At 31.3% G+C, this 60,948-nt stretch overlaps 5 protein-coding genes across 5 annotated transcripts; all 5 read right to left on the minus strand.

The window, feature by feature from the left end:
• Positions 1 to 1,266: 1,266 nt before the first annotated feature.
• LOC113398100 (uncharacterized) lies at positions 1,267 to 3,518 on the minus strand. The gene is made up of 3 exons (XM_026636680.2): positions 3,313 to 3,518; positions 2,652 to 2,910; positions 1,267 to 1,700 (listed from the first exon to the last, which is right to left on the minus strand). Exons 1-3 carry the CDS (start codon positions 3,448 to 3,450, stop codon positions 1,360 to 1,362), a joined length of 738 nt encoding a protein of 245 aa, XP_026492465.2. The 5' UTR covers positions 3,451 to 3,518; the 3' UTR covers positions 1,267 to 1,359.
• Positions 3,519 to 3,939: 421 nt separating this feature from the next.
• Positions 3,940 to 5,519, minus strand: LOC113398101 (uncharacterized). The gene is made up of 3 exons (XM_026636681.2): positions 5,310 to 5,519; positions 4,725 to 4,977; positions 3,940 to 4,406 (listed from the first exon to the last, which is right to left on the minus strand). The coding sequence occupies exons 1-3, from the start codon at positions 5,439 to 5,441 to the stop codon at positions 4,066 to 4,068; spliced, it is 726 nt and encodes a 241-aa protein (XP_026492466.1). The 5' UTR covers positions 5,442 to 5,519; the 3' UTR covers positions 3,940 to 4,065.
• A 15,352-nt stretch (positions 5,520 to 20,871) lies between these two features.
• On the minus strand, positions 20,872 to 22,363 carry LOC113398082 (uncharacterized). Its single transcript, XM_026636663.2, has 3 exons — positions 22,201 to 22,363; positions 21,567 to 21,819; positions 20,872 to 21,191 (listed from the first exon to the last, which is right to left on the minus strand). Exons 1-3 carry the CDS (start codon positions 22,330 to 22,332, stop codon positions 20,872 to 20,874), a joined length of 705 nt encoding a protein of 234 aa, XP_026492448.1. The 5' UTR covers positions 22,333 to 22,363.
• Positions 22,364 to 35,228: 12,865 nt separating this feature from the next.
• Positions 35,229 to 39,849, minus strand: LOC113398080 (uncharacterized). The gene is made up of 3 exons (XM_026636661.2): positions 39,657 to 39,849; positions 39,326 to 39,581; positions 35,229 to 36,133 (listed from the first exon to the last, which is right to left on the minus strand). The coding sequence occupies exons 1-3, from the start codon at positions 39,804 to 39,806 to the stop codon at positions 35,811 to 35,813; spliced, it is 729 nt and encodes a 242-aa protein (XP_026492446.1). The 5' UTR covers positions 39,807 to 39,849; the 3' UTR covers positions 35,229 to 35,810.
• Positions 39,850 to 55,710: 15,861 nt separating this feature from the next.
• Positions 55,711 to 60,443, minus strand: LOC113398081 (uncharacterized). The gene is made up of 3 exons (XM_026636662.2): positions 59,992 to 60,443; positions 56,739 to 57,025; positions 55,711 to 56,134 (listed from the first exon to the last, which is right to left on the minus strand). The coding sequence occupies exons 1-3, from the start codon at positions 60,373 to 60,375 to the stop codon at positions 56,086 to 56,088; spliced, it is 720 nt and encodes a 239-aa protein (XP_026492447.2). The 5' UTR covers positions 60,376 to 60,443; the 3' UTR covers positions 55,711 to 56,085.
• Positions 60,444 to 60,948: the final 505 nt, after the last annotated feature.

Consider the following 60,948-nt stretch of genomic DNA (forward strand, 5'->3'; position numbering starts at 1 on the left):
TGGTATTATATTTAGTTTTAAATTAATGAAAGTCTGGAATATAGAAGTCAATAATTGTAACCTATACCTTACAAGTGAAGAGGCCTCCGCTAAACTGCAGATCAGTTGTTAAGTAACATTAATATCTCATTTATGAATAAAACGGAATGTTTATTTAGAAATTGAATTATTTTGTCGGAACCAACATGTTTTCATTGACAATTATCTGTTTTCAAGTCTTAAAAATATAAGCTTACAATTAATGATGGAATACATTTATTAACTTTTTATTTTGACATAAATTATACGATTTACGTATTTATGTTCTAAGCATCGAATCCGAGTGGCATTAACGAAATACACTAGTAAAATTGACATTCATAAAATATATTAAGATTTGGTTCATTGCTCTATAATAGTCGGGACTGATTTTAATCTGACGATCACATCAGATGCCTCTGCCACGTCACATATTACTAAAAAGATGTGACATACAACTTAAAAAATTTAAGTCTATTAGTAATATAGCATATAATCGTATGTTTATATGTATGTGTATATTCGTATATAAGAGTATGAGTAAATATTAATTAATTTTCAAATACTTTCTAAATTAATCTGATTAAGGAAGCTTTAAGCCCAGCTTATGTACAATATATATTTTGTGTCGATCAATTTCAATAAATGAATTAAAGATATAGAAATGTATATTTCATAGACTAAACTAACTTTTAAAATTCAAATGTCAATATAAAAATAAAAATAACCTTCTATTTTTTAATGCAGTTTTATTTATTCTATGACTAAAAATGGAATTTAAATACAAACACACTTTTAAATAATGAACATTCAAATCGTGATACACGATACTCACAAAAACAAAAATATATATAATATTGAGAGATCAATAAAGGTAACATATAAGTATCATAATAATATATAACATAATAGTATTAATTAAGTAATAACAATGAAATAGAATGTATAAAAAATATATAAATAATACACTAAAATATTATCACATATAAATAACATTATATACATATATATGTTATGTTGAATATATTTTTACTCTGAGCTTCAATCACTTGAATACTACTCAACATATCGGTATGATATACATTGTACATAGATGTACATATATAAGCTATTATAGAATATAGTTAAATATATATACATATTATATATAACAGATAATAATAATCGTACATATACGTAGCATAGATGTAATATTAATAATATAATAAATAAATGTTATTAAAAAATATACGAAAGGAAATTTAAAAAAAAAAGTGAAATAATGGCGCATCACACATTCACACACATACACGCGTAATAAATTAAGATTCTTAAATAAGACCCGTCTACTTATTGTTAACTTTACTGTTGGTACGCAGAATAAGCCAAGCTATTCGCTTCGTTCCTGGAACGTGACCAGCCACCCTCGTAGCCACCAGAGTGACCGTGCTCCTCATGAGGAGCTGCCCAGACATGTTCTTCTTGAGCATGTTTCTTAGCGAGGAGTGCCTTGATGATAGCAATGACCTTGGCGATGAATGCGATCTTGGCGAGGACTGCAATCTTGAAGACTGATGCAGCAATGACTAAGAGGGCTATGACTACAAGGGCTACTGCCTTAGCTTTAGCCAAAATGGCAAGAGGGATGAGGAGCTTGAGTTTCTTCTTCAGCTGCTTCTTCTTCTTACCACGACCTTCATCAACTATTAAAAAAAATTACACTGTTAATATCACTCACTTAAGTTAAAAAAACTTTAACATGATTCACATATATAATAATTTAATTCATTATTAATAAATGATTTAACGAAATGCATTAATCATACGTCACTGTCATTTTTGGTCAGAGATATATTATTTTAGCTCGCACGTGACATTGGCGAAGTAATCAAACTTTAAAAAAAAATTAAAAATATCAGAGTTAAAATTATTCTTACACCGTCATCGTAGTTTACAATATTTACTTTAAATAAATTTAAGAAATGCAATGTAAATAAATAAAACATATTTATTCATAACAGATTTGTAAATTGGTTCTGAATACGAAATGAGCAGTTGTATCCGAACGAGAATATAAAATGTTAATTGACTGGAGACTTTAAGATAAAAAAATGGAGAGATTTTTATATTCGAAACCAGTATATTTGGCACACTTAAAAGTCATTTCTCGACGCATTTCACTCTTACGCAATTTATTCAACATATACGTACGACAAAAGACGAATCTTCGTTTAAAACTATTTGACATTTTGATATTGAGATTAAAAAAAAAAAAATCGAATATATACACTTGTTCAATTTAATATCGAGCGCTTTACTAATATATAATTATTTATTTATTAGGGATGTCTTTAAAAACAAAAGAGAATCGGCATTATCGAATGAATAGATTTTGAAAAATTCGGTCAAAACAAAAGTCAATTTAATCAATGCGTCTTTTGGAGTCTCTCTTTTATTTTTTATATCGATTAATTAATCACGTAATCAGTAAAAGTATTTTGGTATTTAATGCAAATAATTTTTTTTTTTTTTTGTTATTTAATAATATATGTTCTTTAAATCTAATTTGAATCAAAATCTTGATTAAAAAATATCTTATTAGTTGATTTGTTCTTTCTGTAATAACAAGTTTTTTTTGGATATATTTTACATACCGTCTCCAATAGCTCTGGATCCTTCTTCTTCTTCATCGTCATTACCAGCTAAGCTGAGTTCTAAATCACTTTTTTGTAGCAAATCTGTAGTACTTTCCCAGAGTCTCTCATTGATCTGTTTATTTCTGATTTCAGGTTCAGCAGATAGAGTTTCGTAACTCCTGGCTTCCTTTGGGCCGTTATTGTATACTGTTACTCCATCGATTATGTTCAATTTACGAACAGTACCAAGTCTCTCGGTTGCTTTGAGTGCGTGTTCCTGTCAAGAAAGAAATCGTTATTGAATAAATGTATCTTTTACCCATTGTTTTTATTGAATGAATCGTTCCAAATTTAAAAATTCCAAAATGTAGTAAAGTTTTTTTAAAGACTACATATATTTTTTTTCATGTGCGATTTAATAATTCTGACTGATTCCAAAATTAAAATAATACACTGATCATTCCGTCATAATGTATTATAAACTAATAATACTGACTAAAGATTGAAGACTTAAATTTATACTAATACTTTACACTATTAAATAATTTAAGCTTGACACACGTTACTACAAATAAAATATATTTAATCTTCAAACTTATTTTTATCATCAGAAATATAATAATCAACACTGATATAGAGTCTGTCTCTGGAAACACTTATTAACGAAACACTTCATTACCTTCAAGCACAAAGTTAAGTCACTATGCATGCAATTCACAAAATTTCCAACAACCAATTTAAACACTGAATCTTCTTGGGCTATTGGACTGGACCAAGTCACCGCCACTACACTCAAAAATATCACGAAGAACTTCATGACTCTCTTTTTTTGTTCTGGACCACGTACTCAAGCGAAACGAATTCGACTGTGTTGATCGCTTGATTGGTAACAGTTTTTTATCTAAATTGTCCCCACTCTTGAGTTTCCGCGTATTAACATTATAAAGTAATCGATGCCTTAAACAGCCGCAGATGATATTATGCCATAGTGAATGACATAGTTATTATTTCATTAATATTAATTTTTTTAGGATAGCGCACGGAATCGTCATTTTTTAGTCAATGTTATGCAAAAGATGTCAAGTTAGGTGAATTAAAATATTATTTAATATAAATAAAATTATTCTGTTATCAATACTTTAGTGAAATAAATTAATAGTACGATTAAGATTAATAATAATATAACTTATATTGCTTCGTTTTAATAATTAATTTTAAGTGTTTTATAAAAGTAAATTTAATTATTTTACTTTAAATATGAAAATAATAAGAGGATAGTAAATTAAATAAATTTTATAAAGATTTCAATTATTTTATTTGACATAAATTAAAATAAATTAGACTGAGGTACTTATATGGCAATACAGACATACCGAAATAAATATTTCACACAAACACACACACGCTCAACCTAAATTTTTGTAAAACGAAATTAATTTAATTGACCTGCGTAGGCCATATTTTGGGCGTCATTGACTTTTCTACTCCAACCTTGGGCTGGTTCGTATGAGTAGCCTGGATGTTCTTCAGCTCCTCCGTGATGAGGCGAATAGCTGATTGCACCTCCAGATGATCCAGAGTTATTCTTAGACAGAAGTTTTCTGATGAGGCTAAACGCACTCATAGCAAATGCAATCTTTCCTAAGAATACTGCCTTGATGGCTACAAAAGCGATGATGCCGAGGAACAGAGGAATTAATGCGGCAAGTTTCAGCTTCAAGAGGAGGAGAAGGGGCAGGATCTTCTTGATCTTCTTCTTCTTCTTACCACGACCTATAGAAAATATTATAATAATAAAAAGAGAACGTAGAGGTTTTAAAAGGAAATGCAGTTTAAATTTGTTTGACAGTTTTCAACAAAAGACCCTTCAGATAATGGGTAATGTAGTTGCACCGTGCAAACGGGCTGAGGAGAAAGCACGCATTGTTTAACATACGTTAGGTTTTAAAACTATTTATTTAGGAATATTCTCACCACGAACTACAACACCTTACGATTGTTGTTTTCTAACGTTTCACTTATAAAATGTTATAATTCTCTAGTTACTTAAATCGAATATAAACATGGGTATTGAAAAGTACTGATTCTTACCTTCTTCGTCTAAGCCTCTGGATTCATCAGAATCTTGAGAAAGGCGTAATTGCAGTACGTGGTCATCCAAGAAGTCTCCAATGTTGTTGGCAATTCTTTCATCAATTTGCACTTCCCTTGCCTTCGGATCTTCAGGCAACTGTTCGTAGCTACGAGCTGATCGGGCTGATCCAGTATTAATCAGCGCCATACCCTCGAATAGGTTTATATCTTTTGTAACGGCAAGTCTTTCCGTGTATTTTAAAGCTTTTTCCTAGAAAATAGATAAGGCGGGTTTTATAAACTATATTTTAAACAGATAATTTTGTTTGAGTGTAAACTAGTAGTCTACGTTTGTAATCAATATCAATTACTATTACATTTGAAAAAGACTTCAATGAAATCACTTGACGAATATCTATGCAAGCTTTTGTTTACAACTTATGTTAAAAAACGTAAAATGTTTTATTTGTATGAATGAAGCGAGCCCGATAGATCGATTTGTTTTTATTGATTGATGAAAATCAATCAAATCTAACGATAACGGTTTGAAAGTATATTTTTTTATTGAAATACACAACACTTGGACACTTTATCACTAATCACCTTTAAACATAGCGATGTATCTTTATCGAAGCACTCCGAAACTGCACCGACTAAATTCTCTTCTATGCCACGTTCCACTGGATTACAATGCACCGATGCCAGTAAGGCAAGAACACCGATTTTCTTCCACATTTTTAAATATTTTCTTATCACCAAGGCTGATACTGCGACTACCGACGCTTGGTTCGTTATGATATCTTCCAAAAAATGTGATGGAATATATCCTTTGACCCCCACTACGGCATTGAGACTGAATGACGTAAAATATGTATGCACCGTTTGACGACATACGCTAACTGGTGGCGTCGTAAGCGTCGTACATAAGGATAAGTAGAAAAATAAATATTGAATGTTAGAAAGCGAAGTTTGTTCGTACCAAAAGTTCTACGCACTCTTATGCTATGCCGGTGTAAATTAAATGAAAGAAAAAGTGCGATTGTTTGAATTTTCGTATACACATACTAAACACCGAAAATGGTCTTCGTACGAAATTATCTCGTAAACATCAAACAAGAGAGGCTTGAATGGCTTGCGTAACACGATCGAAGCACATAACGCACTTGGCATCGCTTACGCTGGACCACTTGACATTAGGAGCATTGTGCCCAATTTTATTACGCTGTTGTAACATTTGTTGTAATACAATACGGTGTATTTTTCTGCAGACAGCTGCTTCGATTTTCAATTTTAAGAAGCAGTTCTTTATTGAAATTAAAATTCAAATACGAATTTTAGAATAAAAATTTAATATACAGATTAAAAAGTGAAATTTAATTGTTCACTCTTGTATTGTATCTTCCTAATTTTATATGCTAGTTATTTTTTAATACGTCTGATTTGAGGTCACGATAGTCTATGAGACAAAACCGGTAAGGATAGTAGCGGTTAACGAAAACTTTCTGTCCATCTGTCGCTTCTTAATAATATTCGGAGTCATAATAAAAACCTTTATAAAACCTTCGATCGATATCATAGTTTTGATTTGTAAACGAATTAACAAAGCGAAAAATCAATCAATACGTCTGTATATTTTTTACTAAGGCGGTCATATTTATTAGTATTGAATATTGTTAAGGTTTCATTCGAGTAAATTTATGATACAATTAAAAAACGTTAACGATGTTGTCATTTTGTTAGTTTTAGTTGAATTAGTTATTTGTATTTAATCGGTGTAATATATGTAATATTTCACTTTTTAATAAACACTTCATATAATATTCGAGTAAAAAGTATGTTAACAAATCCCGAAACTCGATTAAATAATTACTTCTAATTTTCAACTATATATATTTTGGGACAGTAAACATTTTTTGATTAAATTGACTTGGATATCGGCAGTCTCCTCTTAAGTTTAATGGCATGTGGATTCATTTGGTGAGTCATACAAAGTATACAATAGTTCACGAATAGCAATGCTTAGTCTTGTTATGTTCCAATTTGAAGGTGAACCAGTGTAACTACAGGCACAAGGGATAGAACAGGTAGTTCCCAATCTCAATGGAACATTAACGCTGTAAGGAATGTTTAATATTTTTTACAGCACTTATGTCCATGATCGGTGGTGACCATTTACCAGTTGGTGGGTCATTTGCCTGTTCGCCTACATCAAATCATAAAAAAGTTATTTTTATAGATAGGACGTTTATTTAGATCTGTTAAAACATGAATTGATCCTTACTATTATAATAATTATTATAATAAAATAAATAAGATCCATAAATATCTTTTAACTTCGTCAATAGAACTCTTATGAACTATATATTTCAAAATAAAAAAAGTCCAAAACGACGTATGTACAATTGTGTACTATGCCGGAGAATTAAATAAATACTTACTTTGTTATTAATTTCAATAGAAATGGATTTATATTTACGTTTTTCTTTTTCCATAGCAGCTGATATATATAAGGGAAGATTTTTACCAATACAACTTGTAAATAATATATTGGCAGGGATATAATAGGACTTTATTTAGATATACTTTCCTCTGCACATACGTTAGTATTCTAAGTTAAATTATCAGCTAAAATAAATCATTCATTTATTACTTATATTAATTTATAGTCTTGATTTATTTTTACGCATAACTTGTGTTGAAAGTTGATGAGAATATTATAAAATCCTTATATAGAATTGCATTGTGATGTAGTTTACGAGTATGGATTAGGATTTTATTAATCATAAGGTGATCTGCGATAACTGGGTTCGTTAAGACAGTGTACCTACAGCTGAATATGTACGTTTCTTATGTAACCTTGAACTTTTTTTGTAAATTCTATACTTTAAGTAAGGAACAAATTCAGTAGGCAATGCGACGTATGCAGTTCTCTTATAATATTAAAATAATTTTTTGGTGCGTATATGCTAACGCGTCGTTGTTACAATCAAATTGCAATTTTGTGCAGCTGTTTATAAAATTTTTGTTCTGCGTCTAGACATACGATGTCATCAATGAACACTCGTACTTGTACTGAAGTAAATATGAAATATAAATGAAATAAAATTCAGCCGAAGTTATTTTTGGATAATTAGTTGGAGATTATTGATTACAAATAAACCAATTAGATTGGAATGATTATGAGATATTTTCATGCATTATCTATAATAAATAATATATTATATTTTTAATAATTAAAAAAGGTTAATTTAAAAAAGGTTTTTTATTTAATCCTTGGTGCAAATTTTTACCCACATCTCACACATACTATGCAAGTAAAGTTATTTTATTTATTCGTGTTTAGTACGCGTGTCTCTGTAAAAAGTTTAATGAGATTCTTAACATTTTTACTTGTTAGAATCTTCATTTCTAAGCGGTGGTATTTTGTTCTAATTTGAAAGACCTTTTAATTAGCGCTTTACAAGCGCTTCTGGGTACCGATGACACATTTCTAAACAGTAATACTTTGTATTGTTTTGTTCCAGTTTGAAGGGTGAGTGGACCAGTAAAACCAAAGGCACAACACATAACTAAGGTGTCCTACAGTTGGTGGCGCCTTGGCAACGTAAGGGATAGTTAGCACTTCTTAAAGTGCCAATGTCATATTGATTTTACTATTATAAACTTACCATCTTAACCTTAAGTATGTAATACAGTAAATACCTAATTGAAGATTATTTATAAATATACTAAATACTATAATCTTGAACTGTTATATAGTGAAATGAGTAAAACTGCATTACGATTCTATAAGAAATCACTTCGTATCGCACTAGTGAAATGTTGACAACTGACTTCCAGTGATACGGTATTTTGATATGTGATCCTCTAAATTTTGTAATTATCATATTTAATACACACTTGCGTTATCCTGTGAGATTCGATTTTCTTGTTATAGAATTACCATACTGAGTCCGAATGAGATTTAATTAATATTACATCAAAATCAAGGCTTTCCGCTCAAGCTTCGTTTCATAATAGATATTTAAATTGGCTAAATAACTTGTTATATAAAATTGATGTATAATTTTTTTTGAACATAACGTATACCTAATGGACCGTTTTACATCCGAATCTTATTAATTTTCTGTTAATTTGTACGCGAAAGTCGTTTTTTTTCGGATGTAGAGAGCTAGTATAATTTTACTTGATTTTTATAGACATATTATACAACGTATTCAATGATTATATTATACCTATGTATTATTTATGATTATGAATATTTAATTAATATAATTAATTTATTTTGTTAAAGAAAATTTACCGACAACAAATACATAGTCTTTCGTATATCGTAAAATAAGGTTCCAATCGATAAACGTACAATTGCTGTCTCCTCTTTAATGGTAGATTTTTGGTAAATCTACCATGAAGAGACGCTGTCCTGTGTGTCCGGAGTGACGGTCGCTCCGAAGCATTTTTAATTCCAGTTTCCGGATTAATTTTACTTATAATACATTAGACATTGTTAGTTATAATTACATCTAAATATAGTTAAGTAAGGTCGACGTCTCTAGGGACAGATAGATAGATATGTATTCAATTACATATAATACATTATTTTGATCTATCTCTTTGGGTTCAGCCAGCGTTTGCAATGTAATCGCAAAAAATCTGTATTTACGACATACATTAGAAACCTCTAAAATTATCAGTGTTTCTATACTTTGTTGTGCATTTATTACACATATAAACCTTCCTCTTGAATAAATCTATCTATTAAAAAAAATGCATCAAAATCCGTCGTGTAATTTTAAAGATCTAAGCATGCATATGGACAGACAGCGGGGAGCGACTTTGTTTTATACTATGTAATGATATGCATATGACTCATTTCCCAGGCAGACTGGAAAATGAGCCACCTGTTGGTCAGTAACCATATCGGCCTAGAGACACACAGCTGTCTGGACAGCTTAAGAAATACTAGTATATAATAAAAAATTACCACATCGTCAATTTGCCACCAACCTTGGGAACAAAAATGTTATATCCCTTATGTCTGTAGTTACTGGCTAACTCACCCTTCAAACTGTTACAAGCAAGTTTTTATACATCCAGTATTTTTTTCAGAATTATATCAGCAGTAAGCAATTGTAAGTAACATTTACGGCCTCTATAAAATCACCGGCTTCCATCTTGTGTACAGAGAAATCATGATTTATTAAACAAGTCACAACCCTTTAATAATAAATTTAAGATAGCAATTTCGAGCGTAATTGAAAAAAAAAAAAAAAAACAATTTTGTCCATCGGCACTTAAAACCTTAAATTTAATCAATGGATTTCATACCAGTCAACGCCTACTATAATTCTTCACGGCATCACAACCTTTTGCATACTTTCGCCGTCAGAACTTTGACCTTTACCAGAATGCAAAAATCGCGTATCATATTAAATCTCTTATTATTTAGAAATGTAATCGTATTATTGTACACAATAAGTGAGTCAGTAAATCTTTTGTTGGGCGATGAATACGATTCTATAAAAGAAATCCAGAAAGCGTTAATGATCCCTCCGTTCCAAATTTAAAATAAATTAAAAGGAAAACGCAAAACGTTCTTATACAATTAGTCAGTTCATGGTTGATAGCAAACCTTCGGAATTACTATTTCTCTATTATATTGAATACGAGTAAACATCAACAAATTGCTAAAACACCCACTGATTTTCCTCTCAAAGTACTTTGTTTTGATTTGTTTTGCTTAGACAGGCTCGCCGGGGCAGGTATCACACTTCCGCTAAACCCTCAGGAACCAATTAAGTCAAACGGAACGTTTGTCTCGCCTATCTACCAGAGATCTATATTTTAAACCGTGATTTCTTTTAATTTAAAATTTAATAAAACCTAGTTACACGCTTTCGTGACTTTCCTATATGGCATGACAAACAAAAATTCACTGCCCAAATTTCACAAAGAACCTTTGGAAAATTATTTATGCAATTTTAGACACAAATACCATATATTTAGAATAAAATAGGGCTTAGTTTGTCCTACGCGAGTAATCGTGAGTCCGTTCTTCAATGGAAGTTTTATTTTAGTGACTTTTATTTGTATTTTTTTTTAATTCCTCTCACATACAAGGTCAAAGGCTTAAGATAAATTATTTCATATTTAAAACGTCTATGTTTAGATAATGTTGTCATTTAACTTATCTTAAAATACGAGCTTGGAATTTAAATAGCTGTTCATTTTCTTTCTTTATTTATAACGTTTTTTATAAGACAAAAACATGTGTTTAAAACAATTTATTTAATAAATCACTACTGATGATAAATCTCTAGTGATTTTATTATAGTGCTAAGTATGTATAATTAATAATAATTAATTCACGTCAATAAAATGACAATCATAAATTAAAGTCTGATTAAGAAAATTTAACATCTAAAATTCTAATTAAAGTATTCGATAATCTGTTTAAATTGATGTTATATCTAATCATATATTAATATATTTTTTTAATTGAATTGTATAAGAAAAAAGTACTTTACTTATTTTGGGAAGTCAAAAAATAAATAAAATGATTGCTAAACAAACGCAATAGATAACAAGAATTTTAATGTTATTTTTAAACCCAAAAAAAAACATTAACTGTAAGTATATCTTCCTCGATTAAAATAAATGAATGTTATTAAAAAAAACAAACGTCCTTTGACAGTAAACAATTAAAAACGCCTTCAACTATATTTAAAGTCAAGTTCATAGACGAATGGCAATGAATTATTATAAAACGATGAAGTAATGTTACAAGTGTATTGTGAACGTAACAGACACACTGACGTCGTCGGAACGAGTGAAAGGTTTGATTCCTCGATCGTGAATTACGGGGTCAGGTTTTTGGTGATGATGCAATCGATTTCAAGATTGAGGGTTTAAATTTTATTAATTTAAGCGTTGGCACTATCAAATAAAAATGGCTGTATATTTTTATACCAACGCCATAATAGGAACGCTAAAAAAAGTTGCATTGCAAAAGCGCGCCGACGTTTTGTTAATATTTAAATATGTCTTTATTGAAGCATATACGAAAAAGTAAAGTTATAAGGAATATTTAGTAGGAAATTGACTGTAAGAAAGCAAGCGTGTTCATATTTCAAATGTTAATTAATAATCCTTATCTAATTTTTTATTCATAAAAATTTCTAATTCATTGAATTAATGTCGCAAAAAAATATTTAATTAAATAATTATGCAGTAAAAAACGATAAAGTATACAAAGAATTTGCTTTTTTTATTAATTTTAACAATAATTTGTCTTCTAACATCCGCCATGTTAGATTTTTAATGTCAAAGTCTGTAATGTCACTTTGGTAAGTCAGAAGAATAAAAACTCTATCTTTTAAACTACGCAACGAATTTTAATGCGGTTTTCATAAATAAACAAAGTTATTCAAGAGGAAGGTTTATATGTATAATACAGGCATATTATAGAAAAGATTAGCCGAGAATTTCAACTTTCCTAGCAAGAAAAAACAAGATTTTTTTTCTTTTTATGTTTGTTCTTCAGTCTAAAAGCTGTATATAGACGCTTATTTTACTCATGTGAAGTCGCGACAATTAGCTAGTATACCATAAGATGCTCAAATATGCAATACATATGACACATATACATATATATATATATTTCCTTGGTGTCATTGTATTCCGATACATAAAAGGTTACCTAAAGACAGAAAGTATTAAAATATTCGACTAATAGGTATCGGAATTTCGTTTCTTCTGACCGCTTTTTTAAATGATTTAGAACTGAGTCGTTGGCATAAGAAGGAATTCATTTCTATTCTATTGATAAATATTTAGAAAATCATTAAAAAACCGGGTCACTAGGTCCTATGAGTTATACCTTGGCTTTCTATTTAAAGGGATTCTTAAAAAGTGATATCACACGCACATAAAACATTAAACACTTACATGCGAGATATAACATAGAAAAAAAAAATCTAAACTTTTTCTTTCTGATCTGTTTTACACATACGAGTACGTTACTCGTATTTAAGTATTCGAAATTTGAATTCTGTTATTTTAAATCTGCTTTTTATTTTTGTTAGTATAATTATTTTTGACTTAAGCATTAAATCATTCTACATCTGTAATCCTAATATAATACATTTGGTTTATTTATTTCTTAGTTAAGCCTTAATGGGATAAAGAGATACAGAAAAAGACGTACGATACTAATTACCTGACACACACCCAAAATCGATGCAGAAATTGACTTTTTTTTTTCATTGACTTGAAAGATTGACACTTTATATTTTTTTTTATTATTTTAACGAGGTATTTGAAAACCTTAATGTTATCAAGTCTTAAATTATCAACATGATAGGTCAAATCGTGACGTGTTCAAAAACATATATAACAGCATCTAATGACCAGTTTCATTGCATTGACCAAGTATTATTAATTTTTATCGTGGTACGAAATCTTACTCAATTCATACTAATGAAAGGATGGTAAGAGCTATTTAGGGTGACGCCTACTATGTAATGTTGTTTCGTAAAAACATTCCATTGAGAGGAAAGTGGTAGATGATTCAGAAGCACTTGGCGAACGAGAATTGACCTTGAAGACAACGGGACTTTATTGTATCGGAACACACGACGCGTTTTTGGACGAGTCGTTAGATATTCTACGGAACAGTAATAATTAATATCGTTCGTTCTTTCAGGTTCCGGTTTGCAGGGCGACGAAATTAGTATAACTACAGGTACAATGGACATGACAGCTTCGTTCCCTAAGGGCAGTGGTAACTAATTACCAACAGAAGTCAGGGCCAGTTGTCCGTTAGCCTACCAATATCAAAAATATTAATATGAATACTTTAACTTACATTTTATATAAAAACAGTGCTTAGCTAAGTAACACATGGTTCTTAATTGAACGTCAAGGGCTACTGTTACTGTGTTTACTAAAATCCCGCAATTGCTAGTGTCATGTTTCACTAACGCAAAATGAACCAGCGTAATGACAATTATTTATTTATTTTATTTATTTAATCGATACACCACAGTATTTGAAATATAGCACTTAAAACAAGAATACAATAAAATGACAGATACAATTTCAAACACTTAATAGGTATATACAGCATTAATAGTTACGTTAGCCTCCAATAACAATTTTTTTAACAATACTCTATTTAATAAATACTACAGACTGCAATATAGACGCTTATTAATTATTTAACATTTAAACAATTAGCAGAAAAATTAAATGAATTAAAAAAAAAATAACTAACAATAATTACAACAATGAAGCATTAATGAATTTATTCGCCAAGTAGGTACCGGATGTTCCTGAGGACACATTTCTGAAAATTTGGATGTACATCTTCGACCAAATGAACTGAAGCTGAACTGAACTGAGCTTCTAGAAAGACGTAACGTATATTAAGTACTTTTTGGATAATATTCTTATATATGCCATACATCTCTTATCTATTGTGTCTGGCTTACTGAAACTGTTTAAAAAAAATGCGGCTCATAAATAAAACACTTTTAAATCAGGAATTCCGATTAACGACTAATTAATGAATTAGTCGTTTATTCGTCGTAAATTTATGTTTGTGAAATTAATACTCATATTTATTTATTAAAAAAATATTATGTAAATATATCGTACGAAATATTCGCCTAATGTAAATTTATTCAAAAACGCACTGGGTGCGGCTTAAGGAACTTTCGCGTGCGTCTTTAGCGGTACCACACTACGGACCACACACAATAGCCCATCGCTAGGCCACACAAGCTATTTTAGTCCATATAGTAATGAACTAAGTCACATTTTCGCGTATTCCCTTAAATCTTTTAATATCTTAAGATTCTGGTATTGTTAAGATGCGGATATAGTTTACAGACATTACGATATACGATGCTACAGCTTTCTCAGTTACGTGATATTATTATGGGTCTGTAAGTATCGTTTGCCTTTAAATCAAATATGAAAGAAAGAAAGAAAAATGTCTTTATTGCGTACAAAGGACACAAATAGAAAGTTAAACAATAATTAATTAGATTTTGGATGTAAAAAGGTGGTCTAGCTTTAAGCAATCTCTTACAGGTTACCTTTAACAAAGGGAAATATGAGTAAGGGATGATGCAAGGTGTAGGTACATATATTTAAGAGTACAATCGAGTTAGATAGTTGAAACGTATGTGTGTTGTAGTAGTGGTTGCTATTACGAGTTCAAATAACGGATGATCAAAATCTCCTAGACGTCTGTTATGACAACCATGCTTTAAGATCAAGTGGCTTTATTTCTACTTTGCTTGATATGAGTTTAAATATAATCTACATGAGTATCCGTAAATTTTATTTGTGATTAGATGCTCGTCCAGGCTTCGCTCGGCAATATTAAAGATTTTGTAATATTTTTTTTTTGCAATACTTAAACCGTTTACGCAGCGCATGCAACGGGAGCTCTTAAAAGGAATATTTTCCCCCCGTTTTTGCTACGTTTTTCATTGATACCTTCCTCGTGGATGTAGCGTGATGATTCATAGCCTTAACCTTCCTCGATAAATGGACTATCTAAAACCGAAATATTATTTCAAATCGTACCGATAGCTCCTGAGATTACCGCGTTCAACCAAACAAACAAGCAAACTCTTCAGCTTTGTAATATTAGTATAGATGATGAAAAGTGTAATTTCTTTTTGAGTAATAAATATCTTCAAGTGTAAAGTGTTACACGAATTTCTACGTACGATTATTTGCACGTAAATATTTTTTTTCACATGATACTAAAGGATTTTTCTTTTTTATTACTGGTCAATGCAGAGACTACAAGTGGCTGAGAAAAGTACATTAAGATCTTATTATAGCTATTATATTATTGCTTATAATTTTTATTATAAAAGATACGCTAGTTTTCTTATAAATGTTGTTACATTGAAAACTCAATTATTACTTTAACTCAATTATGATCATTTGCAGACAGAATCAATACACATAGAATCATCACACATTTGGACGTTTTCTGATATTGATATTGTAAAACTGTATCCACAATGTTGACTTTATGACATTCAACATCAACAAAATGATTTTATCGTATTATAATAGATGAAATTAAAATTCTTCTTATTTGAAGTTTTATAGAACTATAAAATCTCGAAGTTCGATGTTGACTTACATCTTGATGTCGTACCAATTTGTAACTTTGCTTTTTTGTAAATTTCTTGACTTATTAAGCCGTTTCGTAACTAAGTTCCTTAAATTAGTTTCGTTGATCTGTCATTGAATATTGTATGCGAAGTGGTGAGTCTCATTATTTAGTTTCATCTTTATACAATGTATTCGTGCGAGTGAGCTTAGCTTCGAACGTTAATGGTAAGTAGGCAAGCATTTAAATGTCCAGGCAGTTAGCCTAAGCATATGTGAACGTGTGAAACGTCAAAGTTTTTGTGTTAAATGTATCCGTGTGGTTTACCGTAAAGATAAAACAGCATATTTTGTTAATTTTAGAATTTCTAAAACGTTTCAGACTTTTATTGTGAAAATATTTTTGCAATACATTGAATCCAATAATTTGGCTCTTAGATTTGAATATTTTACGTGATACGACTAAAATATTTGAAAGATACTTCTATGCATAGGCATCACATCATCAGGTATATAAAACAATATAAATCAATTTCTAAGCTAAAATGATTGCTCCGAAATTATTACAATCAAAGCTTTAATATAACGCATCATTATTTTTTTTTTTTGATACATTTACAACCTCCCAAAGCCTGTAAGAGAGACAAACCAATCCTCACATTGCCAATGCGCCACCAACCTTGGGAAGTAAGATATCATGTCCCTTGTGCCTGCAGTTATACCGGCTCTCTCAGCCTTCAGACCGGAACACAATTTAATATAGCTATTTGGCGGATGAATATCTAAGAAGTGCACCAAGTCTAATAAAGTAGTATCCATTTGAAATATTTCTCATGCACAGTTTGATCGATATCAATTGTGTATCGTATCTATGTTATGTTTAATTATGGTTATGTGTGTGTATATATCAGTCGGTGTAAATAAATACACCAGCTACACTGGTCCCTATTTTTAAAGGTTCTAAACTAAAGTTTAAAATATTTTGGAAGAAATCCTTAGTAAACGATAGGTGTATTTGTGGTGCGAATTTTATTTTTTCTTCCTGTGTTATTTCTAACTTTCGTAATTTTGTCTACAGCTTTGCGATTTCACAAAATAACCTTCGTATTTATGTGACCGTGTGTCATGGAGACCTTCATTTTGTAATGTAGAAAAGCACTAAGTTTTAAGTAAGGCGCTGAAACTTCTGCTAATTGACACGTTCGAAGTGTCATTAGACTTTACAGAACAAATCGTTATAGTTTAGTATTACACTAACCGTCTAACAACCGAAGCAATATTGTTATTATAATTACTGACGACCTCCGTGGTCGAGTAGTGTGTACGCCGGTTTTCATGGGTACGCCACTCCGAGGTCCCGGGTTCGATTCCCGGCCGAGTCGATGTAGAAAAAGTTCATTAGTTTTCTATATTGTCTTGGGTCTGGGTGTATGTGGTACCGTTACTTCTGATTTTCCATAACACAAGTGCTTTAGCTACTTACATTGGGATTAGCGTAATGTATGTGATGTTGTCCAATATTTATATATTTATTTTCTATTGGATTTACTTAAGAAGTTGCCATTTTTAATTTCAACTTGTTATTGGATTACTAGAATTACCTGTAGTAATGAACATAATTATATAGCGTATTAATATAATTCATAATGTTACCTAATTTTATTGTTCCCTAATCAAACCTATTTAGACATCTGGTCATATCAGCACCTTGGTTTGCCCGCAACTCTGAAATCCATGAAAATCTGTAAATCCCAACCGTCTTAGAAGAGGCCATTCAATATTCAAAACAAAATATGCCAAAATATTGACAGACCACCTAAACTCTATCACATGAGCTTCTACTGCCGAATCAAATTAATAGACTGAAGAGAGCTGATGTACTGCTGGAATAAGGAGAGCTCGGGCAATGGCCCGCTCTCGACAAAAATTACTGCTCATACGTAAAAAAAACTAATTTCGTATTCACTTTTAAGAATATAATTAAAGCCTATTTCTTAATTCTATCGGTATATTCCTAAGTAATATAATTTAAACGACTGAATAGCAACGAGAACTTGAATAATGAGTATTTATATTTATTTCGATCAAAATATCGTTGACGTTATCGTAATCGCAATGATTACGAAATTTTTAGTAATTATTTCAGTATAAATTTAGTTATATACTTGTCGCCAATATTGTTATTAATAAAAGCAAAGTTAAAGTAAATCGTAAACCAGTAAATGTCAAAGTCTAAGGTCTGTTAGTTGATGAGTAGGTTCGAAGAATACCTCTAAATAATACTTAGTATTATCGTGTTCCGGTTTGAAGTGTGAGAAAGTCGGTATAATTACAGGCACAAGGGTCATAACTTACGTTGGTGGCCTATTGGCTTTGTAAGGAACGGTTGATAATTCTTACTACGCCAATGTCATTTGCCATCTGGTGACCCAATTGCCAATACACCTATCTATCAAAAATAAAATCATCCAACACAAGTGAGAGAAGATGTGAAATTCAACCAAAGTACGCTGGTTCAAATCATTGGTTCCGATTTTCATGTCCTTAATTTGTGCTTTAAATTATTCATCTCTTGATTGTTGACGAAGGAAGATATTGTTAGTCTGGATTGACAAAATTCTGCCACATCTATACCCACCAACATGCATTGGATGCGTGATGGCAGATCGGTGGACTCAGCTCCAAGAAGAGAGGAGTTATTTGCCCAACTTTGGGACGTTTACATACTGTTACTTAACATTTACTAAAAAGTACGTAAAATTATACGCATAGTATATAGTATTTGAGTTTAAAAAAGTTATAAATCATAAAAGAAAGTTTTATCTTGTTACGAAATCGCTAGACACGTTCAGAATCGTCACTAAGGAGTATTCTGTGAATTAAGTTTTACACACGGGGTCTACAGCCATCTCGATCTTACAAGTGTACAGTCGAGTAACAAAAGCAATTTATTATTATTATTATATATAGGACTAGCAAATTGGAAACCTATGCCCTGCCTTACGCTATGGTATAAGTATTAGATTAAATTTATATATTTGAAATTGTTACGATAAGAGAAAAACGTTTAAAATCCTGATGTAAGGTTTTTTTCTGGTTTTTTATTATTTTAGCAGTACTGACGTTAATTTTTTTTTAATAACGATATGAGTACGAGATATAAATATATATTTTATTTAAAATTATAAAATAGTCTTTATTTAATTTTGAAATATTTAAATTAAAACTTTTTACCCTGTACTGAATTCCAAACAAAGTATTTCTCATTTCAAAAGCAATTTTTATACGCATTACAAATACGTGCATGAATGTACACATAAACTAAGCTCATAATGATTTACTATACGACGTTATTATATTGTAACTTAAAGACGGACGTGCCAATCCAATCATCTTTCACACGGTGCAAATATTTTAACGACTTTCGTTCACAATATTACCGATATCCAGTTACCGTCAATATTGTGTAAGAAACGAATTTCTTCTCAAAAATGAAAGTTTTCGTACAGCGCTTATATCATCAAAATATACAGGCAATTATCAACCTACTCTTTTAAACTATAAGAGTGAAAGTCACGTGAACTAAGATCGCTGACAGGTCGATATAAACTCATCACACGTAATTTTTTATAAATATGTATATATGATTATAGATTTATTTGCAAAAACTTAAGAGTGAAAGTCCCATAAACCTAAATAGCGGAGAGGTTATTTGCTTAGTGTACACACGAACTCGTTTGCTATGGTACTATTTTCTGTTGATTGATGTAAATGAGTTAAAGGTCCTTTTTAGTGTTAAAAGAAAATGAACCCAGAGTTAATAGCAATAAAGTTCTATTTATGATTAAATTTTGAAACCTATTCAATATTAAATGCAGAGAAAACGTATCGCTATTCCATTATATAATACAAAAACCGTGATATGAATTTTTGCATAAAATAAAAAAAAAAGAAAGCTTATTTTAAATTATAAATTTGTTAAAATTGAACCGTTATAAAATTATGGTAGTGTTAAATAAAAACGTCAGGTGATTATGAGTGCACGAATGAATATGTAAAGGTTAATTACTGCGCTTATATTTATGAAATTAAATTTGCTGACTTATTACTTTCACCACCATCAAATGATGGGACGGATTTTACTTCTCACACTTGAACTAGACGTATTGTATCTTTAAGTTCTCTGGCCGAGTTTTTTTTTTTCGTAAATATACAATAGAGACAGTTATGCTTTCCGTCAATTAGTAAAAGAAAACATTCCCAGGATCACAAGATTCAGATGAAGACAATAGTACTGATTACTATGATGATACAACATGATCTTTGTAATTTCTTTATTAAGGTCAACTAAGAGGATCAAGACTTTCTGACTGATTTATTTCCTCTAAAAGTATCTATATGAAAATGATCATGTAATGAATAGTTTTAAATGTTTCAGCACAATTTTATGAACTTGACACTCTCAGTGTTATCGTTAAATATATAAAAAATAAACACAGGTATAAAATTTGTAAACGACTCTTTATTTTATGTGGTTCAATCGTAAAACAATCACAATGATGTAACTGTTCGAATAATAAATAAAATCGGTAATAAATATGACTAATTATACTCGCAAGCACAACTAACAGTTGCTATAAAATATACAATATAAATATATTATGAATCAACTAAAAACAAATAAAACAATATCTTTGGAACAAACAAAAACTTAAAAAATATTTGGTAAGCATACCAGTTACCTTATGCAATCTATATGAGTACTAATATCATTATACAATACACAACATAATTATATAAAAGAAGATATACTAAATATACACATACTAAATTAAAAATCAGTCAAGAACTTAAAGAAGAAAATAAAAAATATGAAATAATATACAATAATAAAAAATATTGATAAACATTATTCACGATAAAAACGGTGGTCGTCGAAATACAGAAAATAAATAAGTACCTTAAAAGGTAAACTTAGGTGTTAAAAATAAATTAGATAATTTATTAAGACTATATGCTCAAATATTTACGCCTGTTTGATGTGAGCGGCGTAGGCCAAACTTTGAGCGTCTTGGGATCTTCCCCAGCCGCCGCCGTTATCCCAGCCGTGCTCTTCGTGAGCTGGCTCAGACCAACCACCACCGCCGCTCTTTGACTTGGATTCTAGAAGTTTCTTCAGAGCTCCGAAGGCTGCAGCGATGAAAGCGAGTTTTCCTAGAAGATAAGCCTTGAATACTGCGAAGGCGATGATACCGAGGAACAGAGGTACAAGTGCAGCGAGCTTCAATTTGATGAGGGCGAGGATGGGAAGGAGTTTCTTGAGCTTCTTCTTCTTCTTGCCACGGCCTAGGAAACGAAATTGATAGTAATTTAATAACGGGAGATTTGCCAATCTATGAACTATTTTTTACAGTAATTTAAAAGTATCATGGAATGCGGATTTAGAAAAACTGCTTAATTAATTTTATTCGAAGGATTGATACCATTAAAATGTTTATACATTCAAATGAAGAGGCTGTTGGTAAAATTTGCAATTCTAGTCTTATTTTCATTCGCTTTAGTATTTAGAACACAAATTAAGTCAACGTGCTCACTGTACAGTGAAAGTAGGTGTTTTAGTTAATTGTCTTTATTTCACGTTAATGTTAACTAAATGGAATTAAAATGTATATAAGAATTTAAAAAATACTATTACTGAAGAATGATAGCAATTTTCCTCACCTTCCTCATCAACGGAGTTATCTTCTGTGAAGGATTTTGGCATTCTCAGTTGCAGGGCATGGCTGTCCAGGAAATCAACAACATTGTCCATGATCCTCTCTTCTACTTGGAGTTCCCTGGATTTGGGGTCATCAGGCAAGGGGTCGTAGCTGCGAGCTGATCGCGGGGAACCGGTTCTAGCGAAGGTGATTCCATCTACAAGGCTAAGGTCCTTGGCTACAGCAAGATTTTCGGTGAATTTCATCGCTTTTTCCTGGAAATTAATAAGCAATATTTATATTATACGTGATGAATAATCAGATATTTATTATTTATTTCGTCGGTTAACCCGAAGATCTTCTAACAAATTATTTAATGATTCTTTGCTAATAATTTAATGATGATTCTATTTTTTTCAAACGATTTAAATTTACGCTATTTTAAGTTCTCATTCGTAAACATTTTGATTGTGACAATAATTTACGATTCAAGTTGTTTTTTATGTTTTGAATTTTTGTCTCAGTAGACAGATAGCGTCCAAAAATCTAATTGATAAATAAATTATGCCCAGAATATCCATCAATTCCGATAAACTGATTAATTCTTAATCGCACACAAAGTAACACATCACATCACAACACTACACTTCGCACACCTTTAAACACAGCATCGTGTCAGTTTCAACACAATCCCTCAGCGTCGAGATGAACTTCTGCATGCCATCTTCCTTGGACGTCGGCATCGCCGCCGCGACCGCCGCTAAACACACTACGATGAATGCTTTCATCTTTACACTCAATGTTCAATTGTCAAAGTTTCCTGTACCAGCGGCTGTTTTATGTCGGTGCCCCCCCTACGGGTCATATGTCTCGTGTGATGAAACAAACTTGGCGTTACCACAGCGTAATGGATAACGCTATGTTGATTTTTGGGGCATCGTATGAATACGTATGAATATAACTCACGTTGTAAATTTGTCTGAATAAATATTTGATTTATCTAATGTGCTATTAATACTACATTTATTATATTATTATTGATAATATTTAACATTATATAAATTAATTGACTGTCGTTTATGTTTGATGAAGGAAATTAATTATTAATCGTAATGAATATAATTATTATTTTTCATCGTGAAAGAGTCGAGTGGTTCTAATATTAATAGAATAATTACTTCTCATTCATTCTACGTTCTATTAATCGCACAGATTAATATTGAGTGTTTTTTTTTTTAATTCACTAGTAGATTATATTGAATTATTTGTTGATAAAGAGACTACATATAATATTATATTTTTAAATTTAAGATAGTAATAAACTAGAACACACTATAACTTTGAAAATGTCTGCAGAGTCTATATAAACTTTATTTAAAAACTTATAATGTAGATGTACACAATAATTTCAAAATTAGAATAATATACACAAATATTAAGCCGTTAGGTATCCTTCTAGATGTTTCCATAAGTTCCGGATCAATCCAGATCACACCGGATCTTACACACAAAAAACTGGACCAGTGTTTGAAGTTTTAATTTTACTCATAGATATTTTATATATATTTAATGGAATAAAATTCAGTTTCATTTCTCATTGCAAGTCAAGTTAAATTTTCTTTATAAAACAACTGGGAAATCAAAATCGCAGGAAATTCGAGTTTATGAACATCCGTCTAATTGGGAACGGCTCGTCCATCCCAAATTGCTTTGTTGTATTGTGTGAACTGTTCTTAAGAAAAGAACTTTTTCTTTTACGTTTAGATGACCATCCGAGGTCACTGCACTCTAATTTTAAACGCAAAGGTCGTAGGTTCATATATTAATCACTAAGAAAGTTAACGCGTGTACTCAATACAAAATCTGTTACGAGTTATTTTTTTACTTTATCTAGGGTTTCAATATAGCTTCAAATAATTTTTTTGGTAAATAAGGCTTAGTGCATCAACCGCTAATCAACTGTGCTATCACTAATTGTCCACAACTTTATTGAGTGAGCCAATGAAAAAACAGATTCAAGCTACATGCGATCTTCAATAAGATAAATTATTACAGTAAATAAAAGACTATGTTTCTTCTATAATATACTTTACATTGAAAACCTACTGTTACATATATTTTGATTACATAGAGTAATGTAACGCTAGATATATAATACGAGTATACGAAGAGTAATGATTGTACTATAATTAGAGTTTAAATGGCACAGATTTTGATACCACATAGTCGCATTTTCATCGGGATTGTACGGTAAGTAAATATAAAAACATGGAGCAACTTAGAACTTATTAATAATAAAATATTAATAAAATAAAGTATGACTAAGAATCACGATATTCAGAGAGCAGCACTGTCTTTTTGAATATATTTTTTTTTTAAATTACTTCGCAAAGCTGACAACAATTGTTTAATCTAAATAAATCTAAACACAATGCTCTAAATTGATTTAAAATTATCTACTACTAGTGAACATTGCAGGCGTATGATGTATAAGATATTTTTATTAGGTAGTTTAATATATTACGTATGATATTTTTTATACATTTTCATATGAAAATCATCATCCTTATGCACTACTTAACTGTACACATTGTAAAACTTTTTTTAAACTAGGCATGCGATCATTGGAGATATTATCATAATATGACAATGCTTATGTATTTAACGAAGGTCTTTTTTATAATATATTCGTTCCTATTGCGAGTTTTATTAGGAACTAAAAGTACAGAACTTGTTATTACAAGCTTTTATTTAAAGTCATATGTATGTAGCATGTGTGAGAAAAACCTTAAAACTTTAGTGCTGTGACTATACGATCTACTATGGAGCTTGGATACATGTATTAAATATATACTTGTAATCTTACACATGAAAGAGATGTACTCGTAACAACAATATTTTATACTTCCTTCAAACTTGTTGTTGCCCTGAGTAAAAATAATTTTACAAACATTCAATTTAGTATGAGAAATATTCTCCTGTTTCTAAAAAAGGTTTATTTTTAAAAGACCTTTGCGTGTGTACGTAAGTATATATTATATGTATTTACATAAGAATTGTACACGTTAAGGACATTAATAAGTACGTGTTAAAATAGTTACATGACCGCGTTGAATGGCAATAATGCTAGCATTATTACCCCGTTGAATCGGAATTCCGATTCTCTGAGCGAATAATGAAGCAGCCTTCCTGTCACCAGTGGGGGCAATAAAACGAAGTTTTTCGTTTTTATAATTCTAAATACAAAAGGGAAAAAATAGATAAATAATATTATTTTTTAAATGTTTGCAACTAAATATTACACGTTATAAAAATAGCATGATATTTTCGTACGAGATTTTGCGTGTAATAAAATCTTAACAATAGATATAGTTAAGTATATGTAGTCATCGTTTCATTGCATATTTTGATTCATAAACTTTCTATTATTTTCACATGGTTTTCTAGTTTAGCTAGACTTTTGAACTAGGGAAATATTACTAGACATTTTTTTTTTGTGTGTCATGCTTTAAAAATGTATACAATTTCATTTTATTCGCAGAGACTGTTATAAGTAGATTTTTGTGTATTAGTTACAAAATAATTTAGTATTTTTCTCTTTATTTTTATATTGAATGACAAAACTACCGAATTTCTTGTTGATATTTCTCTGTAGAATCTATATACTAAACCTATTAGTTTCTTTACATTAAAATTCAAAATTTTACCACATAATTTATCTACCTAATAAAGTTTAAAGAAAATTTAATCAAGTTTAGAATTTGATTCATCACAATCAGACCAGGAAACATTTTAAAATTAAAATCAGCATCGACCTGTCGAGACACAGACTGCCAAATGACTTTTTGAAAATCATTATTTATTACGACACCGTATAATTTTATTACTTTCCAATTCCCATCAATAATTCGGCAGTTTGTTGTAACATATACCGTTTATTGACAATTTGTATGCCGGAGAAAAATTTTATGAGACTGTTTGAAGGCAAAACTTATTCAGCGAAAGTATTGTACACATGAATCGTATAGAACATGAATTCAAACGACCCAATTATGTAATTTTCAACTTCTTGACCATCTGCAGTCGGCGCAGACGAGACGCAACGATGTCATGTAACATAAACGTAACAGTAAACCTTCATAATCATTTTATTTAGTTATATTTGAATTTAGAAGGGTTCGATTTAGCACGTGTCTGTCGCAAAAATTTAAAACTACATAGGTATTAGATACGTCACTAGCTCGTTGGTCTAGTGGCTAATTATAAGGTCCCAGATCCTGAGGTTTAAACCCCAGGTTCGATAAGTGTTTCTGTTAAAAAAAATTATTAACAGCCTGGAGTCTGGAAGTTAAAAGTGTTGAACTTCAATGTCTGAACTCTTTTCGGTCGCATTTGCCATCCTCTCGGAAAATCAGACTGAGGGAATAGAGAGTGCACTCGTGTTAACGCACACACTTGTGTCCTGCGTGTCCACTTAGCTGGTCTCCCTTCGAATTGATCCCCGTGGTCGAATCGTCATTATCCAACTACATACATGATTGGTTAAATAGAGCCCTGAAGTGGGACTTAACACTTTTCTAATTGGTATAATTAGTACTTATGTCTCTCGATGACCATTAACTATCAGGTAGCCCATTTGTAAAATCTATTATGAAAAATATATAATAGACCCTTTGTAAACTAAAGGCTTCAAAGGCGATATAAGCAAATTAAAATATTTTCAATGTATTTTCCTGATAATTATTTATAAACAATCTTGCCTGGATATTTTTTATATCAATTCAATGAAAGCGTTCGTATATGAACTAAATACGAATTAAATTTCTACGCATAAAAAAAAAAGTAATTGGAAATGAAATTCAAATATAGAATACCTCAGCAATAACAAGAAACGTTACAATTAGACGCGTGAGTACATTCCGAACGCTATTTCGTCGCCCGTCTGTGCTGCTCTCAGTGCTTTGCCTAACCGTTACTTACTTTTGTTTTCACTTAACTTTTGTGATCTCTCTTTGTTTAAATGAATAGTTATGTTTGAGCATTATAGTGTATAATTTTATGCCGTGTCTATTTTAAATTTGTTTTTATATTTTCTCTATTTTGTTTTTTAAATAAGCGACGTATGTGTAATGAATAATTAGTTCTTTATAGAATATTTTCGTGGTTTTATTATGGAGAGACTAATAATGAGATTAGACTTTCTTTTTTTAAGAATTGAATTGTTAGAAACTTAAATGAAGCAGTTTTGTTCTGTAATATATCACCTTTGAGTTTTTTTTTTTTAGTTTTAAATGTCATGTATGTAAAGACACTAATAAAGCCATTAATTGTCTTAAGCAATTTTGATATCTAAAACGAATGTGATATAGTTTATTTTTGATTGTACGATTTTGGGATATCATCAACTCCGTATGTAAATATATCATTATACAGCACAATTGCAGTTTCATACATTGACAAGTGACAAACAATTACATTCTATTCGGAGAGAGTTCATTATCCATATTCAAAGATTTTAACGCATTGAAGCGAAAAACGATCTTATGTTAATTCATTTAAGGAACAAAATCGTGTAAACATGTTCTATTTTCTCGATACTTGGCAGAAGACTTAACAGCCACTGGTTGAATATAAAAGCGGTTTTCACAAATTAATGATGTACAGGACGTCTGAGAAAAGTTTCCTTAAGGGGTGCATCGAGTGGAATAACTTTGCAACACTTAGATAACATTTTCCATTGTATGATGAGTTACACAATACATACACGATTAATACTATTAACATTTTCTGTTACAGAAATAGACTTTATGACGTTTGTAAACCTAACTATTTCTTAGCAATCGTATCTATATTACTGTCCCTGAAAATATTGAAAGAAAAGATAAACCAGAATAGAAAAATTATATATACCAGCAGGTTCAATCTAGTGATGGAACCTATTCGATAGTTAGTAAAACAACAATTCAAATGTGCTTGCAAAAGTCTACTCGAATAAAGTATACTTTGATCAATTTTGATTAGATAATTCTAAGTGTGCAAGTCTTATTGTAAACTGTAATCTCAGAAAGCCGTGCCCATACGACTTGGCCAGACCAACTAAAAATATGTTCAAAAATACTCTTGTCCTGTTGGAAAACCATCGTGAGGAAACCTCCACGACTCTATAGAAATACATATATATCCATGACGTTTAAATAAAACATGATAGATTAGGTTTCATATTGTGCTCCTTAAGGGGATAAAAGCTCTTTGTCTAGCTGTGAATGAGTCACATGTTGTTGCAAAAACAAATCAAAGGCATAATATGGACGAATATTTTCGTTAAGTTAGTTTGTAATTAACTCTATTTCTCAGTAATAAATTTTCGGGACCATAGTGAGTTGAAATTATACTTATAATTTAAAAATAATTTAATAGATTTGATGAGCGGAGTTGGTACAATGATAAAAACACATCAATCTCATTGGGTTCAACTCCGGGCAAGCACTTTTGCATGTTCATGTATTTAATTTATGTTAATAATGCATCTCGTGTTCTGTGGATGTCGATAAACCTGCATGTGTTGGATGAAGATCTGCCCCATGATCACACACAATCCACCACCAGCATCAGAACAACATGGTCAAACCTTGAAGCGTAAGCTCCTTCTTCGCTAAAGGATACTAAGTTTTATTCCAGCTAGATGTTTTTTTTAGGTTTATTTGTGTTAGTGTAGTTATTAAACTTGAATTATTACGGATTTATTTATTTCAACGCACTATTGGAATACCTCCCATGTTACATTACTCTAGACCTTAGCATCGTCCAAGTTTCAAATTTTTTCACGCGAAAAAACAAATTCAAATCACCTTATTACTGTGTCAAAATACTTCGACATCCATTTCTTTGGTGAAGTTTTCTTTAATTCTTGACTTTGATTATTTCTTTGGTTTCTAAGCATAGTTGCACCTTTGTCTATCTAACGACAAAATAAAGCCAAGCCAGATTAAGCATGACGATCTCTAACGTGAAATATATATAGTTATTTATAATAATAGTTATTATAAGATCAAAAACAAAATAAAACATATATCACACAACATCGATGATTTTGATAGAAACAGTGACAAAAGGACAATGGTTAGAACGCGTGCATCTTAACCGATGACTTCGGGTTCAAACCCAGGCAGGCACCACTGAATTTTCATGTGCTTACTTTGTGTTTATAATTCATCTCGTGCTCGGCGGTGAAGGAAAACATCGTGAGGAAACCTGCATGTGTCTAATTTCAACGAAATTCTGCCACATGTGTATTCCGTCAACCCGCATTGGAGCAGCGTGGTGGAATATGCTCCAAACCTTCTCCTCAAAGGGAGAGGAGGCCTTTAGCCCAGCAGTGGGAAATTTACAGGCTGCTAATGCTAAAAAATGCTAATGCTAGTGACAAAAGTTTGTTTAATGATGAGAAGTAAAAATAAGCTTGTTACACCAAGATATCGACTGGACTTCCATGGGCAAGGTATTCGATTATATAAGAAATTTCCGCGAAACATTTTACATTTTCCTTGTAAGAGTCTACTTGAATAAAGAATAATTTTATTTGAAGATTAATGAAAGATATTCACTAGTTTCTCCCCTTCATCAACCATATTAAAAGTAATTATTAGTTCCACATAACCCTTTTCCCCCAAGGTTATCGATTTATTTTCACAGCATGAAATTATTATTATATTCCCTAAGCAATCAATTTCAAACTTTTGTTTTTGCGAGTACATCAGTCCTATAAGGAAGCTAAAAGAGAAAAGCTATTTAAAATATGTATAAATTTTGTTATATAATACAAAGAGTTTATTTTTAATTAGATCATTAAAAAATAAAATGTAAAAAAAATGTTTGAGCTAAATTATTCTTAAATAAAAATACATAAAATTTTAATTACTAATTAGATGTTATGTTTTAAAAATATATGAGCAAGTATAATTCTTATAGCATACCCTAAATCGTTGTAAAATTTCTCCAATTTCAAACGAGCTTTTTCTCAAATCTTTATGTACTGCGCTACTTAACATAAAAGCGATATCTTCAAGTGAAGTAACTTAATACCAAAGTAGGTTTCGACTATTAGGTCATCGAACATGACAAAATCTTGTAGGAGTAAAATGCACGATGCGCACACGCACCTAATTCCGGTTACTGTGTGAACGTGACACCCAAACAAAGAAAGTTGCGTGACTTAGCTAGTAAGCATGCTACAGGTTTTGACTACCTTCTAACCTGGTTTTCGCTGTCTGCTTATTTTATTTATCAATATTTATTATTCAAATTTTAAAGTTTTTTTAAAAAGTGAAACTTATTTCGCGCGGTGAGAGTACAATTTAAAGGTCAAATTTTAGCGAAACGTTTTAAATAGAAACGTTGCTGGCGTAAATATGAGTTTTAATTTAATTTAATAGAGTATACTGTAATTATTTTAATAAAATTCGCATTTAAATTATATATCAACGTATTGATAGTTCTAAGGTCTGAACATGAATTCGTACTGTGAATTAAACACACATTTGCGTACCATAGTAGGTAATAATGTCGAGCTGGCCGATTTTGGCTACGTAGGACATCTCAAGAGAGACTAGATAATTACGCAGGTCATATTACCTATAGTGTAGAAGTGTCTCATAATCCAGCATTCGGCATCGTATAATAGGACGGAAAATCTGACACGATCGGAAAGATTTTAGGCAAGAACTGCTTTCTGAGGCAAGAGAGTGTATACACTTAGGAATTCCTGACTCCGAACTGTTACTGGGAATTTTAAGACTGAAAATCCCAATATATTTTTATACCCCGATCTGGGTTTTGAACCTTTGGTTCCGTGACCATTTAGCCACAGTACCTCTCCTGCGCTAAGATAGTCATTGAGATTGGTCAACATATATGAAAGTCTTTTTGGATTAAAGTCCGAATTATATGGAAAATATTTTATTATTGATTCCAAACCAACCAGTATCTCCAGTTGGACCTTTTCACATTGATAAATGATTGTAGTCTCTTAGATTATTAAGATATTTGCTAACACCATACATCGATAGATCTAATTTTGTTTTCCAAACATACAACACACATGTTCAACACATATAAGCACATCTGGTAGTATTACATGTCCATCATAAATTATTACTTACTTCATCGTATTGCAATTACCGTTAAATTAAATTATAGCAAAACGAACAAACAAACTCACTATTCCAGTAGTATACGTTAAGAACGTATATATAATTTTATATTCCACAAGTTAAACAAGAACAATAACGGTAATTATAAGGCTTTCAACCAGAGCGTCGCTTTGCAATGCACTTCACTCGCAAGTCTAAACGCATCATATTTATATATAGGTTAATTCATTGATGTAATTAAATTTAATTATTACTATGAATACGAGTGTGTATAATGGTAGATTCAGGATGTATTTTGGGAATTGCTGTTACATATGAAATTATTAGAATATGAATTAGAAATTAACGCTTTGATGTATTTTGCAGTATAACCGACAAACTTATATTTAATATTCATGTGATTTATTTAGTACTAGAGGTTTTAGAGATTGTTGTCAGGTGTTAGACATCAATAAGTATTCTTGGAGTTCAAACTTGCTTCATACCAAATTTCAACCAATACGTTACGGTAGTTTGGCCGACAAAGACAGACAGACAAACGGTCGGATTAATAGGATTTTTTCCGAAATCCCGATAGTAAAAATACACTTTTTAAAAATCGAATGGGGCCATTTTTTGCCTCGATCATTTAAAAAAATCTGTCTAATATTGTTGCACGACTCTATAGTTATGTAGACGCGTAACGTATCATTGCTGCGGTGGATAGACGACCCAAAAACAATATCTAAACACTTTAGAGTATAATTTAAATACTCAGTGAAAATAATAGTAACAAGTTTTACTAACATTTCAATTATAATATATAGGCATGTATATATACAGTACGTGTTTATTTTTAAAGTAAATGTTATTAATTTACAATATATTTATATATATTTTTGTGTGACTTCCTCATTGGTAGTGACTTGATTTAAGGCCACAGATCCCGAGGTTCTGGGTTCAAACATCAGGTCAGGCTAACAAAAAGTTATTGTGTTTTTATATATACACTCTAGTGCCTTGAAAAGTACGTAAAGGTCCTGCGGCCGAACTCATTTTGGTCGTTTCAGATTCGACTGATTTAATTGTTGTGAAAGCCTATAATTCATATTATGACCACATATTTACGTCTTCGTATCCTAAATAGAACGACAATGTGATTTTTATTTATGTATTTCACATAGAATTCTGCGAATTCTTTATTTCAACGATGGGTGAAACGAGCGGATTCACCCAATTGGTTGTTTGGTAGTAGTTGTTATTGTTAATGTAATTAGTAAGTTGTGCGTTATATTGACGGTCAATTCGGTGATTGATTTTGATACATATCATTATAAATGCGAATAATTGTTCCTTCGACCTTTATTACTCAATCACGCACGAATCCGACCAGTCGAATTCAATTCGGTCTGAGATAGGGAGTTGATTATGTCATACTTAAGCCGGGACTTTAAGTACATAATCTTAATCACATATATATTATATACAAGTGCATGATTATATAAAATATACATAATTAAGATTTAAAAGAACTCGATAGTACAGAATAGTCTAAATTAAAATCCGATGAAATTGCGAAGTGCAGTTACTTATAACAATAGTATATACGAAAACCGTCTGAAACGCGCTCCTTTTTTATATTATTTTAAAGAATATTGTTTTAGTAGTATGTTTCATTTAGGCAAAACAATAAAACTTTAATACTGATGAATAATTGCTTGTTTTCATTCGAATTTTTTGCGTTTACATCTCGTTCACCAGAGAGACGAGAGAAGAGAGAAGAGAGAAGAGAGAGAGGGAGGGAGAGAGAATTACTTTACACTACAGTTAATGTATATTATATTGTTATAAAAGTTTTTACCGTAGTACTATCAACGTTTAATAGATGGCGCTCTAGTTTAAACGTATTATTGCTTACGAATAAAGGAATTACGACGTATGTGAATTTAAGGAGTTATAGGTAAATTAAATTTTGAGTAATGTTTTCTTATATGAAGAACTATAAAAACACACGTAGTCTTTTAAATAGAAGTAGTACTTACTAACAGTATTTAAAACGAGATATTTACCATGTTTTTTATTTTTATTTGGTGGAGCTCGATATTTCGACATTATCTACGAATGTCTTGTTCACGAGACAAGTCTCGAAGTCTCGTGAACAAGACATTTAGTAATAAAAATAACCATGTTAATTTGAAATCTTATACAGAAGTACTTAGTTAAGGTATGATATAATAACGACACATACTATGAGTTCCTTTGTATGAGCTCACATTGAACTTCAATGATCGTATCTTGTAACTGCGTTTTATAAGTTGAAAAGATTTCGTTTGTTGTTGTTGAAAAATTTGCCATAATTTTTGATGTATGAAATATTCCAAATCAAAATATTAATCAAGTGTATATTTTAATTAAAAAACTAAACATATTTATTTATTAAAAAAAAGTTGTGTACTATAAGTCTTTAGAGATCTGTAAATAACTAAATTTATATACTTATTATAATTACCGAGTACAGTGAGATATTTAAAATAAATAAGTGCTAATTATGTAATTATCTCCCTTACCGCATATTCTACTACCAAACAGCAATATACTACATTACATTAGCAGCCTGTAAATTTCCCACTGCTGGACTAAGGCCTCCTCTCCCTTTGAGAAGGTTTGGAGCATACTCCACGCTGCTCCAATGTAGCAGAATTTCGTTGAAATTAGACACATGCAGGTTTCCTCACGATGTTTTCCGTCACCGCCGAGCACGAGATGAATTATAAACACAAATTAAGCACATAAAATTCAGTGGTGCTTGCCTGCGTTTGAACCCAAAATCATCGGTTAAGATGCACGCGTTTTAACCACTGGGCCATCTCGGCTCCCCGAGTACACCGGAACTCAATAATACCAAGTATTGCTGTTTGCAATACTTGGTATTATTGAGTTCCGGTGTAGTAAGTAATGGTCAGTAGGTATTTTTGACAGCGCTGTTGTCAATGCGATGGTGACCACTTGCCATCAATGGTCCATTTCCCCGTCCGCCTACCGATAACTTAACTTATATAATCTATTTAGATGCGTATAACTTTATAATCATTAGAGACAATATAGATTTTCACTCTCTGACATTTGACGATCTCGTTCTGCGGTGCGTTTCGAATTAGTTCTAGTATAATAGGTCTACAGGACCGCATTCAAGTCGTATATCTCCTATGAAAGTGAAAGTTTACGCTTTTATGTACTCGCTGTCTTGAGATTAGAAGCAATGTTCGAAATACAAATTCCATAACAACATAACACTGTCTTATAAATCGTCAAAATAGAAACTATCACAAGAAAATACTTTGAACCAGAAACGAACTGTCAGATGACTAATTAAAATGTATAATTATTGTGTTAATATTATATTATTATAAATACATGATATTTATAACAAATTTAAGATGACTCGGTGGTGAGAACACGTGAATATTAAACGGAAATGTGGGGTTTTAGCCGCGTCAAGCATAACTGAACTATCACGTGCTTAATTTGCGTTTATATTTCAAGAAAAATAACGTGTCGATGTGAATTAGTCAAATGTGTGTCCATATTAATATATTCAAATATAAATCTTTTCTATAAATAAATTTTATAAACAAAATTTTAGCGTTTTTTGAAATGCAGAACTTCCTATAGGAGAGTATTAAATAAGCTTAATGATAAGGTATTACAAAACATTGAAATAATTAGCACACGACTTGTCCCTTACAAGCCCAAGATAAAGAAATATTTCTAGAACTTTCTTTGTAATTGAATTCAATTGTTAATCGTTTCAAGACATGTACATGTTAACGTAAGTAAATTATTTATTCAATCATTATTTTTCGTTCATTCATTGATTTGCTTTTAAAGAAAAAATGCGGATGTCGTTACGAGATGATGAAATATTCATATTATATTTATACAACGCAACGATTATATTTATGAAGTAGTCCCTGGTTGGACAGGCATCGATACTTCAAATACAAGTGTAACTATTTAAGTGTGTGATGTACGACGTAAATTTACGACAAAACACTTAAATGAATATGTTATATTGTTAATAAATTATTTATTAAAGAAATATCCCTAATTATTCGAATAAAAACAAAAGATAGTATCTGCCTATGAATGTACTTATTTATTATATCTTTATTAAATATTCCAGTTGCAATTACGTTACGTATTTTTATCGAGGAATTATTAACAGTTTCCACGAAAGCTACGCTTGTCGTAATCAAAGTGGACGCTGCGATTTAATTTGAACGCGTTTTTTCGAAATATTTTAAGAATTTCCTCACAAATAACTGTAATTACATGGACAGTGACGATTCACGTGTTTGATAATCAGTTTTTTTTTTAAGTAAATTAAACAAGCGGTTACATTGCATGTTCTTTATTTGTACGAATCATTTGACAAACGATATAGTTTTAAATATTATAATAAAGTGGACTAATGATAGATAAAATGATGAAAATGATAACAATAATACAATATATGTAAACTTAAATGGAATACATAACATAAATAATGAATAATCATACTGAAAATATTGGAATAAATGAAACAAATATAATAAATACGTAAACATAGAATGAGGCCTAATTTACAGCGGTGAGGCGGTAAAATAACTAAATACGAAATAATTATATACATTATTTACAATGTTATACAATAGACTAATAAAAATAGATAAGATAGCGCATGTGATGCAAAACAATGGAAACGACGATAAGTATTAGGACTAAGAAGACAAGACTAGGACTAGATCACATAATAAAACATAAATTACATCTTAGCAATAGTTACGTATATAAAATAAAATTTGTATAAAACAAAGTACACAAATACGGATACCGTATAGGGTGTGAAAAATATACTAACGTAGTATAACGCGAGACGAGAGGGATCATACAAATTCAGAACAAAGTTTATGGGAAAACAAAACAACAGTAACACTCATTACCATCCCTTACAAAGGGATTTCGTTCAATAAATACTCAATAAATATCCTTAACACTAACAATAAATAGCACAACGCTTTTTAAATCTTGTATCGTCGTTCGTATATATTATGAAGGATAAGGAGTCTAAAATTGATCCTTGCAAGACCCTTCACATCTTAATCTGTTTTAACGTGTCCAGAGTAAGCCAAGTTTTGGGCTTCGTCAATTGATCTTCCCCAACCATGACCACTGCTGGCATAATGCTCTTCATGATGCGGGTGTGCAACCACTTCGTAGCTAGTCTCATGGTGCTTACTGGCGAGGAGTTTCTTCAGGGCAATAATACCGGCAACGAGAAGAGAAACTTTGGCTAACAGGACGGCCTTGGCAGCAGCGAAGGCGATGATACCGAGGAACAGAGGAATCAAAGCCATAATCTTTAGCTTAGCAATAGCCAAAAGGGGAAGGAGCTGCTTGATCTTCTTCTTCTTGCCACGAGCTGTAAAAGTAAAAGAAAATGTTAAGAATAGAATATATAAATTAAAATAATTAATATTAGCATTGAATTCCTCAAAAGTATAAAACATGATCTTATTGTTGTTTAACAACAACAAATATGTAGGTATTATGGTCAATTATGTGAGTCATGTCTACCATAATATTCTTAGCTTTCTCGTGAAATCTAAACGAAAGTGACTCCATGCCATATAAATTCCTCAAATACTAGTTTTTGCGTCTCATTTATTTGTATAACCTACTAAATTATCGTCCTACATGATATAAATTAGTTGGTTTTCTATTGCAATTATAAAACCAGTTTAATATCGATCATTCATTCATCGCATTTGAATTCAGAGTTTGAACCAAGTGTATATACTTGTATATTCAAATGAGATCTTATCCGTTCCTTCGCGATTCTTTATCAGATTGATTCACTGAACATTTTATTTGAACAAAGTATAACATCGTAATTGTCCAATCGGACTGGCAGATCAACTTTCTTTAAAGAAGACAGCCTGGGAGTGGCTTGTTATGGGTCGATTTCTCGATGACTCGCCAAGAAACTGGTTTTCTCATGAAAGCTTGAACCAAGGACTTTGAACGGAAGCGTCTAATGACCGTAGGAGGAATGTACCACTTTCATGGCCTAGTCATGTGGAATCGTAAAAGTATGGTGATCACGTTGTCGGGAACGTGCTAGGTGTTGCAAATGCGAAAACGTTTGTGCCAATATTGTGAATGAAATATTGAACGAATCGCTTATGGAAGATATTAAATCAAATCTGATAGTCGCGTGAATTAGTATCGATTTTTTCGATTTTTTGTAAACATGAATGCAAGATTTAGGTTTACGGTATTTTTATACTTTATAAATTTTCCAACAAATACAAACGCTTGATGTTAATTTAGTTCAGTAGATTAGATAACACGTTCGTTATCACTGAACATAATTTGATTCGTATTAAATAAATATTTCATCTGATGTATAATCTCGATAGCTTTATCGAGCAAATCACGTTTAATGTTATGTATACATATTTTACCGTTAAGCGGAATGGAACCAGTTTACAAGTTCATGAATGGATTCTTAATGTTAGTGCCATGTGTGTATCTTTCGAATTCATCACCTGTATTTGATATGACACTTCCTTTATAGGTTACGTCTGTCAAAATGCTATATCTTTGAAGCTTATCATTATAAATTAAACCGAACAGTTCGTTTCGATAAATTAACACAAAATTAAATATTTAGATGAGTACTTTTTTGAGATTTTTTATTTTGAGTATTTGTTCTATAATTCGACGTCGGTTTATTTTTTAAACGGATAATTATTCAGTGTGAAAATATGATTTCACTAGCACGAAAATTACCATAAATTAGCATTAATTTGATTTGATTATAATATATTACTTAAGGAAGGAAAAATGTGATTTTTACCTCAAGTGACCTAAGTTTACCTAAGTGATTGTAAATAATATATAAATTAAGTTAAAAGTTACCGAGAAGTTATATATTAATCTTTTTATATTTATTTTATTCTAGATTTCTTTTTTACTGAATTTATATATAGTTAAGAAATATATAAATTTAAATACAATTTCTGACTGAACTATAAAACAAATAATGTGTTAATAATATACATATAAAATTTCATATATAAGAAATGTAGATAATTGTTTAGTAAAATGACGATCTCTTATTTTAATATCATTGTAATTAACAAATTTCGTATTGTATTTTTTTTAACATTACTTTCCAATTGCAATAAATTAATACATATTTAAACATTTATAACTTTGAAAACGCTATGAGATAAAATAAGATTTATAATTGTAAAGTGAAAGGAGAATGAAATTAATTAAATTATATTATGCCATTACTAATGTATATTGCATTAAACATACTTACTGAGCAATTACGATTCTGTGAGCATTTTCGCATCAAATATTTGTAAAGTCAACTTTTAACATATCTTTTGGCTTAATATTTATTGTATATTTTTCTTTTATCAATATAATAACTATTTTTATATTCGGTTGAAAAATTATTCATCAATAACTTTAATGAATAATCCATTTCAAATCAAGATAAAACTATATTGATTTTATTATAGTGCAAGTGAATCTGTGAAAGTAAAAGTGTTATCTTGGATGTGATATCAAATTATATCGACAATGAACCTTAGTGAGTCACGGCCTAATAATATCAACAGCGAATCTAGTGTTGACTGAAAATACTTCAATATTCTAAATACAAATTTGACATATTTAAAAAGCCTATATTTAATAATAAATAAAGATACGTTTTATTGTAATGTCAAATTGACATAACTAAACTAATTTAGAAAGAACTTATACTAGAAGATGCAGCATGTTTCGGAGATGGTTTTAGTATGTTATATGATTATGTAACTAATCGTTTCGCAATTTTAATTAAATTCCGGCCATTAAAATGACAAGTGTGCCTTTCATTTTCTTCTAATTAATAAATATGTAACAATATAAAGATTTTTTTTTGTAAACTCATAATTTAAATTCGTTTGAAATGGAATTTTAATTATTAATATATAATTATAATTATTATCTCTTTGTGTTTTCGATTTAAACGTAATTGTCAAAAACAGTTGAAAATCATGACAATAATATACGACATTTTTATTAAATATAATAAATATTTAATTACATTTTTTTATATTCAATTAGAAATATTCAAAACCGTTTCTTACTTGACCAAAAAACGGTCTTAGTTTTGCTCTATTTATTTAAAATTGGAAGACGAATACCGTGTTAATAAATCATTTATTTTTCTCCGCAACTCGACCTACATCCGTTTTGTTTTATTCTTTGTTCGTGCGGTAATTCTTTCTTTTATTCATTTTTAAATCTTTCATTTCATAATCTTTTTTTACTTTTATTACGTCATTCATACCGGCTTTATGTAATTCTCTGATCGCGTTTAAAAAACGAAAGTAACTGAAGTTTGATGCATTTAAATTTTTAGCGTGTTTAACACGTGTGATGTGACCGTGAATTGAAAGAAATGTTGCGTCATATTCAAATTTAGATGTGTCTCAATTTGATATTGGACTACCGATATTATCTTTCAAAATATAATTCAATTTTTTTTAATTTTTACGATCTCTTTTTAATTTAAATAACCATGCAAATATTCTATTGATTTAAAACATACCTTCTTCAAGAGAACGCTTCATGCCTTCAACAGCTGATGAGGGTAAGCGGAATTGGATCACATGGTTCTCCAGGAAGTCAGCCGCGGAGTCCACGAGCCGCGACTCCACTTGTGCCTCTCTGACCTTGGGTTCGTCAGCTAAGGGCTCGTAAGCCCGCGCGGACCTAGGCGATCCATTGCCTAAGAGGGTGACACCTTCAGCGAGATCCATCTCACGTGCCGACGACAGGTTCTCCACATATTTCAAAGCCTTCTCCTGCAAGCAAAAGCATACTTAGTAAGATCACTAACACATTACACAACACTTCCCACTCAATGTTCGACAACACACCTTGAGACACAAGGACACATCTCCTTCAACGCACTCCTTGACGACGCCAATGACGCTGCCAACTAGGCCGGGGTCGTTGGCATCTTTGTCCAGGGCTGGCATAGCCCGGGCCGCCGCCACGAGAAATAGGACAAATGTGATACGCCTCATGTTTATTCACCCCTTCGGAAAGCTAACACCAAGTGCTGCTACGCCGTATAGACCGACTGTTTTAAGCATCTCACCCCACTACTGGTAACCGGACGCATCAAAAGTGAACTTGATGGCGGTATTAAACTAGAGCGTACGAAATTGTTACACGCTTGTACGGTGGTGACGTGAACGGATTTTTGAATCGATCGATATATATTTTTTTAATCAATCGTGATACTTGCGTGAGATTACGGTTACAACTTTGAACGCATAATCACACATATGAAGTTACTACGAGTAATCTTGATAATAGGAAAAATGTTATATTTAATGAAATATTTAATATAAATAAAAAAAAAAAAATCTTAAAAAAACTTGAATTTAAAAACTTTTTAGATAATAATAATAATTGATATTAATATTGAGGTTTAATTAATTTTCACTCTCAATTTTCTTGAATTTTAATTATCTGTGCATCCGTATCTCGTTAATTTTAATAGAGAGTTAATTTTCTTTTTTCTCACGAAAATGAACAATGGTTTTTACACACACATACATCTTAATTAACGCATCCACGCTTTCCAAGCATTTTAAAACAAACAGTGATCTTGTATAAACATACTTATACAGGTAAACAATTATACTATATTTACTAAAATTATATTATAATTATTTAACCTATTTCATAATTTATAAGTATAGTACAAAGTTACAGTGCTGAACCGCAGATCTCTCCTTAAGCAACTTCCAGCACCATAAACCCGAGATGGGTTAAAGACTCAAATATGTGAAGGTACTGAAGGTTTTGAACGTGCGATGATCCTTAAAATACATGTGCCATATCCATTTAGCCGTCACGGCTCGGCATTTCAATCTGAATTGTTTTAATTATATCGAAATTTAACATAAACACCCATATCAATAAAAATAGAATAACAATTTAAATAAAGAATCATAAAAATATGTTGTGTTTGTAACACAATAGTTCACCCAATAGTAGTTAGTTATATTCATTCGTATTCAGTCAGTACTTGCAGCCAGTGTGTTTTATAGGCACGCAGACTTATTCAACCTTAAGCATCGTAATTAAAAGTCATTGAAAATTAGTGTAAAGTGATTAATGAAAACAATTAGTGAAGATTTAATTTGATAAGCTTTGATAGTCTTGGCGTAAACTCTACGCGCTCATTATCCGGTGTGAATCGTATTTTAAACGTCTGTTTACATAAAATATGTAGTTGATTCTACAATTCTACTAACAAATTGTTAAATTATCGCAATCGAATCGAAAGTTAATCGTTGCCGTTAAACAGTTTTTTTATTCCAGTCCACTCCACTAACACAACGACCTAGTTAGGGTTCGGATCAGGATTTCTTCGGGATCGTATCGCAATTGTTTTTATGAGAAATATAATCAAGAACGTTGCGTAAGTAGAAACGTCCCCCAATTCGCTAATTTTTGGTGAAAGGAGAAAATTGTAAACACAGCCAGTCATTAAGATAAATATATATTTAATTAAAATGATTGAAATTTCGACTAAGAAAGCGTTATATTTAAAACACTTTTTTACTTAAGTTCTAATATAAGTTTCATTTACCTTTGTTTATTAAATATTCTTGATCATAGTAATGTATAATTTTACTATAATCATTGTATCGAGTTTATAATACACAATATAGTGTTAAATTAGTATTGCGCGTTATTTTTTTGTTACGTTAACAAGGCTGTAAATTTCCCATTGCTGGGCTAAGGCCTCTTCTCCCTTTGAGAAGAAGGTTTGGGGCATATTCCAACACGCTGCTCCAATGCGGGTTGGTGGAACACACATGTGGCAGAATTTCGTTGAAATGAGACACATGCAGGTTTCCTCACGATGTTTTCCTTCACCGCCGAGCACGAGATGAATTATAAACACAAATTAAGCACATGCAAATTCATTGGTGCTTGCCTGGGTTTGAACCCGCAATCATCGGTTAAGATGCACGCGTTCTAACCACTGGGCCATCTCGCCTCTTGCGCGTTATGGTATGACTTAATTTATACTTTATTTAAAAATTGTTTTTTATTAAACATTACCGTAAATATTCTACATAAAATCCTTCTATATAATCCTCATATAATTTTCAAAACATCATTAATAAATTAGCTTGTCGTTCCAACTTCGTACGTGTAAAACTATATATACTTCCCCATTGCAACGCCACTTACTGGGTTCAGTTTAAACCATCCAGAAATCCATTCAACACACACTAAAACATTTACCAAAATCGGACCATCCAACAAGGAAGAGCTCATTGACATAAGTACAAAAGAATTATATATACTCGTATATAATATAATATATTTTATAAATGTATTTGTTTATAGGAAAACAAAATCATTTTCGTATATATATAAATCATATAGTTTGTGTTATCTTATTGATATTCTCATAGTATCAAGACTTTCAAGAAACACTACATTGTTTGAAATAATTGGTTCGACACGACGGAAAACTTAACAAGTTTCAATCTACTAGGATTTCTAACGAGAAGCACATTTGTATATGTAATTGTTATATATATCCTTTAAAGATACTGTTATATAACTTGATATATAAACATATATGTGAATCATGTAATTAACCGAAAACTTTTTTTACGTATATCATATATACTATATAAAAATTGAATTTAGAAATATTTTAAAATATATGTCTACGTTTAGTTTCTTTGAATTTAAAATTAAGTAAAGTAAAAAATAATTAAAAAGAAAATTTCAAAACTATATCTTTATCTGTGGATTCGTTGGTGGATAAAATTGTTGCTGAGTCTAACCGGTGTACGAGATAAATAAAAAAGCAAATTAGGCGAAAACAATGTAGTGATTTAGTTTTTAAGGTCCACGTATTCCACCCACTGAGCCATCGAGACTCCTGGCTTACTTTGTATTAAAAAATTTCTAAACGGATGACGCCGAGATGTTTATAGAACATGTCTATTTTATAATCTGCGAAAGTTTTCGACGTAAAATTTCACTTGTTTTTATAGATTTGAAATCTTAATTAATTTAATTAATTTTATAAAATATATATATATATCAATTTATTTTTGAGATTAAAATTATTCATTCGATCTGTCAACGAATAAGTTTTACTTCAAGTATCATTTATTAAGTAGTTACTTGACTTGCTGTTAGGGCGAGTAAGCCAGTGTGATTGCAGGCAAAAGGGGTATAACATCTTATTTCCCAATATTGGGTGGTTAATGGTTATGGATCGTGACCACTTACCATTAGGTGGCTCATTTTTATGACAGCCTACCATATAAAATAAAAATATACAGTATTAACGAAGACAAATTATGCGTAGTAATAGATTTATCGACGTTTAATTAACTCGTTGTTTCAGATCACAAAGTCCTGCGTTAAAATCCTGGGTCGACGCAATATTAGTCAGTTTTTAGTTATAATAAGCAAGCCCGACTTCGCACGGGTGCAATACTGCCACTAAATATACTACAGAATGTCTTACAACGTTCAGTTCTTCAGTCGTTAGACAATACAAACTTGTCCTTGCGTTTTAAATCTGTAATATCTACGAAAATCTTCATTTAAAATAAATGCTGCAAAGGACCGTATTGCATTTAATATATTATCTATAAGGATAAGGATTAATGGTGTATTGCTTAAAATCGCTTTAAAAATAAGCCATTATTTTTCGTAAAAAGTAAAGGATTAAAAGTGGTTGTTGTAGGCTATCCCTAAGAGAGACATATACCATTGCAGAATTTTTTGAAGACGTTTTTAAGGTGTACATTATTTTGTTCTATCTCTTAGGGTTCAGCCAGCGTTTGCAATGTAAGCGCAAAAAATGTGTTTATTTACGACATCACTTCAGAAACCTCTAAAATTATAAGTGTTTCTCTACTATATTGTGCATGTATTATACATATAAACCTTCCTCTTGAATCAACCTACATATCTATTAAAACCCGCATCAAAATCCGTTGCGTTATTTTAAAGATACACAGGGACAGACAGCGGTAAGCGGCTTTGTTTTATACTATGTCATGATAACATACAATACAATAAATTCTCAGAATCAGCCTGGAGTTAAGAAAGCAATGCTAAAACACGTAGAACCGTTGGATCAATCGACCTTGATACCACCCATCTAGTCGTCTGACCGTAATGTGGTGACAAATATTCAAACTTTCGCATTAATATTCATACTTGTTTCCTCCGGCAACTACGCCTGCGTTTGGAGGCGTAGGGCTGTGTACCCCTTACCCTTTTCCATACCTTACTTGATAGGTTTTGTACAAGTATGCGTCTACCGCCAAACAGCTAAATTTAGTATTGTTGTGTTCCAGTTGGAAGGGTGAGTTAGACATAACATCTTGGTTATAAATATTTAATATTGAATGCAGTACTGATGTCTAAGGGAAGTGATGACCACTTACTATCAGGTGCCCATCTGTAAGTCTGCCTACCAACATGATATAAAAAAATAACCTATGACACTTAAAGACGTAAAAGTGTAACAAATAAACAAACTCACTTTCGCATATATAAGTATATTATTAGCTAGGACTAGCTTCCGCCTGCGACAATACACGCATGTGTTACGTAGCCTATGTTTTAAGTTAGCGTATCAACTACGTATATTCCAAATTTCATACAAAGTCATATAGCCGTATGAGTAACAAAGATCCAAACATACAAACATCACATTTTACATTAACAGCCTGTAAATTTCCCACTGCTGGGCTAAGGCCTCCTCTTTTGAGGAGAACGTTTGGAGCATAATCTACCACGCTGCTCGAATGCGAGTTGGTGGACACATATGTGGCAGAATTTCGTTGAAATTAGACACATGCAGGCTTCCTCAAGTTTCCTTCACCGCCGAGCATGAGATGAATTATAAACACAAATTAAGCACATGAAAATTCAGTGGTGCCTGCCTGGGTTGGAACCCGCAATCATCGGTTAATATGCACGCGTTCTAACCACTGGGCCATCTCGGCTCAAAATATATTATACAAACATTAATTATTATTATTATTATACAAAAATTAGTAGAATTACAGTATGACCGAGATATTAAACCCCAATTTCATAATTTCTTAGCAAACATATTAATAGAAAGTATACTGATTTATTTCTACCCTTTGTAAGCCTAAAGATTTCAAGATAAGTTAAAGGTCGACTGTTAGATACATTCCATCACATAAACAAAAATATTCCTTCATCCAGATCTGTCTGTCAAACTGCTATATACGACAAAACTATTATTCATACGGTTTTAATCAGTGGACGGTGTTAGTGTTTAATGAGGATGGTTTTATTCATTAAAGGTTTTATGTAAAGTATAATAAATATTGTTAATGAAAGATAGCAAAAATCACACCGAACTCTACTGGCGTGGGCCGGATATACCATATAAACCCCTATATAAATAGAGTTATAGTTATGCACAGCTTTATAATAGCCGTGCTAACCGTATTTTAAAAGCTAGGTTATAGTATAGTTGAAAAGACTGTTTAGTATACTATAAACTAAATTTATAAATAAATAATCATGAGAAACATTATAAAACTTTCGTAATTATATCGTAAATTAAAATATTCACCCAGTATTTAGTCAGTACAATTAAATTACAGAATTCGATTACAATAATTATTTATTACTCGTAACTGCACAGAAACGATCGTTTCATTATTATAATAAAACTAACGTTTTTATATTATTTACCACACGAGCATTCTTTAAAAGTTTACCTGAAATTTACAACTGAACAAGTTTTAGGACGTTTTCTGGGATCTTGTTGTAAAAACGTTATAATTTGTTTTTGAGTTTGTTCATGATTATATATGTAGAAGACTTAAAGGAAAATGTCGTGAGAAAATATGCAAAATATGTTATCACATATAAATCCACTTCAAAGATATACTATGCCAATAATTAAACGTCTGAAAAGATAATAATCTCCCTTATAAGGGATTATATAAGAAGAAAAATATATATACTTTACGTATTATCTAATATTACTTAGTATGTTTTTATATATCTTTCCATTTCTTGCCGTATAAACACTAAGTCTTATAATTTAAAATCTTTTCTTTTTTTTATTATTTAGATAGGCTGACAGGAAAATGGGTCACCTGATGGTCACCACCGCCTATAAATATTGACGCTGTAAGAATTATTATGCGCCACCAATGTCCTTTTTGCATGTTACACCGGCTCACTCACCCTACAAAATGGAGCACACCAATACTAAGTGTTACTGTACGGTGGTACGGTTCAGTGGTCGGAACATCTGATTATTGGGCACCACCCAAATATATCAATTTCACCCAATTGTGACAAAACATAATATGTCATTTTCGAAACTAGAAGCTATCGTTTTGTGAAAGCCACATAAAAATCGGATTAGAAGTTTTTATGTAAATGCGGAATTTATAATACGATGATTAATTTAATATATAAAATCAATATGAAAGTATACTTCGTGTTTATTTTTAGCCTTATTTCGTTATAAAGGATAAACAATTACGTTTATAACTTTCCATTTATTGAAAACCGGTTTGAAAACGCAATATAAAAAATATTTTACTCAAATCTTACATACTTTTGTCTTGTTATATAAACATGAAGTGCTTATTTAAAAGGAAATGTTTAAAATCGTTTTATTGCATTGAGCGTTCTCCAATCTACATAAAGTTGTTTCGTATAACGTAAAAACCGAAGTCATCACCAAAATCTGATTTAAAAAAATATATACCGTCGTTAGTATTTTTAAGAATATTTAAATACAAGTATATATATAATCGAAACATTTGATAATAAACTATAATTATTAAAAAAATGTTTATATAAAATCATTTGTTTACATAAGATTTATTTATATTTAAAGGCGAGAGATCACCTTTCAGGAATAGCCATGATTTATGACTTGGATGCAATCGGATACCAAGATAAAACGTCAAAATCAATTGTATATTCAATTTACTTCTTCGAATATAATTAAAATCAGTGTTTACTCCAAAAATCAAATGAATAGTCTCAATGATCACCTTATATTACAAATGAATCGAAATTAACAAAAACTATCGTAGACGGAACAAAAGCGATTCGTCTTATTTGTGGTGCATTTACGACAACATAACATAACATAAGCAGCCTGTAAATTTCCCACTGCTGGGCTAAGGCCTCCTCTCCATTTGAGGAGAAGGTATGGAGCATATTCCACCACGCTGCTCCAATGCGGGTTGGTGGAATACACATGTGGCAGAATTTCGTTGAAATTAGACACATGCAGGTTTCCTCACGATGTTTTCCTTCACCGCCGAGCACGACATGATATATATATATATATGTATATATATATTTACATTTACTTTTAAGTGTATATATTAAAAGTAAAAAAATAAAAATAAAAATAGCTGCTCCACTCCGTGACGACTGCGTATAATGTTGGCAATTTCAAACATTGTCTATTCACAAATGAAATCTCATATTTATTAACGTTAATTGGTCAGGGTTATTACACAATACAGGCATATTACATTGTCAATGAAAAGGAAGACTCGCTGAAACGCCAAAATCGCAGTTTTGGAAATTAACGTTTACCAACTTAACTTTAAACCTCGTTTCCCAAAGTTACCATTCTGGCGCTTAAGTCTTTCTATCTTTCATCAATTTTATTGTCTATGAGTTACTACTGAATTTCTGAGTTTTACATTAAATTTAATCTTGTGACATGACGATTCAAAACTACTTCCAATATAGTATTTGATAAAGAATACTCTACTATTATTTTGGTTTCGAGCCTCGTTGAATTGTAATTTCGATTCGCTGGGCGTGAAAATGAACCAGTCAACTCACAAATCATTGTGATTAGTCTACGCACTTGAGTTTTTTAACCTCAATAAACTTAACTCATATTAGCGCGTCCTACCAGAAAAACTCCACCTTTATAATTTCAATATAATTCAAGACTCAACATATTCGTCCTCAAAAAAAAGTTATTTTTAAATGAACGAGAATCTTACCTCGATCTTAGAATTTAATTTAGTTTGATTCATTTTCATAACACTAACTATTTTATTATTGTGATTAATTTTATAAATTTTACTTGATGTTAATTTTTTTGCAACGTGTTATTAACGCCTGTAATGACGTAACACCTCGATTAGGGCATCCCGTTGAAATTGTTATCGTACGTACCTAGTGCTGTGTACCAATGTAACTTTCCCAATAAATAAATAAATTTATTCGTATATTCAAACCATATCAAAATCATTTTGTTCGCCTTTGTGATTCAGACATTATGCAAAATCAGGTGCGACTCGTTGAGTATTGGTGATGACCTCTATCGCTCAGAAATACTTTCCCGAGCACTCTCACTGTACGCATTTTTGCGCATGCGTGAATCGATTCCCAATATCAAAACGGTTATGCAAAAATAACATTTCAAATATTGACGTGAGTATATTTTTAATAATAACTAACCTATACATCGCAGTTATATAAGTTTACAATTTAAATACAAAATATTGATTATACAAAGTCGAGGACAGCGATATCCTTAAAATATTTGAAATCAGGCTAGCTAGGTATTCCAGCCTATTAGGATACATTTTACAAGGTATATTATTTTCCTACATAATTCTACTACATAAAGTGTTTTAAGAACGTAGTCTGTGCTTGATTCAGCATAGGTACGATTGCACGTCTGCCTCTACTTTAGGGTATAAACATATGAATACTGCTTAATATACAAACCGTATTTTATTTTATGTTCTATCTTCACTGTCAACATCACAATTAAAGTCCTTTCCAACAATGTTCATCCCTGACGGGATACATACATAGTTTATTACAAGAAACTAGTTGCCGTCCGCAGTTTCGCTCGCGTTTTAGTTGTCAGGTATTAGGCATAAAAGAGCTTCGGTCCTTCCTTGGAGTTCAAATTAGCTTCAAACTAAATTTTAATTCAATTTGTTTTAGCGGTTTGGCGGTGAAAGAGCAACAGACAGATTTGTAATATTAGTACAGATGTGTGTAACGAAAACATTCGTTGTTCATTATGCAATTACGCGTCAGACGAAGTAAGTTTAAAGTCAATATCGTCATTCGTACCCAAGGTACGCGAGACGAAAGTAACACTTACATACATGCGACATATTACAACATATATACAAACAGATCTAAAAACACATAAACTATAACATCGACATCAGGGAACATTTATTTGACGATGATAAGTGTTACGTGTGGATTCATTCTGTAAAAAAAACTGCATTTGAATTTAGAACTCGAATGAAAAATTTGTGATAAGGAATCGGCATTCACCCAATCATAGTCAATGTAAATTTATTATCGTATTATTATTTTGAACTGGCAACTGAGCAAATAGGCCACTTTATGTTCGGTCATCAATTGTTCTTTAAACATGACGGAAATTTAAAACACTCCATACAATATAACGCTGCAAGCCATTAGGTCTAAAATGTTATATCCTTTGAGCATATCATACGGCTTACTAATACTTCAAACCGGAACACAGTGCTCTAAGGAATGTTGATGTTAATACAATCGATGAGTTGGTGGTACCTACTCAGAACTACATTCTAGTAGACCCTAAGATCCTATAAGCTCTATGACCTGAGTTATATATAAACTATTTAGATGTCAGGTGAATTAAAATAGAGTATTACCGTGTAACTGGGAAAATAAATGTTAAGGAATGAAATCGTTTTGTTATAAAACTTATAGATTACTAGTTTCTGCGGCTTCGTCCACATTTGAGGGAGAAGTGCAGATTTTAGGCACATTTTTCCGGGATAAAAAGTAACCTATATACTATACGGCTAGAAACTATCTCTGTGCCAAATTCCATTTTGATCCTTACAGCCGCTCTGTTGATACATTTATAATATAAGTAAGATTATTTCCAGATAGGATAAAATAATCTCATAAATACTTAATTTCCTCTGTTCCTTAAATACATTATTAGATACGCTTAAATGCATATCTTGGATGTATTAGCCTACGTAAATTTTTATGATATAGCATACCGCGAACCTTTAAAAAGAACAAATGTCTTTTACGCGCCAAAACTGTTACCACAGACTAAAAATAACAATGAACGGCACAAATTCTTTACGAATAATGAGGTTACATCACGAAAGTAAGTCCATGGTCAACTTTTTTATAAAAAAAAGAAAGTTACGTACGGCATTATACGTGTAATGACATAGAACAGATTATAAAAGATTGGGCTATTGACTTTTTGGAGATAATACATCTTTTTTTATTATATCCACAATAATAGGTAGTTTTTTTTTTAATACTAATGTCGTTTATAAAGTAAAAGTAAACAGAAGTAGACTTTTGAGAAGATTCTGAGCTTATCGCAATGATGACTTGCCCCAATGGAACAGGCTTTGGTGGATTACATTGATACACATTTGAAAGGTCTTTCTCATCATTGTGTTTTCTCCGTTTTATTTTGCTACTTATTAATTATCATCATAATTTGTCATTTGTCAGTTTTCGACTGCGGCATTGCCTGTTTTAGGGGACGATCGTAGGTTTTGGGCATAAAAAGTAGCCTATGTCCTTCTTTGAGGTCCAAGCTTCTTACCAATTAATGGTTCACTGATTTAGTACTGAAAGCTTGATAAACAGACATACTTTCAGACATACTTCCGCATTTGTAATATTAGTATAAATTATTCCTGTTTCGAGTTGGGGCTGTATGCATTTTGCATGGAATGGATCTTGCAGACATATTTGCAAGCTTTGTCTGACCTTCCTTCTTGGTAATAATAAAGAAGAATCGGGTCTTTTTACCATAACAGCAAATTAACTAATGAGTTTGATTAATGTATGATCTTAATAAATCATCGTTTGAATTTAAAGTGGCTATTTTCTGATATATGGCAAAAACCCTTCCTTTTTGATAATGGTTTTTGAATAAGCGACACGATCTTGCTTAGTACGCAATAGAAATACTGAATAAAAAAGTTATATAATTACAAAAATGAAAAGTATATCTTACTGCTACTTATTACTTATGATTTATATTCATACATGTTCCTCAAAGAGTTCTTAAATTCAATTTATAAAAACAATGTTCGATTTTTTTAAATTTATTTATATAATTCTATTTTTAAATAGTAAATAAAACTATTATATCAATCCTGATTAAAGGGTTAATCTTTCTTATTTTACCCTCGTTTAGCTATACCAACCAGGGCCGGACCGTAAGTTTAGGGGTACCTGGGCTAACACTACTTAGGGGTCCACCTAAGACGTATCTGAACGTAGACTTCAATTAAATTAATTGAATGGGATTGCAGGTTGCAGGACTCGCTGCAAACCATACGATCTGTTTAATTTAATAAAGTTATGAATTATTTCGCATTACCGTCTATTTTTGACTTTGACTTGACTTAGCTGGGGCCCCCTTCAATCCACGAGGCCCTGGGCTGAAGCGCAAAAAGCCATATGGTAGATCCGGCCCTGATACCAACCTAGGAACAGATTGAAATATTTAAAGAAAAAATTGTATGCAGCCAATAAAAATTGGAGTAATATAACACATCTGTAAATTTTTCGTCTCTTTTGTTTTTATGTCCAATCACATCATAGAACTTTCTCATTCTGATGTATTTTATCTATTTTAATTTCAAAGAAGCCCTTTTTGTCGGCTTGTAATCATTCGAAACGTTTCTCGTGAAGGAATCCCTTTGTTTAGTCGTCGACTTTCTAACGTGAGGGTCAAGGACCTTATATTGCTCTCAAAAATCGTGTAATTGTGATACAGATATATCTCTAGTAACGAGATAGTAATTTTTTACGTAATCTTGATTGAATTAAGTTTCAAATACCAGGCTGGTATTTAGAATTTTGCCAGCAAGAACCCGATATCGGGGTCTCAGGACCTCGGAACTTGGAGAGTTATAAGCTATCTACCAGACTAGCAAGAGCTTGCGACTGCTAATCATTTCTCGTATTGAATTTGAGATAGATTGCATTAAATCTTAAATCTTTGTAGTTGTTGTTGTATTTAATATGACTAACTCAAGTTTGAAACTGCGATACAGCAAAACAATGTATTGCTACTTGATCGTCGAATAGCCGAGGGGTGATGGTATAATGCAATCATGAAGACAGGTCACTCCAAGTTGAGTGGCTAGATCTATACTGTTAACTCAACCTGCTAAAGGTTGAGTTATAGTCCTGACAAAATTGTCTTTTCACAGCAGTCAATGTTTGAATGGAATAAAAAAAATAAAATTTGAAAATAGAATAAGAAAGAATCATGCGCCATCTTTTGAATTAGTGATATTAAATTTTGATTTGTGATGATGAATGAATGAATAATATCTAATACATTAAGTACATTATTTAATATATCACAGAACTGATGATTCAACTTAATAAGTTGTCATGTCACTGGTGCCTGAAATTAAATTGGCTCACTCAAAACTTGGAGCCAAGATGGTCCAATGGCTATAACAGTTGAATTTCAATCTAAGATTAAAATTGAACTGAATAAAAAAAAAACAAATCTTAATTTCTGTTTATGATTTGTCTCGTATTGTTGGAGGCAAATAGCGCAAAAAATATAGTTGGAACATCTGTCACATGTATCCAATATCCAATCAATCCGCATTTGCATAGATTTGAGAGAACCTCTGTGACCTCATAGCTCAGCAATGGGACCGTAACAGTTTGTTACTTTTTACTTTACTTACTTCAAGCAATGCAAAGCAATAGAAGTATCATTGTTTGGACGCAAAACAACGTCTCATTTAATCGTAAACACTGTGGTAAGATTACCACATACAGTGATTATTTTTCGAATGTGTGAAAACGCAGAAGTTTTCATTTCTTATATTTCAACTAAATGAAATCCTATGGTCGGATTAATAGTCAAACAAACCACTAACTATACTGTTATGTTCTTACACGCCTCGTTAGTTTAGTGACCAGTTTATAAGACCGCTGAAAACGAGGTCCTGAGTTCGAACCTTGAGTCAAGCCATATAAAACCTATTTGGTTTTTCCGTCGAAATATTCGTCCAGTACTTAAATATTTTTCAGTTTTGTAGGTATTACTATCCCATCGGATTATTAGAGTGAACCTGTGCACTTAGCTTGGCTCAGAAAGATACTTAGATTGATCATCATCACAATATTTTTACAATATATATTTTTACAATAAGGACAATTTTAAAGAATTAGTATAATTTGGAACCATTGAAGGGAGTTAATACTTTCATTTAAACTATAATTTATAACCATAACATGACGCTTCGGAAATATTTATGACTGTAATTACTATTTGACCATAAAAACCTCAAAGCTTTCTCTCTTGGTTCAAAAACCCTAATATCAGCCAACCAGACTTCAAATGTATTAAAATACCACATGGCTTGTTTACAATAAATTGTCGGCCTTGTTGGTCTGGTGGCCGAATATAAGGCCGCAAATCCCGAATTCTTGGGTTCAAACCTAAGGTCGGGCCAGTAAAAAGTTATCGGGCTTTCTTGGAAACTGGACATTGGAATGGTGTACGACTATGCCTCGGAAAGCACGTAAAGCTATTTGCTCTGCACCACGGTCGCATCGGATTATGAGAATGAGTGAATAGAGTGTGCATCTGTGTTTGTGCACACACAAGTGCACTAATATATATCTTGCATAGTCGGCTGGTCTCGTTTGAGATTGCACATGGCCGAAATCGGTCAGGACGACATATGATAAAACATTTGTCTGTCTCGATGGTTTTGTAGCTAGCTTATATAATGGCTGTACAGTATGGGTAACAACGTGGTAGTATATGCCTTGAAATGTACAGAAAATCGTAGACCATGCATTTGATCTCATCGATCAAATCAAATCGTGATTTTAGAAGATAATGGCGTAAAAGGGAGTGTATATTTTTAGTGCAAACGACAGTCATTCCTTCCGAAGGATATTATCAACTGGTATCTAATGATACATCACCTCCTTTTGACGACCTCCTTGGTCAAGTAGTGTGTACACCGGTTTTCATGGGTACGCTACTCTGAGGTCCCGGGTTCGATTCCCGGCCGAGTCGATGTAGAAAAATTTCATTAATTTTCTATGTTGTCTTGGGTCTGGGTGTTTGTGGTACCGTCGTTACTTCTGATTTTCCATAACACAAGTGCTTTAGCTGCTTACATTGGGATCAGAGTAATGTATGTGATGTTGTTCAATATTTATTATTTATTTATTATCACCACCTGTACTAATACGACATAATACTAACAGTACCCACTGCAGGCCTCACGACTCTTTAATCATACATACATATATATTTATTTCAAATTACTCGTTATAGTATCAAAACGACTTAACACAAATAACAAATGATAAAAACAGTATTTATTTCATGAAATTGCTGTATCATTATACTATCACGCTTATTTTGATACTTTCAATTTTTAACACTTACACGTTAAAGTGTTTACCGTTATTTAAAGTCGTAAAAGGCACTTATAAATGTTTACGCTGATTTATTTAAAGTTTTATTACCTTTAAAATTGTTAACTTGATTGATTTATCTTTTACAGTTAATAGATTAGAGTTATTAATAAAGGAGGATGGATGCATCCCATTGCTACAGCACAGTACGATAAACGTGGCAGCAGACTGATAAACCGTCTAAATTGAGAGCGCATCAGGAATAAGAATCCTATAATAATAATTACCTTTGTACAACTTAAAATTTGAAGCTATGATTACGTGTAGAAACATGACAATTTATATCCTGACTAAATGAAAACCCGGCTTCGGGTAAAATAAATAAAAATAAACAAATATAAATAATTAAATACTCTAACTACCGTACCTCGTCATGCCGGCCCGCAAGTATCCTCTTCTCGCCTCGTTTAAAGGAACCCAGGTTATAAAAGGGAACACGTGTACTGGTCGAAAAATGTTTCTTAAACTGGTACAGGGTAACTGTTAGAAAATTGATATCACAGTTAGGTGACAGCGAGAGCCAGCACCTGTAGAGCTATGAAGGAAAGGGGAATAATAATATATACTAATCATCTCCGAAACGCGTTGCATATTCTGTTATAAGTTTTATGTATATTGGTTTAGTATATCTCATATATAGTCATATACGAACTAAGCATAAAAGGCATGCTTTAAAGATGAAACTTTAAGAGATCCTTATACATAATCGTAATTGAATATTCACGAGTTAACATTCAATATCGCAAATAAAACTCAAACATTCATTACTCAACAGTTTAATTCATATCATCATTAATAAGTCAAATAATTAGCTTGAAAGTAATACAAAGATTAATAAAAACGTATCAAATTTATTTACATTGTTTTGCGTTCGGGAATAAAGTATATAAATATAATTTATACATATATTAATAATGAGATCTATAGAATAATAAATATAATACATAAATATACATACATATTTGGTTCGATAATACTTTTCTTTTAATATTGATAAACTAAATAAATGCGATATTTATTTACATATGTACATTATTATATATATATATTTATAATTCTATATTAAACATTTTCAAAATTATTTATGTAATATTTAATATATATATAAATACGAATAAATATATAATATATTTATATTAATATGCCCATGATATGTACATTATTTTAACTAGTAATAATATTTATGGAATACTATTATTTTATATTTATTTTAAAGCAAATTCCAAAGACTCGCTCTACATACATATTACTTATATAAAATATTTACATATAAATATTTCTACGAATAAATACAAGTACTAGTATAATGAGGTAAAAATATTCGAAAAAAAAAAATAAAATCCCATGTTCTCAATTGCAAAATCGTGATCCGTTGCAAGCCTTGGTCATAAATAAAATCAATCTTTTAATAAATAAATAAATAAATAATAAATTATATTTTCCAAATAATACGTATTGTACTTAGCATAATATTATTTTCATTGGATGTTTTCATTATAATTGGAAAATATTAAAGCATCATTTATAATCTGTTACATTTTAAATGATACCTACTAAAAAGTCCTATTTTACCTTCGTCAATAAATCCATCTCTTTCCCTCACTTTATAAAGAATAAGGAAAGATAACCTAAAACGTCAATTTGCTGCGTATATTTAAAAGGTATTTTTTATGTAACGATTGTAAAGAAGGACCTTTTTCTCTAATGTTGGCGGGTCTGTGTACTATAAATAACCTATAAACGTGTTAATAAGTTAATTTCGTTTAATTAAATACTGATGTGTCGGTTTTATTGGGCGTAAGCGTTGTATGCTAGGTCGTGGGCACTTTCAAGGGACCTGAAATAATAAATTAATGATTTATAAATTACAAAAACTATTTTGTACAATTGTGTTCCATGTTTAAATTTTATTGCAGTACAATAACAAAGACATTAAATATATTTTCAATAAATTATAGGAATTAAATTATGTCGAAACTCATTTAGTATATTTATTGAATAAGAAATATTGATATCAATATACTATTTTATGTGATGAGAATTTGAAATGACCAATGCTTAAGTCTTATTGCATGTTTCTCACAATATAACATCGTTGTAGGGCTTGGAGTCAAGTCTCTGTAGGTATCTACCCCCTTATCATTTGCTCAACCGCCAAACAGCAATACTTAGTTTGTTGTATTCCAATTTGGTTACCATAACATAACATCTTAGTTCCCAAGATTGGTTGTGATTGTGATATGAGGAATGATTGATATTTTGTAGTATCAATGTTTATAGACATTGGTGACCGCTAAGCTACAGAGACTACCAACCTATATGGCACAAAAAAACAACACAACAATCTTATTTCTCATAGTACAAGCTACGTTCACGAAAAACTTCATCTATGCATATATATAATATAAATTAAATATATAAAGATACATTATTTGATTTACCTGCTCCACCCAGCTCCTCCATGTCCAGCTGAGACCACTACTTCATGAGCTTCACCAGTTCCATTAGATGACAGCAATTTCTTCAGACCAATGATACCGGCCAGGACCAGAGCCAGCTTAGACACGATCAAAGCCTTGCCAGCTAATAACGCGAGAGCCCCAAATGCCAACGGGACCATCATACCCCCGATCAGCAGGGGGATGGCGAGGAGGGGGGCCAACTTCTTCCTCCTTCCACGGTCTTCAGCGAATGCGCGCTGCAGATCCGAACCGGTTGGGAATTGAACCTGGAAAACGGAAAATATATTTTTTGTAGACAATTTCTAAATTTATCATTTTGGTAAAATGTTTCTTTTACTATATTCTCCTTTAAAACATTTAAAAAGAAAAACAAAAGACTGCTAAAGTAAAAAAAAAATCCAAAAATAATAATAATAATTGATTATATTTAAGAATAGAAAATAAAGTTTAAAAAAAAAACATCTAAAATCTATCATACAACCATTTTAATAATATTGAAATCGTGACACTATTAATCTGTTAATCATATCTAATTAGCAAAAGAAACCGTAGTAAGAATACTTAATAGAGTGTGTCAAGGAAAAAAGCAAAAATGAATTAATTGCAAGCAATTATATGTGATCGTGAAAGCAGTCACGGTGCGTCGACGCACGGTATGTGCAAAATGCTTCGTGCTAATGACCATTTTCTAATGTTTATGTGAATTGTTTTACCGGAAATGCAGCGAGGAGGTTTTATTGGCTAATAAATCGATATTCAAAATATTATTATGGAGTGAATTAAATTGATTTTTAACTGTTTTTTTTTTTTTTTCAAATCTTATCAGCCATGTGTGATACATTTTTCTGATGATTTTTTTTATGAATTTCTACTTAGTAGATATGAAAATTAAAAATTGAATTATTTTGACATTATCATAACATATAGGGATATCATAATATAGTTTGTTCAAGTTAAATAGGATTAAATATTATTCGAACCACTAACGACCTTACTAAGCGTAGTTTAGCAGGTGATTAGTTAAACACTGATTTATCTCTTTTTGCCATTATTGATTTCAAATTCGACAGAAAAAGACAAAACATTTAATTTATTAACCCATAAACGATATTTATAGGTAGGGCCAATAACGTTTAATCGACCTTTCAACAAATTTGACACTGACAACTGTCATCCGTCATATTTAATTATAGTGACGTCATATGTTCCTATATAATCAGGGCCGTATAACCAACTATTTAAATACATAACTTAAGAAAAATACGGGGTTAATGCTCTTATCTAACTAAGTTTAAATGATGTAACGTTCCAAGTTCATTTATAACGTAATAGATTAACGGTTGAACTTTATAGATTTAATGTTTAAAACGCATGAAGAATACTAATCATTTGATACCGTAACTGATAAACTGACATTAACCTTGTTATTATTATGTAAGTGTTACGCGAAGTGCACATTGTTGATTTCCTTATTAATCTTTTATCGTTATTAATATAACACCTCTTTATATATTATAGGCTGGTTTAAATGATTGAATCAGTTATGTCTGGATTGCGTTTTGTTAATGCTAAATAGCTTAATGCAAATCTTATAGAGAGAATTATTATCTAAGGTATATTTAGCTTGATTTTTTTTTTTGGTGTGTTGGTTAAGGAAATACTTAGTCCATAATTAGATGCTCACTTGAGATCTGGTGGATAATTCTCTCGTCTCCCTTGATCAATAAAAAAATAATAACAATCAAATATTTAATGAAAGTGTGTTATATTTACCACTTACGATTACGACTGATTTTTTTAATGAATCGTTTTATAAGCAGCTAAAGGAATAAAAATGTTATGCTTAATTACTGAAATTCTTACAACTGAAAATTGTTACTATAGTTTTTTGATCCTTTAAGTATCTTAGACATTAAAATATGATTACTTTCTTTAAAACATATCGTCATCAACAGTGGGAATAAAGATGATACTTAATTCTTCTTTGATGCTTCATCTCTTTCTTTTCCACTGACAATACGGATATCCAATGGTCATGTGAGTTATCTATCATTATATTTAGTTTTCACTGGTTATATTACTATTATAAAATAAAATAGCAACCAGGCACCAATATCAGTAATACGTATGAAAATCGATGCTCGAACCGAATATATTCGATACGGTAATATTTTGATTCGTATATTCTTTAGAGATTTTGAGCCAGATAAAGTGGTTTGAACGCGTATATCTTAACCGATGATTGCTGGTTTAAACCCAGGCAACCACTGAATTTTCATGTGCTTACTTTGTATTTATAATTAATTTCGTGCTCGGCGGTGAAGGAACACATCGTGATGAAACCTACAAGTATCTCATTTCAACGAACTCTGCCACGTGTGAATCCGGCAAACCGCTTTGGAGCAGCGTGGAGGAATATGGTCTTAACCTTCTCCTCAAAGAGAAAAGAGGTTTTATCCCAGCAGTGGGAAATTTACAGGCTGTTACTATACTATTATTAAAGATTTTAAGTAGATTTCTAACATTTCACGATCGAGTTCAACGTCGAATTTTAAGTATGATTTTAATACATCCCTGAACAATGGCGACTGCATTAGAATCATTATTAGCTCCAAAAAGCAAGCTATTTTTCGTTATGAAAACCACGCAATAATAATAAACATTATGAAATTTTAAATGTATAAAATACAAACGAATGCAATGAAAGAGTGTTTTAGAAAACTTGTCAATAGGTTGTCAAGCTCGTTATGATTGGAAATAGCAATTAAACCAGTAGAGAAACTGAGCCCAAAGAGATCAAGTTGAATTCTTCAAAGTAAATATATCCATAATTTTGTATTCAAAGAACCACCTGACTTCCAATATCTATTTAGATTTGTATTTGTTGCAATTATGGGTGCGTATTTTTTTTCAAAATATTTTTTTTTTTTCTTAATTTACTAATAGTTTAATTCAAGAAAATAACCGTTCATCCAAAATTATTTTCAAGTAAAAAACCTATTAAATTTTGTTCGAAACGGTTATTTGAAGACGTGTGTGCAATAGTTTTTGTAATTGATTAAATAATTTTTTTTTATTGCAGAGTAGACAGTGATTTCATGCAGTTTACAAGTTGTTTTATAAAAGTTCCCAAGTTTCCAAGAAAGTGTTTTGAAGAATAATTGTCTAAGAAAGGATACAATACTGCGATTGAGTATATTTTTGGAGCTACCATTAAAACATGGCAATTTACCTGGATGGTATGAGTTTGCATGAATCCAACGATTTTGTCCAAGATAAGGTTGTCCAATGAGCTCTCGTCAAGACCTCTCGGAATCGCTTCTTCAACTTCCACATTTTTGGCTGCCTCGTGGTTCTTTGTTATCTTAACGCCGCTTAGAATAGAAATGTCGTCGCTCTTCGATATCCTATTCAAAGACTTGGCTAGTTTAACTTTAAGACAGTTCGCAGTATCGCCACCACTGCAATCTCTATATGTTTCGTATGCGACTTTAAGGTCTCCCAAAACGGTGTCCTCTGAACTCCTCGCTTCTTCAACTTTGTTGTGATTTGTGGTTGCAGTTCTTGCGCTGACGGCTACTGCCAAGGTCAATACGAGGAGATAATTAGGCACCATTTTGACGTCGTTCGCACGTTCGTGGTGGATTGGGCACTGTGTTTAAAACTAGAACAGTGTTACCGTTTATATGCGCTTAGTTTCACGGTACAGCGGTGTTACTAAGAGGGATGCATCGATGCATTTATGCAGTTTATCGTACAGTCGACCAAGATATATTAGATTTTAATTCATGCATAGATAGGACAACTTCTTTACGTTTTTCAGCAAATATTTCATCTTGTAAAGCAGGTTATCATCAAGAAATCATAATCTAAAATAATACAAAAATATATTTGCTCTTTTGACCTTTTATGCTCATTCCTTGTTTGTGATTTTCTGATTTTGTTGCCTTTACTTTAAAAGCTATAAAAATATTTTTTGGTTAAGGAATTTTTAATATTTTACCAAAAAATAACAGCCACGAAACTACTTTCCGTCACTAATTCTCTTAAGAATTTCAAGATGTTTACTTACTTGAACCGAGATAAAAAGTTTTGTAGGACAGTAAACAATTGATAGATAAAAAGTTTTATGTTTTTCTTCCTGTCATTGTACATGAGGTGTCTATACGAGACGTAAGAATACAGTCGT

The sequence above is a fragment of the Vanessa tameamea genome, chromosome 24, assembly GCF_037043105.1.
Source record: "Vanessa tameamea isolate UH-Manoa-2023 chromosome 24, ilVanTame1 primary haplotype, whole genome shotgun sequence".
In the NCBI taxonomy this organism is placed as follows: Eukaryota; Metazoa; Arthropoda; class Insecta; order Lepidoptera; family Nymphalidae; genus Vanessa; species Vanessa tameamea.

Bases quoted from the DNA above. Each gene is read 5' to 3' on its own strand.
- LOC113398100 (XM_026636680.2), bottom strand. From the start codon at position 3,450: ATGAAGTTCTTCGTGATATTTTTGAGTGTAGTGGCGGTGACTTGGTCC. The intron at 2,911-3,312 runs GTAATGAAGTGT...CTTTCTTGACAG, and splicing joins ACTTAACTTTGTGCTTGAAG to GAACACGCACTCAAAGCAAC. The intron at 1,701-2,651 runs GTATGTAAAATA...TTTTTTTAATAG, and splicing joins ATCCAGAGCTATTGGAGACG to TTGATGAAGGTCGTGGTAAG.
- LOC113398101 (XM_026636681.2), bottom strand. From the start codon at position 5,441: ATGTGGAAGAAAATCGGTGTTCTTGCCTTACTGGCATCGGTGCATTGT. The intron at 4,978-5,309 runs GTGATTAGTGAT...TCTATTTTCTAG, and splicing joins ATACATCGCTATGTTTAAAG to GAAAAAGCTTTAAAATACAC. The intron at 4,407-4,724 runs GTAAGAATCAGT...TATTTTCTATAG, and splicing joins CAGAGGCTTAGACGAAGAAG to GTCGTGGTAAGAAGAAGAAG.
- LOC113398082 (XM_026636663.2), bottom strand. From the start codon at position 22,332: ATGAAAGCATTCATCGTAGTGTGTTTAGCGGCGGTCGCGGCGGCGATG. The intron at 21,820-22,200 runs GTGTGCGAAGTG...ATTAATTTCCAG, and splicing joins ACACGATGCTGTGTTTAAAG to GAAAAAGCGATGAAATTCAC. The intron at 21,192-21,566 runs GTGAGGAAAATT...TTCGTTTCCTAG, and splicing joins TAACTCCGTTGATGAGGAAG to GCCGTGGCAAGAAGAAGAAG.
- LOC113398080 (XM_026636661.2), bottom strand. From the start codon at position 39,806: ATGAGGCGTATCACATTTGTCCTATTTCTCGTGGCGGCGGCCCGGGCT. The intron at 39,582-39,656 runs GTGTGTTGTCGA...TTTTGCTTGCAG, and splicing joins ATGTGTCCTTGTGTCTCAAG to GAGAAGGCTTTGAAATATGT. The intron at 36,134-39,325 runs GTATGTTTTAAA...TTACTTTTACAG, and splicing joins GAAGCGTTCTCTTGAAGAAG to CTCGTGGCAAGAAGAAGAAG.
- LOC113398081 (XM_026636662.2), bottom strand. From the start codon at position 60,375: ATGGTGCCTAATTATCTCCTCGTATTGACCTTGGCAGTAGCCGTCAGC. The intron at 57,026-59,991 runs GTAAATTGCCAT...TCCGTTTTCCAG, and splicing joins TGCAAACTCATACCATCCAG to GTTCAATTCCCAACCGGTTC. The intron at 56,135-56,738 runs GTAAATCAAATA...TTATTATTTCAG, and splicing joins GGAGGAGCTGGGTGGAGCAG to GTCCCTTGAAAGTGCCCACG.